The sequence below is a fragment of the Bubalus bubalis genome, chromosome 4 (genome assembly GCF_019923935.1).
Source record: "Bubalus bubalis isolate 160015118507 breed Murrah chromosome 4, NDDB_SH_1, whole genome shotgun sequence".
Taxonomy (NCBI): domain Eukaryota; kingdom Metazoa; phylum Chordata; class Mammalia; order Artiodactyla; family Bovidae; genus Bubalus; species Bubalus bubalis.
Window position 1 is genome coordinate 9,050,491 of NC_059160.1, and position 51,793 is coordinate 9,102,283.

The 51,793-nt window shown below is 56.5% G+C and overlaps 1 protein-coding gene and 1 non-coding gene across 5 annotated transcripts; one reads left to right on the forward strand and one right to left on the reverse strand.

The window, feature by feature from the left end:
* Positions 1-689: 689 nt before the first annotated feature.
* Positions 690-36,190, reverse strand: MGAT3 (beta-1,4-mannosyl-glycoprotein 4-beta-N-acetylglucosaminyltransferase). Of its 4 annotated transcripts, none has more exons than XM_006071293.3 (2): positions 35,914-36,190; positions 690-2,441 (listed from the first exon to the last, which is right to left on the reverse strand). In XM_006071293.3, exon 2 carries the CDS (start codon positions 2,438-2,440, stop codon positions 857-859), a length of 1,584 nt encoding a protein of 527 aa, XP_006071355.1. In that variant the 5' UTR covers position 2,441; positions 35,914-36,190; the 3' UTR covers positions 690-856. The 4 variants fall into 4 exon arrangements, with proteins under 4 accessions (XP_006071355.1, XP_044796779.1, XP_025138616.1 ...); XM_044940844.1 differs by lacking the exon at positions 35,914-36,190 and adding an exon at positions 29,025-29,186; XM_025282831.3 differs by lacking the exon at positions 35,914-36,190 and adding an exon at positions 27,765-28,502.
* Positions 13,149-13,221, forward strand: TRNAG-CCC. Its single transcript has one exon. It is a non-coding gene; the product is annotated as a tRNA-Gly (tRNA).
* Positions 36,191-51,793: the final 15,603 nt, after the last annotated feature.

Genomic DNA, 51,793 nt, shown 5'->3' on the forward strand with positions numbered 1-51,793 from the left:
GTGATGGGGGAGGAGGCTCCCCACCCCCCACCCCCACATCTCACCTACTAGGCTAGCTGACGGTCCCATCCCAGCCTGAGAACTGGACTCTTGGAACTTGCAAGGACTGGGTGGGCAGCCCACAAGACAGCGATATAAAAAGTAAGAAGAAATGTCAAGGCCAGCTTGGGAACCTAAAAGAAGACTTCCCGGGCCTCCCCACACCTGCGTCATCTCCAGAGGGGCTGAGGGGCACACGGCCACCTGTGCTGTATGTCCTGTAAGACGAGGGTGGAGGTCCCCACTCCCTCTGGCCCAGCACTCCTGAGGCCACTACAAAGCATCCATTGGAGCTTCTTCCCAGCTGCCGTTTTTCATTCCCTCCCACCTTGGTGTCCCTGCTTCGTCCAGGGCCCGAATGCAACTATTTACAGAGCCCTGGGAACTCCTGGCATCTCTCCCTTCCTACGGTGGGTCCAAAGCCCCAGGAGGCCAAATGGTGGGCTGCTTCTCCCTGGAGGGGACCGCGGCGCCCCTCTTGGCTGCCCTACGGCGTTCCTGCAGGCTCCCTCCCCCACCCACCCCTGCTCCCCAGTAACCCTCCTGCGCTGTCTGCGGGAACCTCCCAGGCGCAGCACCCCTAGGGGCGGTAGCACCTGCTCTCCTCCCCTGGTGACGAAGGGTATTTTCTGAGCTCACAGGCCTGACCCTGGATTCACAGGGGCTTGAGTAGAAAAGACTCCCCCACCTTCCACTCCTGGTCCTCTGATGAACCACCCAGAGGGTGGAAGGAGGCAGAAAGGTAACGACAGGAGGGGCAGTGCCAACACCCCACCCCACCCCCACCCTGCCACTGGCCCTGTAAGATCATGCAGCCTTAGCCTTCAACCACATCCAATTTGCCCCTGGCGGGTGGCCTTCCCTCCGAACCCTTGTTCCGCTGCCCACCGGCCGCTGTGCTCTTGGGCTCCTGGTAGGGATTGTCCAGCAGGTAGCGGAACTGGTCGTAGTTCTTCAGCAGGTACTTGGGGGCGTACATGTGCTCGCTGGGGTCGGCCGGCGGGTACTCCTGCTGCGTGCCGTCGAACCAGCCCCCCGTGCGGATCAGGCTCCGGATGTAGTTGAGGTCCCGCTTGTCTTCGTAGTCGCCCCAGCGGGGGAAGTCGCCGTTCTGGGCCGACACCAGCTTGAAGTAGATGCCCTCGGGCGTGAAGCACCAGGAGCAGTGCCAGCCGGCAAAGTGCAGGGGGCTCCCCAGCGACCACTGCACCAGGATGTGGCCCGTGCGGTTCTCATACTGGCGGAAGTTAGGCATGGTGTAGTACTGGCGGCGGCGCAGGCGGATGCCGTCCAGCCCGTACACCGTCTGCAGCATGTCCACCGTGCAGCCCGACACCACCTCCAGGGTGCCCGGCTGCTTCCAGAAGAAGCCGTACAGCGACTTGCGCATGTGGAAGGCGAAGGGCTCCGTCCAGCCGTCGTAGAGCTTGAGGAAGAGCACGCCGTCGCGCGCGGGGATCTCGTCGGCGTCGTCGATGATGAAGACATCGTCCGGCCGTAGGTTGCGCAGCCGCGACACGCCGTCCTGCGTCAGGAAGGTGCGCAGGTAGTCGTCTGCGATCCAGCCGTCCTGCCGCCCGCCCAGCGGGAAGTGGTCCAGGAAGACGTAGAGCACCTTGTGCCGGATGTACTCGAAGGTGCCGTTGGTCAGCATCTCGCGGAACTTGAGCGGCCGCGGCTCCCCGTACGCTGTAAAGTTGGACTCGCACACCACGAAGGCGTCCACCACGTCGCCCAGCTCGTGGAAGCGCACGTCCAGCAGGTCGAACTCATGGTTGATGTTGATGGCGTTGATGACCCGCCGTGGCACCTCCCGGGGCACCAGGCGCTCCTTGGTGGGCAGGTTGGAGTACTGCACCACGGTGGGCACGCCGCAGCTCGGCCCGTGCCAGCCCGGGAGGCACACGCACTCCACCCACTTGCGCCGCGTGCCGCCGCGGCTCCCCGCTCGCTCCCGGGTGCTCAGCAGCTGCCGGCCCGGGCCCGCCTCCACCTTCTCCTCTGGCCGCCCCGATGGGGGCTTCTCCAGCATCTTGGTACCTGGCTTGAAGCAGACGCCCCCGGCTTTGGTACGGACGAAGTACTCGGTGGTGTCCTCAGGCAGCACGAAGTCCATCCGGTGGAGCTCCTCCGTGGCCTTGCTCGGGGACAGCGGCTGGAGCAGGGGTGAGTGGGAATAGAGTGGGGTCCGCAGCAGGTCGGGGCTACCCGGCTCCGGGCTGGCCTGGGGCGTGACCGGGGCATTGTTCCAGAAGAAGCTGGACACCAGGTTAGGGCTGAGAGAGGCTAGTTCGCGGGGGAAGGTGACATAGGACAGGGTCTTAAAGAAGTGCAGGAAGGAGATGAGACACAGGCCGGCCATACAGAACATGAGAAACAGCTTGTAGCGTTTCATCTTCATCCTGCAGGAAACGGGAGAAAGCCCAGCGGTCAGGATCTGCAGACCTGGCAAGGGGAGCCTAAGGCTCTTCTCCTGAGGGAGGGAATGCAACTTTTAGGGAAACTAAAATAGAAAAAGTCGTGTTCAGGCTTCAGAAGCAGGAGAGCCGGCCTCTGACCTGTTTGCACACTGCCTGGATTCCAGGCCTGCCTGAAAGCACAGCAAGTCAGGCAGCACTTTAAATAAGAAAGGGAGTGGGTCTTGGGATTCTTGAGCCCCTGGAGATCTGGCCAACCCCCTGGGGTCTAATGAAATCCTGTGATTCACAAGGTGAAACAAACAGCATTGTAAAAGTTAAAAACAAGAACAAAAAAAGACAACCCAGAGCCACATTTTTGAACACAAACTGTTTATAGTATCAGGTTGTGGCCTGGGATTATAAGCAGGAGCCCCCAAAGCTGCAATTTGGATTAGCACCCATGGGGTGTATGCACCACCCAAAACCCTTCCCATGTGGGATTCCAGATTGCAGGGACCTCCCAGTGATGGTCAAGTCTGGATGTAGGTTGTTGGCCCAGTGTGGTGCTATGTATGTTTTTATATGTCTATTGTTTCTTTCTTCTTTTAATGACTGTATGTTGAAATTAAATTATCTTCTATAAAAAATTAAAATTGTTTACTTGTGTGCAAGAGTGGTTTCAAATGAATCCTTTGAAAAGGTTTACTAAAAGGAAAGTAAAACTTTTGGCAGAACAGCAGCCAGCTCCAGCACCTGGCCCACCCCACCATGACTGTACTGCGCTTTACTCCAGGAACAGAATGCATCCTGGGAGAAGCTCAACCTTGGACCATAAAGCAGGCTAAGCACACAATTTATGCTTTTGAATCATGGTGCTGGAGAAGACTCTTGAGAGTCCCATGGACAGCAAGGAGGTGAAACTAGTCAATCCTAAAGGAAATCAACCCTGAATATTCAATGGAAGAACAGATGCTGAAGCTGAAGCTCCAATCCTTTGGCCACCTGATGTGAAGAGTCGACTCATTGGAAAAGAACCTGATGCTGGGAAAGATTGCAGGCAGGAGGAGAAGGGGATGACAGAGGATAAGATGGTTGGATGGCATCACCAACTTAATGGACATGGGTTTGAGCAAACTCCAGGAAATAGTGAAGGACAAGGGAAGCCTGGGGTGCCCTAGTCCATGAGGTTGCAAAGAGTCAGACATGACTGAGTGACTGAATAACAACTCCTTCATTGCCCCATGCAAGGCATTTGACTGATATCCAGCCATAAATATTATCTGCTTGAGGTGCATCACTGGTTTTATATGCATTTTTTCTGTTCTCAGCTTAATATTTTTTATGATTATTATTCTATTGAACACTCATCCAATCAAGTGGTTTTCCTCAATCAACGATAGGTTAAAGAGATTTCACGTCAGTAGAAATAAATGTACCATTTCCTTTTAAATTTCACATATTCCATACTCATCTGGAATGAATCATTCTCTATGAGGGGTCATGATTATGACCATTCTCTACTTGTTTGCAGTTTATCAATTAGTTTATGGTTGTGCAATGGAGAGCCATATATATTGTTTTTCATAATTAAAAAAAGTTCTGTTTTAGAATATTTGTAGCTTATCAGAAAAGTTGCAAAGATAGTTCAGAGGGTTCCTTCACACCCGTCACCCCATCTCACCAAGTGTGGACACTGACATTGCCGCAGTGTGTGGTCACGACTAAGAAACTGAAAGGCTCACAATTCTCTACACTGGACTCCACGCTTCACTCAGCCACACTCTTCATCTCATGAGCAAGCCTGTGCGGCACCTTTGACTCTCACCACACAGCCCAGGACAGAGGGCACACCGGCCAGGAGGCTACACCCATCTGACCACCCAAGTCAGACCAGTGCCTTCCCGGGTAGCACTGAGTGGGAAAGAATGTGCTTGCCAGCACAGCAGACGTAAGAGACTCAGGTTCGATCCCTGGGTCAGGAAGATTGCCTGGAGAAGGGAATGGCACGCCACGCCAGTGTTCTTGCCTGGAAAATCCCATGGGCAGAGGAGCCTGGAGGGTTATAGTCTATGGGGCTGCAAAGAGCCAGGCATGACTGAGTTCATGACCAGTGCCTTGGCTGGAGTGACCTACGGAGTCAGAGGAGGGGCTCGGACAGAAACTGGTGTTTTCATTTCCCTTCCACAGATCTCCCTGTGTATGTGTGTGTGTTTGGTTGGGGCGGGGCGGGGGAGGGCGCGCACTGTCCTTTCCCTTAAAATGTTCCTTTCTGTGGCCTCTCCCTGCGTCTGGTTCTTCCTCTGGGTCATTTGAGCATCCCTGGTGGCTCAGAGGTTAAAGTGTCTGCCTACAATGTGGGAGACCTGGGTTCGATCACTGGGTTGGGAAGACCCCCTGGAAAAGGAAATGGCAACCCACTCCAGTATTCTTGCCTGGAGAATCCCATGGACAGAGGAGCCTGGTGGGCTGCAGTCCACACGGTCACGAAGAGTCGGACGCGACTGAGCGACTTCACTTCACTTGCTGTACTTTCCCCTTCCTTTCTTAACTTAAGCCAGGCTCCTCACCATTCTGAACCTTGGTTTCTACATCTGTGAAATGGGTACAGAGTTCCTAGTGTACAGCAGGAATTCAACAGCTTTCTACTTCTTTCAAAGCTCAAGGCTGAAAGACTCCAACATAAATGTTCTCTAAACTACATGATCATAAGGCGCACAATCATGAAATGTTTGATCTAGAACAAGCTTTAAGGACCATCTCCTCCCACCCTTTCATGTCGGGGAGGAGGGGCCTCACCTTGGAGCAGTTGAGTTTGCGGATCCTGCTGGCCAGGGCGGTACTTGTGCCCTCAGATGCCCCCCCTCCTCCGGTTTAAATGCAGACACCCTGGAGCCTGGCCTCAGGCGGGGGCTGGACAGCTGACTGCAGGAGGCAGGACAATCAGGGGTGAGGGCCTGACCTCTGCTAAATGTCAACTGCCCTGGGACAGAGGCAGGGGGACTGGTCTCCACTTGCTCTGGGGGAGGTGGAAGGGAGCTCCCGTCCCCACCACGGATTATAGCCCTGCTCTGGCAAAGGTAGACCAGGCCGGCGGGGTGAATGGAGTGGCCAAGGGCTGAGGCCCAGTAGAGGCAGGAGGATGGGAGCTCTTGCTGGGGCGGGACCAGGCACAAGGCGACTCTGCAGACAAGAGATCAGCATGGCAGAGGTCTCCAGAGTGACCCTCCCGAGGGCTTTTAGGACCTGGCAAGGCAGCCCCGATTCTTCTGGCGGATCATTTCTCCCCACTTGGAGCCTGTCTCTATGAGACACCCCAATCCCAGCCCTCCCTGGACTGAACTGGCCGTGAGTGGTGAAGGGCAAGGTTGGGGCCGCCACTCAGAAGAAATCTCCTGGCAGCCGTGAACACAGGCCCCAGGAAGGTAAGAGAAACTCCGGTAAGGGGCCCCCACAGCCCTGCTGAGGTCACACTGACCCAGCTGCCCCTCAGCTCCCTGGTCAGACAAGCTTTTAGGATCTAGTTACCCCTGGCCAGCTGCACCCTTTGGAAAACAGACTCGCCAGGGCCTGGAAGTCCCCGCTCTGAATTGCAGGGGCCTTCAGGGTGAGGCCATGTGATAAGGTCCCAGCCCGGCTTGCCACCAAGAATCACAGAATAGAGTGTGTCTCCCTCGTGGCTTGGGCCGCTGGGAGGCTAACAGACACAGAGGCTGGCCCAGAGCAAGGCAGTCCCTCCCAGGCCAAGTTTTCTGGGACACTGTTACACACAGCTGTCTGGGTTGTTTTTTTCTTTTTTCCTTGAACTTGTTCTTGGCCTGATCTTTTTTTATCTTATCTTCAAGTATTTTCAAATACATTTTATAGACTGAGTGGCCTATAAACAAGAAACCGAATAAATAAATAAGCATGGGCCCTGGGGTCTCATGTAAGTCTTGTCCACCCAGGGAGACTGAGGATTGTGATCACTTTCACAGATGGGGAAACTGAGTCAGAAAGATGGCAAGACTCTCCCCAAAGGATATTAGGAAGGCGACCAAATCAGGACCTCAAGGTAAGTTCGGTTTCCGAACCAGCCTCTGCCTCCTTACATCTGAGACCACAGCCCTCCTTGGTGCTGCTGGCCTGGCTGGGGGCTAAAGCCATGGAACCAAACTAGACCCCTGCTTCAGCATCTCTGCCTCCATTATAAAGCTTCATCTAGAACCACCAGATGTACCTACAAAGCTGATGGTCAAGTCCCGAGCACATGACATGCACGTCCTCACCGGATCCCCCACCATGTAGCAGGTACCACTGTCTTTCCCATTTTACAGATGAGGAGACCGAGGCCAGAGAGATGGTATAACTTAGTGACACACAATTAGTAAGGGTCGGACTCGATCCTGTGGGGTCAGTAGTGGGATTTCATCCAGTGGTAAAGCTGTCCTGGGTCCCTTCCACCTGCCAAGTTCAGCCCAAGTGGGGTGAAACCCAAGTTGGGTGATAAGGGTCCCATGGAGAGTCCACCAGTGACCAGTGAAGACAGTCCGTGGATGGAACAGCCACCACCGCATCTGACCCACGTGACCCCCTGCAGGGTGTCACCCAACCCGTCTCCTCCATTTACTCAGTAACTACTTATTAAGAGCCCACTGAGTGCCAGCCACTGCACTGGCCCTGGGGGCATAGCAGATGAGGACCACAAGAGCCCCCAGCTCATGAGCTGGTGCAGGGTGAGCGGGGCATGGGGCTGTGGCAACTAGAATGAGCCAAATCCTACGGTACGTTAGAAAGACGTGGTCTGGAGAAAAATAAAACGATAAAGACTAGGAGTGGGCAGGTTTGCAGGTAATCAGGTGGCCAAGGTGGGCCTTAAGAGTGAGTCCAAAAGACAAGGGAGGAGGGGCGGCGGAACGGAAGTGCTGGAGTGCGGCTTTCAGGGAGGATGCTAAGCGTTCAGGCTCAGCTGGGCTGCTCTGCTGAGAACAGACGGTCCCTGAAGAAAAGAGCAGGGAGAGTGGCAAGGAGGCCGCAGCACTGTCTGGGCAAGGGGCGGGGTGCAGGCAGCAGTCAGACCTGGCGTGAAGTGTGAGTGACGAGTCACACTCAGTGGCTCCAGGACCTGCAGAATGGACCAGCCTTTGACTGGGGCGGAAGTCATCCGTTAACCGCCTCCATGGAGATGGAAAATGGCAGAGCTGGGCTGGAGGCAGCTCTTGTCTCTGCAGGGTCCTCTCTAAGTGCCTTGCCCACTTCAGTCACCGAATCAGAGAGACCAATCTGCAGCCCCACCCCGTCCCTTCTTCCCAGGGCTGAGCCCATCTCCCCATCTGTCTGTCTCATCTCTGGGCACGAGCCCCTGGGGGCAGGGCGCCATCAGGGAGCGAGCTTCAACCAGAGCCGCCAACTGTGTGCACAGAGCCTAGAGCCAGACAGCCCAGCTCAACCCTCTGGCTCTGCCATTTCCTATCTGCGTGGCTTTGGCGGGTGAAAGTAACTTTCCTCCTTTGGCTCATCTAGAAAATGAGGGTTCAATAATAACCCATGTGAAGCTCCTAGCAGAGTAAGAACCCAATAAGCATTAGCTCTTCTTACCGCTACTGTTATTCCCCCACCTGGAAGCAGAGTAGGGAGAGCCTTCAGCTGGGGGGAGGGGGTAGCATGTGCACAGGCTCAACCAGAGCTGAGCCCCTGGCAGGGCCTGGGGCCTGGTGGGTGCTTTCTTATTTACCAGCAGCAAGGAGTCGAGTCAGGGGCTCAACTGGAGCCTGGTCAGAACCTGAGTCTGACGGGAGATGGGCTAAGAAACAGTGCCCTGCTTTCCTGGGCTCCACTGGGGCTCCCCAGAAAGGAGGGAAGAACTATGAGACTCTGGAAGCCTCCCTAAAAGACCCCCCGCCACACACACACACACAAACACACCTACTCACTCACTCTGTAGGCTGCACCAGCCTCAGAGCCCTGGGTCTCCTGCAGGAAGGTGATGCGAATGGACCGGGTGCTTCCTGACAGTCAGATAATCATGGCCACAGGAAGCTGACCCAGACCCAGGATGCTGGCAGTACCAGCCCACCCTGGGCCTCCTCTTTCTGTACTGACTCACAGCCATGGCCATGCTCGGAAGGTTCCAGCTGGGCAGACTGTCTTTGTACCCTGCCTCTTCCTGCTCCTCCCTCCGTCTTGTGATCTCTTCCCCAGGCCTCTGCTTGATAAGCTTATGAGGTGAGAGAAGGAAGGTGAGCCCAAAGCCCACGACCCAGTCACGGCCTTGGGGTCTGGGCTCAGGCTGCGTCCAGTGGGGGCTGCCGGCCAGAGAGAAGACAGGTGCTCCCTGAAGGCCACAGGCTGTGACTCGTGTGCCAGTCAGGCGGGCAGCAGCCTCCCGGGTGTGGATGCACCCTGACAGCTGTCACCTGGTGACCAGGCTCCTGTGGCGCTCTCCATGGTCCTGAGCTCACATGCGCTGACCAGGGTCCTAGCTCGGCCCTTAGCCGGCCTCACCCTGGGCCCTGCCAGCCTCTGCTGAGGTCTTGCAGCTTCTGTCCTAACGGCCATGTCCCCTGTTCACCACCCTCTGGCCCCCTTCTCCGTCTGCCTCGCGACACCTTGCTGACAGCGGTGATCCCTGGTGTCCTCAGCTCGGGAGCAGCCACAGGGCACCCAACTCCTCCGGCTGACAGAAGGGGCCACCAGTGAACAGGTCTGACACCTAGGAGGTGCTCAGGGCACTCTTAGAATATCCATGGGGGAAATCTCAGAGGTTGCAGAGCCCACCCTCTGTCTCCACTCCTAGCAGGAATCTACAGCCCCCAACCCAAGAGTACCTTCAGATGGACTCTCACCAGCTCCCATGAGCTTCAGCGGGCATCTTGACTGAGCCGAAGTCTGCCTTGCACCCCATCCCAGTTCCGCTCTACGGTACCCAAGAGCTCTGTCTAGCTCCGTGTGCCAGGCTTTGCTCCTGGCCAGCTTTGTTAAATGACTGGGCCGATTTGGGACGGGGGGGGGCTCCTTACTGACTGGCACCCATCACCCTGCAATGCACTCTCAGTGACTTATCTGGCTTTCCGAACCAAACCTCTTGCCCCAGGCCAGTGCCCCTCCCGAGTGTCCATATGGCCTCTGCTTGTCCAATTCTGAGTACCGCCCATTCCGGGCCATTTGGGCTGCTAGAAATTCTTCTATTGGCCTCAATCAGCTTCCCTGGAGCTTCTGCCCCCACTTCCGGGTTCTTCCTTGCGACTCAGCAGAGGAAACCAGTGTCTCAGGGACCAGAAGACAGCAACCACCTCCCACGGAGTCTGGAACTAAATAAGGGTCTTTCCGACGTGAGGTTCCCCAATCCCACATGCGGAAGAGACGGGGTGAGGAGGTGGCTACGGAACATGACGGATCCCATAGCTCTGGCAAGGTGGGAGAAACAGCTGATGCTGAGTCATCTCTCGTTTTATTCATTCCTTTGGTTCATATCCATCAGGCCAGCTCCACAAGAAACAAGCCTACACCTGGGGTCACTCGACAGCCAGCGCGTGACCCAGGCTGCTGGTGGACGTTTACCAAGAACCTGCTATGCGCCAGGCGCTGCCGATGCAAGGGCTGGAGAAAAAAAATCAGGGGCAGATGCCTGGGGCAGACCCTGAAGGAAGGTACGTGTGTCTCCATTTCGCAAATGAGGAAATATGGGGCTTCAAGAGGTTAAGCTACTCACTCCGCTACCCAGGGCTTGTGGGAATGAAGATGAGATGGAAAACTGAGGCTCCCTGAGCATCCTGCACCTGCCAACAGGTAGACCTGGAGTGGGGCTGCAGATTTGGGAGTCTGCCCGGGCTGGACAAGAATGGCTGAGGGTGGGTCGGGTGTACCATGACCCTCAGTCCCCAGGAATTCTGCTCCCCTGGCATCCCCTGGAGAGAGCGAATCGGCCCAAGGGAAGGACTCCATCTGCCCAGGTGACTGGAATGTCCTGGTAAAACCTGTTTAACCAGGGGGTGGGGTTGGGGCACAGCTACCACCCTCCCCATCCACAGATAAGGGACCCAAGCGGCCAGGCAGAGCCACACCGGGAGCCAGTTCTTGGACCAGCCAGATGGGGCACTGAGGCCACTTCCCTGGGCACTTCCGCTTTCTCTGCTGGCTCGGCTCCAGGGGGCCGGCCTGGATTAAGAACTATGGAATGACTGGTGGCTCAGATGGTGAAGAATCTGCCTGCAATGCGGGAGACCTGGGTTCCATCCCTGGGTCGAGAAGATCCCCTGGAGAAGGGAATGGCTACCAACTCCAGTATTCTTGCCTGGAGAATCCTATGGACAGAGGACTCCATGCGATTGCAAAGAGTCAAACACGTTAGTCTGAGCGACTAACACTAACTGCTAAATACTAGGTGACTGAGGGAGAGAGCGGAGGAGGCATGCTGCTCTGAGGGGAGCCCAGACATGCCAGGACCAAAAGGGGGCTGAAGGCAGGGCCTGGGGAAGGTCTGGGAAGGTGGAAGAGCGGGAGCGGAGCCGTGAGGGACCAGCCAGTGCCCGTGGTCTGTGCCAGGCGGGGACACAGACTGACCCAAGCCTGGCAGTGGGGGGGGGGGTGGGGAGTGGCCAGGCCTGGATCTGCACAGAGGCCTCCTGAGACAGCATCCAGACCCTGCAGCCAGATGGCAGGGCTTCGCCACTTCCCTGGGCCTCAGCTTCCTCACCAGTGAAATGGGGTGATGATGTGGCTGTCACGGGGCAGTGGTGAGGGGTCTGCATGTCTGAAGTGCCTGGACCAGGAGGTATGTGTGAGACAACAGCTGGTGAGGGGCACGTGGGGAACGTCTGTCACGGGAGGAGGGAGACCACTGAGGCCTCTGAGGTGGCAGTGGGGACTCTGGGGTGGCTCTGGGGATGAGGAGAGGGGCTGGACGCACAGACCTACAAACATGCCAAAGAAAGGGCTCTGTGGGCACTGAGAACAGGTGTTCCCAGAGCAAGGCGCCCCCAAGGTGCCCCAGCCCTGACCCTAGCTGCCCCTGGACATGACCAGGGGCCACTGAGCCAGGGCAGTCCAGTCTCCTCCAGCCCCTGCTTTGGGTCTGTCACCCTTGGCGGCAACAGGCGTTGTCCCCTGCCTCGCCCACCTCTGTCCCCACACTGTTCTCTAAGTCAGGTGGGCCTGCGTTCCCCACACCCAGCCCAGGACCCAGACAGACAGACATTCAGCGAGTGTTTGGGGCAAGCCAGAGGGAAAAGCTTTGGCCAGTACTTTGGCCACCTGATGCAAAGAGCCGACTCACTGGGAAAGACCCTGATGCTGGGAAACACAGAGGTGAGAGGTGGCAGAGGATGAGATGGTTTGATGGCATCACTGACTCCAGGGACATGAGTTTGAGCATGTTCTGGGAGACAGTGAAGGAAGGGAAGCCTGGCACGCTGCAGTCGGTGGGGTCACAAAGAGTCAGACAAGACTGAGCGACTGAATAACAACAACAACAGAGGGAGGCGCACTAGGGTGGAATTTCAGGCACAAGGATCTGGCTGCATCTGTTCCCTTCAGCAGAGGTGCAGGGGCAGGGTGGAGGGAAGGCACCCAGGGGCTGTGAAAGGGCCTTGGGAGATGTACGGACCACCATCAGGCCACTGGTGCTTCTGCCTGCCCTGAGGTGGGTGGAGAGAGCAGACTGGCTCCTGGCAATAGAGCTAGGGGTACAGTAGGCAGCCAGGTGTGGGGAGGAGGTCCTCATAGAGCTCAGTCCAGTGGAGGGACAGAGGACAAATGAGAAAACCGACCAACGGAGGGTGCCAGGTGTCAGGGAGGGCCTCCCAAGGAGAGGACCCTTCAGCAGAGACCCAAGGTTGAGAAGGAGCCACTGCACAGAGTGGGGACAGCGGCCCAGGCCCTGGGCCAAGGGCTCAGAAGCCAGTATGTCGGGAACCCCAGCGCAGGGGCAGCAAAGCAGGGGCCCCTAGCCTGGGGAGGGGTGTGGGGCCTTGAGGGCTGGCACGGACATGCCCCACACTCGGGGGTGGCTAGGGCAGAAGCCTGGGCACCGCATCTTGGTCAGCACCCTCTTGGATCAGCAGTCCCAAGGCAGCTGTGCAAAACTTTCAGCCTAAAATAGAACCAGAGGAGGGCTTCGCGGGCTTAAGTGGTTAAGACTCCGTGCTCCCAAGGCAGGAGTCATGGGTTTGATCCCTAGTCGGGGAACTAAGATCCCGCATGCCACGTGGCCAAGACTAAATAAATAAAATAGAACCAGAGGAGATACAAAGTGGAGTTTCTCACACATGTACCCTCAGGGAGACTAAACTTAAGGACTAGGAGACCTGAATTCCTATAAATGCTGGATTTATAGAAAACTGATAGTGTTGATCAGAGGTAGCCTCCCATCAACCTTGGAAAGTTCTGCCAGAAACCACCCAGCTGGGAGGAAGTGGAGCCCCATACACCACCTCTGCGACTCCTCACTCAGGATTTCCAGGACAAAGGCTAGGCTGCCGCATTGAGCCTGACCCTGGGAGGGGCCTCTGGCAGGAGCCTGTGGGCCTGAGTCTGTGGGTCACAGTCCTCCCTGGCTCTGGCATGTGCCCGGACCAGCCACCAGAGCCCCGTGCCCAGGACAGCTGCACCCTCCCAAACCCCCTTGGATGGCAGCTTCCCTCCCCTTCCCCCTGTAACGATGTGAGTCCTCCCACCCCAACCTGAGATGCTCTGCAAGGTTGGCCTGCATTGACTTCAAACTGCATTTCAGGGACTTCCCTGGTGGTCCAGTGGCTAAGACTCTGCACTCCCAATGCAGGGAGCCCGGGTTCGATCCCTGGTCAGGGAACTAGACCCCACATGTCGCAACTAAGAGTTTGCATGCCACAACTAAAGATCCCTCGTGCCGCAACTAAGACCCAGTACAGCCAAATAATAAATAAAAATAAAATTTAAAAAAAAAACACACATTTCACAAAACTCAGGGTTCCCTGAGAAAGGCTGAGGGAGCCCCAGGGCCCTTTCTCCAATGGGAACAGATCACCCTGAACAGGGTCTCATGTTGCAGTCTCCAGTAGCTTGAAGGGGGTCTGGTGCTCCAAAAAGTTGGGGAACCTCTGAGGCCAGGCCTGGACTTCAGGAGCTCTGGGGGCCTGAAACCTCTCAGAAGACCTGACTCTTGCTGCCCCCTGCCCACACCCTCTCTCTCATCAGTTTTTATCCCCACCTTCCCCATCATCTTCTCCCTGGTCCTACTGGCCCAGAGCTCAGACAGTGAGGGTACCACACAACTGCACCCCCACTGGGGGGTTTCCATTTGCTTGCTGTTTGCCAGCTGGGCCTGACCATATGGCCTGGGGACCCCCGGACTCCTGTGCCCAGAGCCATCGCCACCAGCCTGTTGCCAATATGGGCGGAAGCAGCGGGCCCACCTGAGGCCTATCCCAGAACCGCCCTCTGGCAGGGACACTAAGGACTTCTGCTCCAATGTGATCCTTTCATTAGCCGCCAGTGCCATCACAGGTGAGGAAAGAGGTTCAGGGTCAGGGTGCCCAGCCTGACCCACCCTCTAAGTGGCGGCAGAGTGTCCGACCTGGACCTGGGGCTTCCCACTCCCCGCCACCCTCCCCTGCCTTGCCCTCTGCCTGGCCCCTCCCTGGAGCCCCCAGGCCCACCCTCCCCTCACCTGACCCGGTACCTGCCTTGGACCCCAGGGTGGCAAGCCACAGGTGAGGCAGTGTCCCGTCCCAGTGGCTGCAAGGCGCTGCCCGACCCAGCGCCCAGCCCACATGGCGGGAAGGCAGCTGCTTCCTCCCTGAGGGTGGTTCCCTACCCCCAAGGCCAAGCACAGGCCGCAGGTAGGTGGCTACGTGATGAGCCTGCCTTGGCCTGGCCTGGCGCCAGCTCTGCCCTTCACAGGGCCTGGCTTCCCGGCTCCGCCTCCTCCCACTTGTCCGGGCCTCAGTCTCCTCATCTACTGAGGTGCAAACAGATAACCAGGTGGCGGGGCAGGGCAAGGCAGCCCCACCCTGCCGGAGCCGCTCCCCAGAGCCAGGAGCCGAGGAAGTGGAGGACCTGGGGTTTCCATCTCGCAGGTGAGGGGCCTGCTGGTACCCTGCACTCAGGAAACTGCAAGCCCAGCTCCTCTGGGGCCTCGCCCTGCTTCCTCTCTGAGTAGAAGCTCACTGTGAATCCTGCCCTGATTCCCAGGACTGACTCAATGGACATGAGTCTGAGTAAACTCCGGGAGTGGGTGATGGACAGGGAGGCCTGGCGTGCTGCAGTCTATGGGGTCGCAGAGAGTCGGACACGACTGAGCGACTGAACTGATACTGCCCTGACTCCCAGGAGCTGCTGGGCGTGTCCAGTGGGACGCGGATGGGACACGGAGGAGGTACATGCAGGAGAGCTAGGAAGCAGGCTTGCTCCACTGGAGGCAGCCGGTGTCCCAGACGAAGTGCGGACCAGGGTCTGGATCCGACTCTGCCCCTCAGAGGACCTGGGCCGTTCACCTGGACAGGGCCCAGAGCTCCGCCCTGGGGTAGGAGCAGGCAGGGGTGAGGGGCCTCGCTGCGGGTGGCCTCGGATCAGAAATCAGGGAGCTACTCTACTGCCTGGCTCCATGTCCAAGTCCACACTGGCCAGGGCCTTCGTTCTCTGTTAGGAACGGGCCTCTCCAGGGTCCTCCAGAGAGGCTCAAGACATGAAGCAGGCCCTGGCTCCGGAGAAGCGTGGCCGGCAGAGCTGCCAGGGTTGGTGCTGCTAGAGGTAGGATGCGTTAGAAGTCTTTCAACGCACCACCCCCCACCCCAGGACTCCCTTCTCCCCCTCCATACACCCCGAGCTTAGGCTTCATCTCTCAGCAGGGAGTCGGGGGGCCTCGACCCCCGCCTGCCCAGGAGCCCCATCTGCCTGAGGGAACCGCCCTGTCGCTCTGTCTGTCTGCCCCACAGAACCACTATGCCCCAGCGTCCCTCTCTGTCACGCAGGATTGGCCCCACCCGGTCGGGTGGCTGAAGGCCTGAGCCAGAGGACAGCCCCACGTGGGGGGCCGGCCAAGGGCTCCGGGGCCGGATTCTCTCTGCAGAGACAGACGGGCTGGGAGAGGCAGGTGCCATGTGGTGCTGGAAGGGGGAGGAAGGCGGGAGGAGGCCAGGGTCCAGCCAGCGTGGGGCCAAGGCAGAGGGGAGCGGAGCGCAGGCCTGCAATAATGACTCAGGCGGGCTATTAATCGTTAATAGAGCTTCTGATTGAAGGATGGAGAAGAACCAGCTCCTTCCAGTATAGGACAGGAACACGCCGCCCGGCCTTCACGCAGTGTGGCCAGAAGCCCACTTCATGCAGGCCTATTGCTCACATCTTTATCAGTTCAGTTCAGTCGCTCAGTCGTGTCCGACTCTTTGCGACCCCATGGACTGCAGCATGCCAAGCCTCCCTGTCCATCACCAACTCCCAGAGTCTACCCGTATCTTTATGGAGCCCACCAAGGCCAGTGGGGAGGAGACTACCCCAGAGACCCCTGCATCTCGGGCCTGCAGCTCTCGGCCCACCTCCCAGCCACTCGTCCTTCCAGACCCAAATGACCCACCCTGGTCCGTCTGGACAAGAGGGTGACCAGAGCAGATGGCCCTGCCCTGCCTCAGTGTCCATGTCTGCGAAACAGAGATTAGGCTCACAGCGAGGAGAAGCAAGGCCAGTCAGACCGGGGCTGAGCACCTTCTGCCTCTATGAGAGCGGGAACTCATTTCCAGGCCCAGCACAGTAGGAGATGCCCCTAGCCCCATCTCTCAGGAGCCCCATCTCTCAGGAGGAGGGCAGGGCACTGCGATTCAGGCAGCAGCTGCCGAGATCCAGAATCCAGAGGCACTGTTCTCAAATCCGGCCCCCGTGCCTTCGCACTCCTGTGCGATCCTGGGCAGGTCACTTAATATCCCTGAACCTCAGAGTCCCCCATCTGCGATGTGGGACCACCCCAGCCCCTTACCCCAGGAGGATTAAATAGGATGACACCCAGAGAGAGACCAGTCCGCCAAGCTTCCAGGCTGGGGTCAATGCCCGCTCTCCACATGCCCTCCGTGTGCCTGGATGGCCTGGCAGGGATGCTGGTAGGCCAGTTGGCACTTCCCTCCAAAAGGCCCCTCCTCCTCTTCCTCCTCACTGGTCTCCCTCTTGTCTATATCTTTTTCAGTCTTGAAATTTTTTTTTTTTTTTTTTTGCCACCTCTGGGCATGTGGGATCTTAGTTTCCCAGCCAGGGATTGAACCCATGCCCTCCTGCAGTGAAAACGCAGAGTCCTAACCACTGGACTGCCAGGGAAGTCCCCTCTCTTGAAATTCTCGATTTTTGAACAAAGGGCCCTACACTTTCCTTTGGCATTGAGCCCCACCAGTTCTGTCACTGCAAAGGCCCCATCGAGCCACATCTCCCTGCTCTGAACCCTCATCGCACTCAGAATAAAATCCCAACTCCTTTCTGTACCCACAGGCCCTGGCCATCTGGTCCCTGCATCTTTGCTGACCTCATGTCCCTCGTCCACGTGACTCCAGCCACAGTCACTGCCTCTCGTCCCTTCCACACCCCAGGTTCACCTGTCTCAGGGTCCTCACCCTGGCTGTTCCCTCTGCCTGGAATGCCCTTCCCTCGGATCTCCACATGCCGGCTGCCGCTTAGAGGGGCCTTCCTGACCAACCCGCTAAAGCCAGCTAAAGCAGTGGTCCCCTCCCCGGTCACGGGCTCCGCAACACTCCACTGCGGAAGCCGTCTGTCTCCTTGTTTGTGTGTTAGTGGTCTGTCTCTCCCACCCACACCCTGCTCCCTTGGAATGTCAACAACAGGAGAGCAGGGTCACCACGGGCCAGTCTCCGGTCCCTGCTGCTCCCCACTCCCTAAGGGAAAGCCCACCCCGGAGCAGGAGCTTCACAAACAGCTGCTGAGTGAGTACGGAACCCGGATGGGAAGTGGTGCTAGACTCCACGCCTAGCAGGATGCTCTGTGCTGCGCTGAGAAAGCCCCCTGCCCCCTCCCCGCTGAGATCAGCGCCATCCTTCCCAGGCAGGCAGCCCCGGCAGTGCCAGCCCCTCCCGCTCAGGCTCGCCCATCCTCCAGGGACAATGTACAAAGGGCCACTTCAGCTCCATCTCCAGCCCAGAAGGCCTGAGAGTGGGGGAAGGGAGGGGAGGAGAGCAGAGGGGAGGAGAGGGGAGGGAAGAGGAGGGGAGGGGAGGGTCCGCCCCACCCCTTCTCTGTCCTCACGGTGCTTTCTCTTGCTCAGGCTGGGTGGGCGATCAAGTCAAGCTGCAGCTGGAGGAACTTTGTCCCGGGCGTTGCACCCTGGGAGGTCGGGGTGGGAGCGTGCCTGTGCTGTGGGGGTGGTGGGGCGAGAGGGTGCCCATGCCCAGGGTGGTGGGGTGCCCAGGCACAGGACAGAGGCAGAGGTTGGTCCCCGTGTTCCTAGGCAGTGGGAGTGGAAGGTCTCCCACGGGCACCTCCCCATGTGTACGGGGGGTAGGGTGCACCCGTGTACGCGGGAGGCCTGAGCACCGGCTGGGCTGAGGGACACAGATGGGCAGACTCCACAGGATCCCTGACGGGCCACAGGGAGGGCAGGGTTTTACAGTCAGTTCCCATCATGCCTGCGTGCCACCCTCGGCCGCAAGAGAGGGCGCAAAGAACTCGCTCCAATGGTTGTTCTAACAACCTGAGCCGATGACCTGTGACCTGAGCCTGGCACCCAGGACAGGGGGACAACTGCGGCCATTACCAACTTGCCTCCTTCTGTGCCCCACCGGTGATGTGAGCTGCCACCCGGGAGCCCATGCCAGGACCCCAGGAGCCACCCTAAAGCCTCCCTCTCACTGACCCTACACACCTGTCACCAAGGCAGGTCTATTCCGTGTGCCCTGAAACCTCTCAAGCCCCACCCTTCACCCTGTGCCCTGTCCCCCGCTGGCTGTGTCACCGCCAGTGCTCACCTGGACAACAGCTGTGGCCTTCCTCGGGGGCTCCCAGCCAGGTGCCCTGGAGCCAGGCAGGAGCCACATCTGACGCTGCCCCTCCCAGCCTGGCCCTCAGGATAAAGTCCAGATCTCTCAGGAGGCTCCAAGTTTCTCTGTAATCTTACACTCCCCGGCCCCACGCCGGGCTCAGGAGGGTTCAGCAGAACTGGACTTGACTTCCTCCAGGCCTCTCTGACCCTGGCCTGGCCCCCCACCCCCCAATACCCCGGGGTCCCTAGCTCCAGCCCAGCACCTGCCACAGAGGCTTGGAGAATGAATGAAAGACACCCCCCCCCCAGTCTCCTCAAATCCACACACTACTTTTCAGTCAGTGCTGCTGGGCTCTCAGGCCTGGTCGGGGGCTTGGAAAGGTGGCTGCGAGTCCTAGCTCTGCCTGCCACGTGACCTCCGGCTCAGGACGCCCCAGTGAAGAGGCTCATCTGCGTGCATCCTAAGGGTCCCCTCCAATGGGCTGGTGGTAAAGGGGGACACAGGGCACGACTCCATCCTCAGGGCGCTCTGGGCAACGTGCCGCCTGATGGCCGCGAGGAGGGGCGGGAAGGTGGAAAGTGAAGCAGCCGCACGTTAGGATCCTCCCCACCAGGGCTCACCACGTAGGTGCTCAGTGCACAGATCCAGGTCTGGCACAGAGTAGGTGCTCAAGCAGCTGCTGCTGAGGGAGGAAATGGGCTTGAGCCTAGCTCTGCCAGCCCAAGCTCTGCGACCCCAAGCAAAACTCCCACTCTCTCCAGGCTTGTCGGCAGCCTGAAAGGGAGGCTGGTAACGCTGCCTGCAGGCTCCCAGGAGGGTTTGGGGGCTGCACCTGGCCAGCGGCGGGAACCTGAGCAGCATAATTAACCTCCTGCTGGGCGCAGTCCTGAGCAGGTACACAGCTGGTTGGCTCTGCAGCTCTGGGCACCTGGTGAGCCTCCTCGAGGCTGAACAATGAGCCTTTTCTCTTTTCCCTCCCTGATTCTTCTGTCTGACCCACATCCCTGGGTCAGGACCTGACTGTCCCCACCAGGCGCTCTCCATAATCCCTCACCACTGGAGAGGATATCACACAGGGCTGCTGGCACTGGGCCCCTGCTCCTTAATTTCATGGGTGCTACCAATCTGTTCCCGCCATTAATGACGTAGTCCTTCCTACCCGCTGGACCCACAGAGCATTCTGGAACACGCCGGCAGGTGCTCAGATTTCCCGCTGACCACAGGGCAGGAGACAGGGGATGAAACAGTAGCGACAGAAACATCAGCACAGGTGAGAAGGGGCCAGGTGGCTGGGGTCCAGGCCTCGGCAATCCACTAACCTCCCAGGAGACCCTGGGCACCAAGAGCAGCATCCCCTTCCCAGGCAGTGTGCTTCGTCCTAGCTCATCTTCACAAGCCCACTTCACAGACGGGGAAACCGAGGCTTAGAGAGGGGACGTGCTTCATCCAAGGAGGCCGTGGGAAGGGACTGGCTCAGCGGAGGCCACACGCATGCCCACTGCTGCTCCCCAAAGCAAGGGCTGCCCCATCCTCTCTGGACCTCAGTTTCCCACTGACGCCTGGGGGCGCAGACATGACCTTCCAGCTTGACCCATATCAGCATTCCACGTTCCAACAGGCCACGGTCTAGGTTTGCTGCGCCATGTTCCCTCTCCAAGTTCTATCTTCTGGTTTCCCTGGTCTGAATTTGGCGGGGGAGGTTTCTACTTTCTGGGTGCTGTGTTCTGGGTTCTAGTTCCAAGGCTCGCCTCTCAAAGAAAGTTTGTAGCTGGAGGGACTGCCCAGGTGGTACAGTGGATAAGAATCCACCTACCAATGCAGGGGACATGGGTTCAATCCCCGGTCCAGAAAGACTCCCCAGGCCGCGCAGCAACCAAGCCCGTGTGGTACAACTACTGGTCCGAGTGCTGCAACTGCTGAAGCCAGCGCGCCCAGAGGCCACGCTCCACAGCAAGACACGCCACCACGACGGGAAGCCCGCACATCCCAACTAGAGAAATCCCTGCAGCGATGAAGACCCGGTGCAGCCAAGAATAAATAAATAAACTAATTTTTTTAAAAAAGAGAGAAAGTTTTGCAGCCCAGGCTCTCCAGCCAACACACTCCCTCTTCAGGGCACTGTGCCCTCCTCCTAGCACCAGTGGCGGCGCTCACAGCCCAGGGCTCCGTGGTCCTAGAACAGCGAAAGCAGCAAGGAGGGCCCGCTCAGGCTCCCAGGGCCATGGTGGGATCGCAGAGCACACCCACAGACCCAACAGGAATGCCCTTCCCCAACCCTTTCCTTGTCACCCCAAGATGCCGTCTTGACCACCCCCCATGCCTGCTGGGCCCCCTTCCCCACCAGCCCGCTCTATAATGGCCCCACGAGACAGGCACTGCACAAGGGCAGAGACCTTGGGGCACTCGGCTCCTCGGTCATGGCCTGGCACCTCCTTGTGGGCATTGAATAAACGCTTGCTGAATGAATTAGCTAGGCATGCTCGGGACTGGCAGGATTACACACGGGCACAGCCTAAGGGACACGCATTCATACGATGGAGGTGCTCCTGCTGTGTGTGTGTGTAGGTAACTCACACACACAAAAAAAGCACAAACACAGACATGATCACACCCTGCCCTGGCACGCAGCCCAGCCCCCGGCACAGACAAGACACCCCATGATCAAGTACTAAATGGATGAACGAGTGCCCTATACCAAGGACAGAGTCAAGGGGCCATGGCGGAGACAGAGATCGAGTCCCCACTCGGAATTGGGGCTCAGGTGTCATTAGGAAGCCCGTGACCACAGGTGAGAACTTGACTATGGCTCAGAAGGACTGCCGGGAATGTACTTAGGCACAGGGTCAGTCAGGAAGACGCTCAGTCCACTGGGCACAGGGGCTGGGGGGCAGTAATGTCTACAGCCCTAGGGGCGCCTCTGGTTGGAAGGGGCAGAGGTGGCTTCCTAGGTGAATGGCAACACCTGGGTGGAGCTGGCTGGCTTTCCAGATGAAGAGTCCAGCACAGTAATGGCCCCAAGGCAAGAATGTGGGGTGCGCAGGGGAAGAGGTGCAGAGGCTGGACTGGGGCCATAGGAAGGAGGTCGGAGGTGTGGACAGAATTCTCGAGGCGCAGCATCCCAGTACCCCCTGGCCTGGACTCTCACAGACCCAGTCTCCAGGGATGAGAGAGAAGGAAGCTGTGTGCCGCAGTGCAGCTATGCTGGGGGATGTCCCTGGGGCCGGGCAACTCCTACCCTGAGACCCCACAGCCAGCCTCCCTGGAGGCTACTCACGAGCAGGGACCCCAGAACCCAACAAATGGGGAGCTGGCTGTTCTCACAGCCCCTTTTCTTCTCTCTCTTAGAACCTAACTTCATCTTCCTAGTTCTAAAGATTTCTCATACATTCTGGGGAATCGAGACATCACAGCGAAAGAGACAGGATGATACCACTCATCAACCTGCCACCCCTGGGCTAACACTGTAGCCTAAGTTCTTGTAAACTTTTTTTCCTGAGCACCTTTTTGCTGGAATGAACTATTGGCATGGATTTCCTGCCAGTTTTGGGGCAACACGCATTTTTCCTAAGGAGCGTTGTCTCCAAGCCAGAGGACCAGAGGGCAGGCCAGGGGACTCTGCTCTCCTGGCCTCCTTTTCATCCACCCCCTGATCAGGACCCCACTGAGAAACACTCCAGTGTGGGAAAGGAATGGGGGCGGGGTGCAAACCCACAGTCCTGGGCGCTCCTCCTACAGACCACAAAGCTCTGGGTCAGTGCCAAGCGCCCCGGGACTCAACGTCCCCTCTGTGAAATGGGCGGCCTCAGTCTGGCCCCCTCTCTAGGCTGAGGTGACTGTCACCTGGCTGGACTGCGCTTCACAGCTGCTTCCAGGAGCCGTGCCAGGAGGCCCCTTGACCTTTCCTGTAACCCCCTCCCTTTGCCACTTGGACACATGAACAGCAGAGCAAGCCCCTCGGCTGCCCCTGGTGACCTCCACCCCAGTCCCCCGACCAGTTCTCTCTGTTCCACTCCACTGGCATCCTCCCCTCCAACCAGGCCCTCAAAAGACCTCCCGGCACAAGGGTCTCCTCCCAGTCAGACAGAAGGAATCTGGGGTAGTGTGAGCACCGCATGGCTTCCTGGAGGAGTCTTATAGGATGGATGAGTCAGGAGAGGAGAGGAAGGGCACTTGCAGACAGAGGGACAGCAGGAGGACTGGCCGGAGCGGGAGCCGGCCCTGGCGCTGCTCGTCTGGGTCGGGGCGAGAGCTGGCGCAGCGCCCGAGATGCTGAAGCGAAATCACGCCAGAAAGCGCCAGCGTCTCCTCCCACTCGTGCCATACACATGAGTTGTGACACACGCACGGCCCCAGGTGATGGTCGGGAAGGCACCTTCTCCACCATTCACCTAAACCGGCTAATCTGCCTTGTTTCCGGAAGTGGCCCTCACCCTCCGTTCTCAAAATCACCATTCAGCAAACACTTAAATACTTCTTAAGTGCCTCCGCATGTGAGGCACGGTGCCAGCCCCCCAGAGAATGCCCGTGTGCTCAGCTCAGGAACCAGTGCCCCCCATTTAATGGGCAGCACCCCCCCAGTCCTTCTTCTCCAGTCACCTCGATTCACCCAGACCAAGTGCCAGACCCCCAGAAGAAGAGGAGGGTGGCCACGAGGGGCTTGTGCAAAGTGCTAAGCAAGCTCTGGGGGTTCCACAGTCAGCCTGGGACCTATTCCCTGGAGGAGGTGGCAGCAGCAGGTGCTGAGATAAAAGCAATGGGCTTGGGAAGGGAGGGATGGGAAGGGTGGGAGCAGAGAGAACACAGGAAGCAGCTGAGTCACAGAGGCTAAAGGGGTCTCCTAAGGCAGCATGGAATTCGTGGGGCCAAGCAGTGGTTCCTGGAGTCCACAGGCCTCAGAATCTCCAGGGGATTCAAAACTATAGATTTCCAACCCTTCCTCCCAGGGTGGGATTCTGACTCGGTGGGGTGGGGAGGGGAATCCGGAAAATCCATACTCTCCCCCTGGTGCCCAGGCAAGGCTGAGCGGGCCTTCCTGAGGCAGGGTCCCAGGCCTATGAGAAGGAAGCAGGCAGCCCCAGGGCCCCCATGGAGGGTGGGGTCAGGGGAGGCGGCAGTCCAAGGCGTCCGAGCCACACACAGCAGTCATCTCTGGGTGATGGAAGGGCCTGGACAAGCAGCCCCATCCTACAGGCTGGGGACCTACAGGCTGGATATGATGGATCCCAGCCCTGCCACTTCCCGGCCCTGGGTCCCCAGCCCCTTCGCATTGCCAAATGGGATAATAATAGTACCTACCTCGTGGGAAGTTAGGAGGTGTCTCTGAGATAATGCAGACAAAGTGCTCTGGCCCAACGCCCAGCACATAGTAAGTGCTCGATAAATAGCTGCAAATTATTATGACTGCAAAGTCCTCCATCGCGGGTCTCTGGCGTCCAGACTCTCAGAGACGGCCTCTGGCCACCCTCCCTCGGTCAGACCTCAGACTGCCTGGCCTGCTCCTTCTGGGAAATTCCTGGCCTGCCTAGGGGGGTAGCCAGAGGCCGGGCCCTCAGGAGACCCCAGCATCAGCACAGACTCCTACCTTCTGTCCTGGCCTTCACCCCGCACCCCACCCCACCCCACCCCTGGGATTCCCACTTCGGTGGGAACCAAAGTCTTAGCCAAATAAGCTCTAAACTCATAAGACAACAGAGTAATTAGGTGTGTGAATGATTCCTATTGTTCTGATTTTATTTTTATAGAAAAGATGAAAAGAAGTGAGCCAACAGGAGAATTTCAGCAATGCAAGGAAAAGTATTCCGTTAACTTTCTGGATTATGAGCAAGGTCTTGGGCCCCTGGTCAGCCTATTCTAGACCATGCGAGGGTGGCCCACTACCCTTCCACCCCCCCAGGCCTGCTTCCAGCCCTTGGGAAGTTCTCGCCCCTTCCTGAAGCCTCTTTCCCCTTCTGGGAAATGGGGACAAGCAAGGTCCCTGTGACCATTCTGCTGCAAGTGAGGCTGCCCACTGGAGCTTCAGTGTTCTTGATCAGGGATGGAGGAGGAGGAGGAATAGGTGGAAGGAAGAGCAGGGATGTTCCCCTGGCTGAGAATCACGCATTCATTCATTCATTCATTCATTCGTGCTCCTGTAGGTCCACGGGGCTAAACACACAATAACAAACACGCTGGCATCACGCGGAGGCCTCTGGTGAGTGACAGAGTGCCAGGGGACAGAAGGCGGAACAGACATTCAGGCGGTGAGAACAGCATAAGCCAAGGAATAGAATCTGAGGTTTGGGGCCTGTGTGGACCACATCTCAGAGCTCTGTTAGGCTAAAGCATGGGCTCCAGCCGGGCCACTCTATGCTAAGGCCCAGGCCAAGGTCAAGGGGAGCCCCTGGGAGGAGAAGGGGTTGGAGAGGAGAGAGGCAGGCTCAGAGGTGTGGAGGGAAGGAGACACCCGCCATTCCCCCTCCCCTCCTCCCTGTGGCTGCTTACTCAGGGTAGTCTCTCGCCCACCCTCAGCCTATCCAGCGCCCTCCAACAAGCCCTCCGCAGCTCCAGAATCAGGTGGCCGCTCCCCAAGTCTATCTGACCAACAGCTCCTGGGGACTTTCCTCCTTGTTCTATTGTTATTTATTAAGCACCTACTGAATGCCTGGGTGCTGTACCGGCTCCCATGGTGAGACTGTTAAACTGATGGCAGCTTGAAATCAGTCCCGCTGGGAAGATTTACACCATGGAAACTGGCCACCACTGCTCATTGGCGAGCCTGCAGACCACTGCCCCCCCTGCCCAAGAAATGGGTACAGAAAGGCAGGACCCAGCCCATGGGGACTCAAGACAGAGGAGAAGACAACAAGAAAGTGGACCACACATCGACTGTGGCAGGCCAGGCGAATAGGGAGACTCATTCTAGAAGAGGGGCAGCACACGCCCACTGGAAACTGAACGGAGCTCTTCAAAGAGCAATAGTGTGCATCTCCCCCACTTTAGAGACGAGGAAACTGAGGCACAGGGAGACAGAGTCACTAGCCTACTGTCAGGCGTAAGAAGTGACGGGATCGGAGTCCGAACCTGGGCCACTGGATCTGAAATTCTTGCTCCTTCTGCACTTGACTGCCTCATGGCACAATTATCGAGACTGCTCCCTACCTGCCAGCAGCCAGCACAGAGCTAGGCAGACCATGGGTATCTGTGCCCATGTGCCCAGGGGTATCTGCTGCCCAACTCAATTTGAATCTCTGGCGGGCAAGGCCTGTGTCCTCTCCACCAGGCTGCCTGGGCAAAGCACCCCTCGCAGGACATCATGCTGTTGGCCAGAACATCTGAAGAAACTTCTGGAAGGGAGCCCTGGTCCCATGTGGTAGACTAGAGAGCTGGGAAGGGGTGTACCGTGTGGCGGCATGGGGAACAAAAATTGGCCTTGGGGAGCAGAGCAGAGTCCCCTGCTCGACATGGCCGGGGGCCAGAAGGGTGTCTACACAGGCAAAAGGAGGCTGTCCATGCAGACCACCCTGCCTGGGTCACTCTTCACTGCTACTTTTGTCTCCTCCGAGGAGGACAGGGACACTCAGCTCCCCCAAGCCTCAGCTTCCTCCTGGTCACAACCAGCCGTCACAGGATCCTCACCATGAAGTGGACATGAACTGCCAGCTGGTATCAGTGTCCCTGTTACACAGGTGAAAATACCCATGGAGCTGCCAGCTGTTTCCTAGGTGCTTCTCAGGTGCTGGGCATACCTGTACATGTAGACACAGCATCTCATGCAGTCCTTGTCACAACTCAGTGAAGGAATCTCCCCATTTGTCAGACATGGAAACTGAGGTTCAGTAGGCTGTCCGGCCGAGGTGGTCCGGCTATCTCAGTGAAAGTGATCAGCAATGTGGGTCAAGCAGCCCTGACCACATCAAGGGCGCTAGGCAGACCTGCAGCAGGGGGTCAGCTGGGCCAGGCGGTGCCATCCCAGCCAGTCTCCTTGCTGTCCTCATGCCAGCTCCCTGGGGTGGCCCACCACCTCGCCTCCACCTGGCCTTCCTTTTCCTCCAGCCTCGCCTCCCCTCTCTTCAGTGGCTTCTCATGTCAGCCCCCAGCAGGGCTTTGGCTGTCCCCCACCTCCAGCTCTCGCATACACTAAGCACATCTTGGAGCCTTGCCTTATCCATCCCTCCGCCCAGAATACCCTTCCCACTTTCTCTCCCAAGCAAACCCTTCTAGCTTCCTTTTATGTCTTTCAGCAAGTTCCCTCTCCCCCGGGGGTGGGGTGGGGGGCGGTGCTGGGGGCCCCTTTTTCAAACTTTCCCAGGACCCTGTGTCTATCTCTTCAGCTGGCAGAAACATTGATAACCCTGCAGAATGGTCAGCTCCGCCCGGTGAGGCACTGGGGGGAGTGGGGTGGGGTGGGGGGAGGAACTTGTCTTGCTCTTCCTTCCATCCCCAGGCTTGGCCCATTGCCTGGATTTTTAGTAACTGCCCAGGAGGTGACACAAGTCTTCCCCATCGAGGCAGATCTGGGCTGGTGGCCCAGGAGTGGAGTGCTATGTGGAACCAGAGAGAGCCGGGCTGGGGGACCAGAGAGAGACCTCACTGGGGCAGTGGTCCTGCCCACCTCTAGGAAGTCTCCTGGAGCCTAGAGTCACCCGACCTCAGGTCACTAGGGCTGGCTGAGACCCATCTCTGCCTCTCTGGCACTCCAGCTCAGGCACAGACCCCCCTCCCCAATACAACCCAGGTGCAGTCCCCTCCCCACCCCCGGTTCCAGAACCCACTATTTGCAGATATTTATAGCACCCTCCCCCAGCCAGGTTCCCTCCCCCGCCCTGGGCAGTGCGGTGGAAAGAGCGGGAGCCCCCCCACCAGAAAGGGTTGGGGTTCTTTCTCCACCTCCCTCGGTCTGATCCCGGCCTCCGCATCCGCCCAGCACCCCGACAGCGACAGGGCCTCGGCCGCGGCAGCGCCGCAGCCCGGGGTCGGGGGGTAGGGGAAGGCGGGAGCCGAGGCCTCCCACCCCCAGCCTCGCGGCGCGCGGGAGGTTTGTTGGGGGCGCGGTGCACAAAGCCTAGCTCAAACCCCGCGCCTCGGGGACGCCCCCTGCCCAGGCCGGGGGTCAGGGGAGTAGGGGGGGTCGAGGGAATGAGGCTTTGCCCTCCCGGGCCACAGAAAGCTCAGCTGAGCAGCCAGGTTGGGGGAGGGGGTGCCAGAGCTGAGTAGCCGCCCCAGCATCCGCCCCCCATCTCGGCCCCCACCCAGACCCCCCAGCCTGGTTCCCGCCCCCGCCCCCAAAGGTCACGCTCCGGGAGGGGGGCTGTGGGAGCTGTGACTGGGGCGGGGGGCGCAGCGAGCGCGGAGGAGGAGGCGCAGGGCCGGGACTGCCGGGATGCGGGGGGCTGCGACGCGGGCCCCCAGGACGCCAGGGTCAACTCACCCATCGCCCGCCGGGTCTCAGCAGCGGCGGCAGCAGCAGCGGCGGCGGCGGCTCCGCGGCCCCCGGGGCCCCCGGCGGGGAGATGCTGGCGTTCGCCGCAACCTCTCGCCCCATCCCGGGCTCCGGCGGCGGCGGCTGCGGCGGGCGCCCGGCATCGCAGGCAGCGCGGCCCCGGCCCGGCCCTGATCCCCGCCCCGCCGCCCCCGCCCCCACCTCCAACCCGTCCCACGGGCCCGGCGCGGCCGCCTGTCTGCACCCGGGGGCCGCGGCGGGGACCCGGCGAGCAGACCCCGGCGGGGGAGGGCCCCACGGGAGGCAGGCGGGGGGTGCGGAGGCGAGGCCCGAGCGCGCAGCTCCCGCCGGGCTCGGGCGGCTCCGGCCCCCGCCCCGCCCCCACCGGCGCCCCCTTCCCTCCGCCGCCAGCCGGGCTCCGCTCGCCGCGCGGGGCCGGGGACGCCTAGGACCGCAGTCTCAGGCCGCCGCTGCTCTGCGCCTCCCGCGTGTGCGATCAAATGTGTGTGTGTGTGTGTGTGCGCGCGTGTGTGTGTGTGCGCGCGCGCGCCCAGGCGCGCACGATCCTGCCTGTGACCGTGCGTGCGCCGACCCACGGCCCGGTGCGTCCTGTGCGGTTGTGTGTGTGTGTGTGTGTGTGTGTGTGTGTTTGTAGGAGATGAGAGGCGGAGCGGGTCAGAGTGTATGCGTGTCTGGCATGTGCATGCGTCTGCGTGTCCAATTCTGTTCTGCGTGGATGCATGTGTCTGTTTTGCCGTATGTATGGGTCTGGGTGACCTGAGGCGTGTACCCGAGTCTGTTCCTGTGTGTACATGGGCGTGGATCCCAGCCGCTGTGCCTGCGTGTACCTGGATAGTGTTTGTGTGCACACATCTGTGACCATGCAGAGAGCCCTCTGGGTCTTGTGTTGTCTGCGTGCCTGGTCCTGGGCGGCTGTGATGATGTGTATACGCTGCTGTGACCGTGTGCAAAGGGCCTGGTATTGTGGTGTGTGTATCGCTGCGGGCCTGTGACCACTTCTACACATGTCTGTGTGTTTGTAAAGATCGCCGATGTACACTGGCCTGTGGGCCTTGGGCCTTGGCCCGCCTGTATCCTTCTGACACCCTCCATCCAGGCATATGACCAATGCAATTCTGTGCTCCCTCTATTCCAGGCCTGGCCCACTGACTCCCGGTGGAGACCTTTGCTCCCCACCCCCACCCCGTCCCCCTCGGCGGGCACTCAAAGCCCAACGGTCCTGCCCACCTCCTGCGTCTCCTCTTCTGGTGCACAACCAGCAGCGGTTCTCCGAGCGCCCACCATTTCACACCTTGTCTCCTCATGCTTTTGCACGGGGCTCGAGGCGGCCTCCGCGTCCTTCCCGCCATTCCAGGGCCGTGGGCTTCCGCTTCCGCTCATGTGAGCCCCGCTAGCAATCACTTCCGCCTATGTGTGTAAGCGGGTGCAGGTATGCAGCATCCTCGCTGTGGACCAGCGGCGACGGCACCAGGAGGGCAGTGAGCTGCCTGCAGGCTAGGCACCCACAGGGTTCTCAAGAGCAGCCCCAAGGGCCTTTGGAGCCCTCTCCTGCTGTTCTTCCTGGTTCAGGTGCTCCTCGCCCACCTTTGCCGATTCTTGCTAAGCAGCTAGTCAATCTTCTCCAACATTTACTTGAGCAGGACACTCTCCTCCCTGAACACCTGATGGCTCCCACTTGCTTTCAGCTTAAGCTCAGTTCTTGAGAAGAAAAGGAGGCCTTCGTGACATAGACCCTCTGCCATTTACCTCTGCCGGTTAGTTCCCTCTAAGCCCAAAATGAGCAAACTATTGTCTGCAAGGGCGATATAGTAAATATTTTAGGCTTTGTTGCTCATAGGATCTCTGTCTCAACTACTCTACTCTGCCATTGTGGCATAAAATCAACCATAGATATTGTGTACAGGAATGAGTATGACTGTGTTCTAAGAAAACTTTATTTAGGGACACTCAAGGTAAACCATTATTCTTTTGATTTTTTACTCCAACCACTTGGAAATGTAAAAACCATTCCTAGCTGGCACTACTCTTAAAAAAAAAAAGAAACTTTAGTCAATCAATCTTGTCCAACTCTTTATGACCCCTGGACTGTAACCAGGCTACTCTGTCCTTCGGATTTCTGAGGCCAGAATAGTGGAGTGGGTCACCATGCCCTCCTCCAGGGGATTTTCTTGACCCAGAGATCAAACGCGAGTCTCCTGCACTGCAGGCAGATTCTTTACCCTCTGAGCCATCAGGGAAGCCATACTATGCCTTATGTATTATCTCCATGACTCACCTGCTTCAGTTACTCTGTCACTAGCTCCCCCACCCAGATCCCAACTATTCTACCCTGAAAATATGTCTTGAGACTTCTGTTGGTTCATTGGCTAAGACTCTGTGTTCCGAATGCAGGGGCCCGAGGTTCGATTCCAGGTCAGGGAACTAGATTCCACATTTCACAAATGAGTTCTCATGCTGCAACTAAAGATCCCACATGCTGCAACTAAGACCAGGGAAAGTCAAATAGATAAAGTGCATTGCAACAAGTGACAACTAAGTAATGTTAAAAAAAAAAAAAAAATGTCAGCTTCCGCTTCTCCCCAACTTGCCTTGCTAGCAGACTCTCTGCCCTTGTCGCTCAACACCTACAGAATCCTCACTACTGTTCACACACACTCACCTCCACCTTGCCGTGGCCATCACTCCACCTCTGCCTGGGGATTCCTGCCATCTGGAAAGGACCCTCTTAGAGACACTTTTCCTTGCCCAGCCATGTTCCGCAGGAGAATCTTCCACGGCCTCCTGCAGCACTGTGGACATCCCTCGGCCCAAAAGAGAAGCCCTGTTGCAGGTCTGGCTCCCCCAGCGAACTTCTCCAGAAACCTGGATGCTGGCCCAGCACCAAGCTGGGCACAAAATATCACATCCCTCACTTTTCACAGCTCCCAGCAAAGGGGAGGAGGTGAAGTGACGTGCCCGGGCTCAAGTTCAGGTTTATGGGGCTTTCTCAGTCTTCACTCTCTTTGCCAGGATGCTCCTGGTAGGTGGTCCATAGCCTTCATCTGTCACCTAATGTGTGCTCTTTCTGCCCCTGACAAACGTTGGCACCCCACAAGACCACGAGCCCCACAATTCCAAATCAAGCCCTGAGCCACAAATATGCCTTTTGTCCTTTGAAATCATTTAATTGATTTGGGTGGGTAGAGAATAATTTCATACAGTACAAATCTGAAAATTATTGAAGGGTGGCCAGTGGAAAGGAAGCTTCCTAGCCCCAGCCCAGGCCTCCCAGATCCCCTCTATGTAAGGATTTTACCCTTGTGACACTTTTTTTTAATGCAGCTCATTTGATGTGACGCCATTTTGCTGTGACCTAAAAACTAATTCATCACTCTTGTAGCTTGACTCCTTTTTGTTTTGTTTTTTTTTAACGATTTGCAAAATAGATGTGGTCATCTGTCATTGAGCCCCCCAGGCCCTCCCTGTGGGGCCGAGTGAGAGATAAGGGTGTGGGCAGGTCACTGCGTGGTGGTAACTGGGTTCAGGAACCAGAGACATCTGGCTTCAGCCTGAGTTTTTGTGTCAATGACTTAAACCTCAGTTTCCTCATTTGTAAAATGGGAATAAGGAAGTTTCCTTCATAAGGCCACTCAGAGGGGCTTCCCTGATGTCTCAGTGGTAAAGAATCCTCCTGCCAATGCAGGAGACACAGGTTCAATCCCTGGTGCAGGAAGATTCCCACATGCTGTGGAGCAGCTAAGCCCATGCACCGCAACAATTGCACCTTTGGTCCAGAGCCTGGGAGCTACAACTACCAAAGCATGATCCAAAACAAGACATGCCACCACAGTGAGAAGCCCGCATAACCCAGAGTAGCCCCGGCTTGCCGCAATTAGAGAAAGCCTACGTGCAGCAACGAAGACCAAACACAACCAAAAATAATAAATAAAAACTAATTTTTAAAAAAGATCACGCATGCTGCAATGAATATCAAAGATCCCACACGTTGCAATTAAAACCTAGTGCAGCCAAATAAATAAATAAAAGAGACCTGGGCTCTAATCAGCTTCTCTACCTGTTATAATCATGTCACTGCACTAAGCCTCCATTTCCTCCTCCAGAAAATGGGAATGATTGCTGCCCAGTCATCACATTGATATCAGTGGAACCTGGACAGTTCCATCCTCTCCCTCCCACTTGCTCACTTCCTCTCCTTTCTCCACACCATCAAAGGGGGTGTCGGGGAGGCAGAGGCTTGGAAAGTGCTCATCCCTCCCCACCCTTCCCTTGGGGCCAGGCCACCTGACAAGGAGGCTGTGGGAACCTGGAGCTGAGAGAGGTCCGGGTACAAGATTATCTACCCCAAGACAGGTGTCACCTTACAGATCTGCTGTCCTCTTCCACCTGGGGCCTGTTTGGCTCTGGGAACAATTGCTAGGTCTGTTATCCCTTTTGGCAGATGCTGCCTGACCGGTGGGAGCTATGTTCCCCTTCTCCTTCACTTGGCCCTGGGTCTCCAGGTGAGAAGTCCCCTGAGCCGTGATGAGGCCCAAACACCTGCCCTGCCAAGGCTCCTCAGGGGCCAGGAGCCTGGTGATGCCATAGGCAGTATGAGCTGGCTCAAAGCTATGGCTTAGGGAATTCCCTGGCTGTCCGGTGGTTGGGACTGATCCTGCAAGCCTCACAGTGGTGCAGCCAAAGAAAAAAGAAGCTTCAGCTTATTCATCTGTGTAATGGGCATGAGGTGGCCGCCTGAGAGCATGTGGGTTAGCAGCAGGAGCAGGATATTAGTCCCCTTTCTTCCTCATCACCTGCCACATGAAGTCACCAGACTGGCTCTCCTACCCTCCCCTACATGCACTACATGCACTTCATTCATTCATTCATTCATTCATTACTGAGCCCATCTCCCAAGCACACAGCAAGCAGCTCTCTGAAATGCTTGCAGTTTCTCCAGCCTTCCTTGTCTCTGCGCCTTGACATATAATAGTCCTGCCCAGAGAGCCTCTCTGAAAAAACTCCTACTCATCCTTCAAGACCCAACCCACATAACCCCTAGCCCTGAAAACCACTCTGTTTTCCAGAGGCCTTGCTCATGCCTGATTTGTAGAGTTTCCACCTCAAGGCCTCTGGTGCTACAGACTCTGCCTGCAATGCCCTCCCCAGCCTCATCTCTAAGTATTTATTCCACCCATCCAGTCCTCCAGGGTGAGGTTACAAATGCCTCCTCTCCATGGAATTTTCTCTGACTTCCCCTTCCTGAAGTTCACCTTCATGGCCCACTAGAGGTGTCCAGGGCCCTCTTAGGCCCCTCAGCACTTCCTGTCTGATATTCTGACCTCCATGACTGGCCTCCTGGTGAGCTCTTAGGGCATAAAAATGAGATGGGTCACCCTGCTCAGTTCAGAGGGACAGAGAGCTCCACGGCAGGGAATCTAGTCTTGTCTGGGCCAAATGCTGCTGGTTAGACCCTCTCTGCCTGGATGACTTTGGATAAGTCCCCTTTCTCTCTGCAAACCTCAGTTTCCATACTTGTCAAGCGGAGGGGATAGATTAGACAGGAGTCCATTACCTGGGAGGTCAGGGGGTCCAGGAATCTCCTAAAATTTCCTGTGGCATGGTGTGTGTTTGTGAGTGTGTACATATGTGGGTAAACATGGGTATGGGTATACCCGCACGTGGATGTGATTTTGTGCTTGCGTGTGTGAATATGTATGAGCACATGTGGCTTGTGGACGTGTGCATGCACACCTGTGTGCTTTTGTGTGAGCGGGCCCATGGCTGTTATTGGGTCCTCAAAGGATTGGGGACCAGCTGAGGCCCTTCAGAGGCCCCTCCCCCAATTCTCCCATGCTCCTCCCACAGCAGAGGGTCCTGTGGGCTCCCCAGTTGCCTCTCACCCCTCCATGGCTCTCACCTGCATTCTTTCTTGTTTTAAATAGCCGTTGTTGCTTTATTTATTTATTTTTAGCTGCTCCTAGATCCCCGACCAGGGATCGACCCTGTGTACACCCGAAGTGAAAGCGCAGAGTCTAAACCACGAGACCACCAAGGAAGTCCTTCACCTGCATGCTTGCCATAGCTTTGCTCCTGGTGCTCCACCCTATACAGCAGTCAGTGCGTTTCTAGAAAGCAACAAGGCAGATCCAGCGCTCAAATCCTGCTATGGCTCCCATCTCACCCAGCATGAGGCCAGAGTCCTTCAGGAGCCGCAAGGGCCCACCTGGTCTGGCCTGCAGCCCACCTCCACCCCCTGCCCCATCCCCCTCCATGCTCCCTGAACTCATCTACCTCCTTGGGGCGGGCTGTTCTCTCCTCCGGAGTTCTCTCCTCCAGATGCTCTTCCCCAGATACCACATGGCTCCTCCTCCTCCCAGTCTCGGTGCAAACTCAGGGCCTTCCCAAGCACCCTCTTTAGGTGCAGGCTTCCGGATCACTCTGCCTTCTCTTCTTTATTCTTAGAACTTTTCACCTTCAACATACTAGGTAATTTCCTGTGTCTTGTCCTTTTGCTTGTCTCCCCTACTAGACATAACCCTTAGCAGGGCAGTGATATTTGTCCTGACCCCACTGTCGGTTCTTCGGTACCCACAAGCCTGGCACATAACAGCGGCTGGGTAATCTCTGTTCATAGGAAGGAAGCCTCCCCCCTGCCCCCCACCGAATGTGTTGAGGGTCACCCCTGAAATTTCCCAGGTAGCGCCATTGGTAAATAACCTGCCTGCAAAGCAGGAGACACAAGAGACATGGGTTTGATCCCTGGGTGGGGAAGATCCCCTGAGGAGGAAATGACCATCCACTCCAGTATTCTTGCCTGGAAAATCCCATGGACAGAGGAGCCCGGAGGGCTACAGTCCATGGGGTCAGAAAAGAGTAGGACATGACTGAGCATGCATGCATGCGTCATCTGTAAGTGTCTTTTGTGTGGGCCTTGAAGACTGCTGGGAGCCTAGAGAGAGAAGTGCCACCCTTCTGGGTGAGGGAAGACCTTCGGACTGGAAGAATCCCCCCACTGGGGCCAAGGCTGCTGTGTGGTTGTAAACCGAGGTGATCCAGCAGCCCAGTCACGTCTTGTGCCATGAACCGCACACTTAGCTGGATCCTGGCAACCTCTCCTAGAAACTCGGGAGCCCGTTCCCTCTCCACCACGTTTGCCTTCCCTGGAGGCCCCCAAGCCTTGCACACTGGATCCCCCATCGAGGAAACTGATTGATAGAGCCCCCCCGACAGCTGAGAGCACAGCCAGGACACAAGCCCAGAGCCAGGGCTCCAGTGACCAGGGGCTAGGTCCCTCCCCGAGTCCTCTCCTCCTCACAGCTGACCCCATCCAGAGAGGAAGGCGAGCACGTGGGGCAGGGGGAGCGAAAGGTTACATCCGTTCACAGATTGAGCACCTACTGTACGTCAGGCCCTGGGCTAGAGCAGTCAGACTCATCCCTGACCCCAGGAGAAGCTGGGCCAGTGGGGTGCCGAGACAACCGCAGGCCCCCGGCGGCTGGGAAGGTAGAGGCAGCATCTCAGCCAGGCCTCGAAGGCTGGGGCAGATTTGGAGATGGGCGTCCAGTACAAGGCTGGGCAGGGAAGGGACTAGTTACAGCCAGAAAGTGTGCAGGGGACAGGCAGGGAGTGAGTCAGCCCGAGGGTCTCCACAAGCTCCAAAGACACCAGAGACGCTGAACACTGGGCTAAGTCACCAGCTGAGCTAGGGACACCCCCTATGGCAGATGGCATCCCAGGAGGGTGGCCTGCTGGAGGGAGGCCCTGGGGCTGGATCCCTGAGGGCACGGCTCTGGGTCACATCAGTGGTCCCTACCAGCAGAGAGAGGTTCACAACCACACCTGCGTGCTTATGCCTGGCACCTGCTTGGAGCAGGGCATGCCCACCAGGAGACTTCCCATTCTAGTGCCACTTACACATACACGCTCAGCCTTGGACACAGAGCCCCATGGACACACCCCTTGTACACTCACAGAGGACACACACCCTGCAACCCTCAAAACCCTACTGGGCGCTCCCCACAAACTCACATGACAACATTCCTTCCAGCCTCAGCCAGGAGGGCAGGACTGGGCTGGGCCCACCCGGAGCCCCCTCCGGCCTGTAGCTGCTGCTCCCATCCGCGCCCCCAGCACCTACCCTGGCAAAGGTGCCTCGAAACTCCAGAAACAGAGGTGGGGGCACCAGCCCACCTTGCTGACTCACGGCCTGTCCACCCGACGGCAGTTTCCGCTCCTGGGGCCCATCAACGAGGTTCCAGCCTCACAGCTGCTGGGCCACCACCTGGCCCACACCCCCTCGGTCACCTCTCCCCAGCCCGGAAGGCAACCTCTGGACGTCCAGACTGTTTTCCCTGTCTGAGCCTGTACGCCCTGAGCCCACAGGTGGTCCTTGAAGGGTCTCAGAGGTCCTTTGGGTCAGCAGGTTTTCTGGTCCTTTTGATGACCAAAAATGTAAATAATGTGGGTGCTGCGGGGAGCCCAGGCTGTCCAGCTGGAGCCGGGCTGCTGGGTGGGAGTGGAAGAAGAGAAAAATTCACCCAGAAATATGTCTGTGGGTTGGCCACAGAAAAGGCCCCGGGCGGGGCTGGCACTCCACCTGGGGACCTGAGCCAGCACCAAGGGTTCAGCTGCTAACCTTGAGCCCATGTGCACCATGAGGCTGCCAGGGCTGCCTAGACGTGGCTCGACTGAGCCTCACCCTCAAGATCATCTCCCCTGACCCCTAACCCACGTGGCTCTGCTTACACGCCTCCTGTGATGTGCCGCTTGCTGTCTCCCTTGACAGCTCTTTTCAGTGGGACAACTTCAGCTATAAAAAATCCTAGATCCCACTGCCTGGAGTTGGTCCAAGCAAGTCAGCTTCTTCACTGGCACCACTATCCTTCAGAAACTGGTTAGAGTCCCTGCACCACTTCTCCCAGAATCTTTAGCAGCTCCTCCGATGCAGGGTTGTCAGAACTTCCCATCCCGGCCTTTCTCCCACTTGCCCCTGCCTTTCCCCAGACACGACCTGACTAGTACAGCCCGAGGGCCTCTCCCTCCCCTGATAGGCCTCGGCTTCATATGGCCTGTTTTTGCGGTCAGGCTTCTGGCCTCTCTTACACACTTCCTGCTAGCTACTACTTGCAGTTCAGTTTCCTCTTTTGTAAAATAGGACTAAGACTCGTATCTTCTGCATAGGGTTGTTGTAAGGATGGAATGAGTTTATACATGTCAAAATGCTTAGAAAACGTAGCTAGTGCCATTATTACTGTTTGTAGATGGTTATTGTCCAGAAGGGCTTCCCTGGTGGCTCAGCAGTAAAGAATCCACCTGCAAAGCAGGAGCCGCAGGAGATGCGGTTTCAATCCCTGGGTGGGGAAGATCCCCTGGAGGAGAGCATGGCAACCCACTCCAGTATTCTTTCCTGGAGAATCCCATGGACAGAGGAGCCTGGTGGGCTACAGTCTATACAGTCTATAGCGTCTCAAAGAGTCGGACATGACTGAAGCGACTTAGCATGCATGTGGTCCAGAAACTGCAGCCCCGCTCCTCAGTGACTTCTCCTCCTCTTCTGAAAGTTTAGGGTCATGGAATCTTCTAGGTGGGAGGGCCTTTAAAGGCTACTGAGTCCCAGTCTAACCCCATTACACCAGTGAGGAGACAGGAAGAGGACCCGAAGAGGCTCTGTTTCTGACATCTTCTCTGGAGGGCAGAGCACCCACCCTCAGCCTGGGACCAGAGCCTTCAATGAGTCCAGACTTTCAAGGACCTGATGGCCTCACCCCTCTGGGAAGATTCTAGCAGCCTGGGCAGGGTGTGGAGAGGGGCAGGGTGTGGAGTGAGCCAGGGTGGGAGCCTGGAGCCAGGGTTCTAGAACACCCACCCCCCCTTGACTCACCTGTCCAGTGAGGGGCTTGGCCTTGGGAATTCCTAAAGGGAGCCTGGCATCTCCTGGGTCACAAAGTCAATTCTCAGGCTTGCCCCTACAAAGCAGTAGAGGTAACTGAGGCCAGGGAGAGGTGATGGCAGAGTGAGGGGTGTGGCAGGGCAGGGTGAGGGCCTGCTGAGCAGGGACCCTTCTGCCCCAGGGTCTGGCTATGCCATGGCTTTAAGCCTGCCAGGGTCCCCCACGCTGGCCCCTCTCATGCCCTTTGCCCTGGTCTAAGGTGGCCTGGCAGAACAGGGTCAGGAAAGGTCGGAGCCAGAGGACTGAACCCAGGGCTTGGCATCCATGGGTGAGGACGCTGGCAGGACATCCCCAGGTGCCTGCTCGAAGGGCTGGCATCGCTGCCCCACCCCACACACTCCTCACTTAGGAGCTGCTGGACAATCTCTGCCAGCATCTTACCCAGCCCTGCCTGGCACCCAGTGGGGCTGCCAGCATTCCCTGGGCTTGGATGATTGCAAGGAGGAATCAGAAATCCTTGTGCCTTGCTGGTGGGAATGTAAAATGGTGCAGCTGCTGCGGAAAACAGCACAACAGCTCCTCAAAAAATTACACAGAGAATTACCCTATGACCCAGCAATTTTTCCTCTGGGTATGTACCCCAAAGCGCAGAAAGCAGGGACTTGAACAGATCATTGAGCATCCGTGTTCGCAGACTCTTTAATCACAATAGCCAAATGTAGAAGCAATTCAGGTGTCCATTGAGGAATAAATGGATAAGCAAAAACATGGTGAAAGTATGCCATGGAATATTATTCAGCCTTGAAAAAGAAGGAAATTCTTAGAGAATTCCCTGGCGGTCCAGTGGTTAGGACTCCACTTTCACTGCTGAGGGCCCAAGTTGCATCTCTGGTTGGGGAACTAAGATTCCAAAGCCATGAAGTGTGGCCAAAAAATGAAAAGAAGCTCTGACAGATTCTACAACATGAGTGAAACTTGAAGGCATTTTAAGGAAATATTGTTGTTCAGTCACTCAGGCGTGTCCGACTCTTTGTGACCCCATGGACTGCAGCACGCCAGGCTTCCCTGTCCTTCACCATTTCCCGGAGTTTGCCCAAACTCATGTCCATTGAGTCATTTAAGTGCAATGAGCCAGTCCCAAAAGGACAAACAGCATAGGATTGCAGATCTACGAGGAGCCAAATTCATAGACACAGGATGGTAGTTGCCAGGAAATGGGCAGTTACTGTTTAATGGGTAGTTTCAGTTTGGGAAGAAGAGAAAAGTCCTGGAGATGGACGGTGGTGATGGTTGTACAACAATGCAAATGTACTTAATGCCACTGAATTTGCAATTTAAAGTAGTTAATATGGACTTCTCTGGTGAGCCAGTGGTTAAGAATCTGCCTGCCAATGAAGCAGACACCGGTTCTATTTCTGGTCCGGGAAGACTTCAGGTGCTGCAGGGCAACTAAGCCCGTGCACCTCAGCTACTGAGATCTAGAGCCCATGCGCAACCATGAGAAGCCGCGGCAACCACAAGCCAGAGCACAGCAACTAGAGAGCAGCCCCTCTGTGTAACTAGAGAAAGTCCACTCACAGCAACAAAGACCCAGCACAGCCAAAAATAAATAATTTTTAAAATGGTTAAAATGGGAAGTTTTGTTATGTATCAGTTCAGTTCACTCAGTCGTGTCCAACTCTTTGCTATGCCATGGACTGCAGCACGCCAGGCCTCCCTGTCCATCACCAACTCCTGGAATTTACCCAAACTCATGTCCATTGAGTCGGTGATGCCATCCAACCATCTCATCCTCTGTTGTCCCCTTCTCCTCCTGCCTTCAATCTTTCCCAGCATCAGGGTCTTTTCAAATGAGTCAGCTCTTCGCATCAGGTGGCCAAAGTATTGGAGTTTCAGCTTCAACATCAGTCCTTCCAATGAACACTCAGGACTGATCTCCTTTAGTATGGACTGGTTAGGTCTCCTTGCAGTCCAAGGGACTCTCAAGAGTCTTCTCCAACACCATAGTTCAAAAGCATCAATTCTTCAGGGCTCAGCTTTCTTTATAGTCCAACTCTCACATCCATACATGACTACTGGAAAAACCATAGCCTTGACTTGCTATGTATATTTTTCCATAATAAAAAAAGAGAAGGGATTAGGAGATGGGGAACAGACACTGCAGGAGTGATGAAGCGGAGACTCCAGAATGATGACTGTGTGACCCCAGGCTAGTTACTTGACCTCTCTGTGCTTTCATCTCCTTATGCATAAAGTGAGGCTAATAACACAGCGCCCTGCCCTCAGCCCACATAGGGTCATTGGGAGGGTTAAATGAGCTGCTTGATGTAAAGTCCTGGGAACAAGGCCTGGTTATGTTTTGTCCTCTCTTCTCCCCATTTTTCAGATAAGAAAACTGAGGTACAGAGAGGTAACTTTCCCAAGATCCTAGAGCTAGTGAGCATCAGAGCCGGGACTGAATCCACGGCCGCTGTGCACTTCCTGAGGTCCTTGGGGGGCTGGTGGTTGGGGAAGGGTTTGCACAGTCACTGTCTGGGGACAGCACTTCCTCAGAACCTGTGAGGCTCGGGTGGGGCTGAGGTGGAGCTCCTGGAAGAAAGTTTCTCAGAATCAGGGAGGCCCAGGGGCAGGGCAGGGTGGGTGGCAGGTGGCAGGTGGCAGGCAGGGCCACAGCATTGCTCCCTGCCAGCAAGGACACCCCCAGCAGGGCCGAGGCAGGGTGCAGAGTGTTGTCACCAACAGGACGAGCAGGCCTGGCTTCATTCCCCACTGGGGCTCATCCGCCTCACTCCTCAGGAGCAGAGCCACTGGGGCGTAGTGGGGGAAAGACCCAGAAGCCTGGAGAGAGAAGGCTCTGAGGTCTTTGGTCCCCTCGGACCTGGCCAAAGCCAGCCTGTCCTTCTTGTCTCCCTCTGCTGAGCCGCCCAGCTTCCTGGCTCTCCCCTGTTCGCATACTCATGGGTCACCATCCTGTCTTCCACCCTCTTCCACACAGGAAGCTGTCAGCTGGCAACAGTTGCTTTCAGGCCAAGTCCTTTGGATGGAAGTAAGTCTACCAAGATGGCTGCCAGCAATTGCTCCCAACCCTGTAACTCAGCTGTGAGACCCACCCTCTCCTCCTCCCTGGAATTTGGGTGGCCTGTGTACCATTTGCTGTGACTAATGGGATAAAATTCCATGCCTAGGCCTCAAGAGGCCCTGAAGCACCCATTTTCTCAGCTTGGGAGCTGGAAGCCATGTAAGGAAATTGGATTCCCTTCCTAGAGAAATGCCACTGTGCTCTGAGAAGCCCTAGAGTCAAGACAGAGGAGAGAGGCCCTGCCTCCCCTCTCCTGACCCTTCTCTGGCTGGAGCACCAGACACGTGAGGGAGGCCAGCCAGGCTGCCCCAGCTGCACCACACCCAGCAGAGCCAAGCAGTCCCTACCTGGACCTGCCAAACTGCAGAGTTGTGAGCAGATCCATGCTGGTGGTTGCTTCGAGACACTTAGGTTTGGGGCATGTTTGTTATGCAGCAGTAGACAGCTGATATACTTCTAGTCATCAATCTTAAGGCCCCAAAATCTCAAGATCTCAGCAACATGTCAATCCCACTGGGTTCAAGTCCTGCTTCCTCTAGTGGCCTGAGCCAGTTAACAACACCTCTCTGGGACTTGGTTCCTCCCCGGCAAGGATAACAATAGCACCGTGTGGCCTAGCATGAGGAGGCAGAGCGAGGCTGGCCCAGAGATTGCGTTGGAGAAACATGAGCTGTGGAGTCTTGTCTACTCCTGCTTCCCAGGGTGGGGGTGGGGGTCCCTGGGCTAACAGCCCTGCCACGCAGGACGATGGTCCCTGCCCATCTCTTTCTGGCAGCAGTGTGGTGGGCACTGCTGCTTCCACCCAACCTGCTGAGCCGTCTGGAGCAGAGGGTATAGAGGGTCATTTTCCTCCTCCATCTTGGGAAGTCACCAGACTTCTGGAGTTTGGGTCTTTTTTTAATATGTATTTGTATTTATTTGGCTGCACCAGGTCTTAACTATACCAGGTAGGATCTTTGATCTTCCTTGCGACACACAGCATCTTTACCTGGGGCATGTGGGGTCTAGTTCCCCAACCAGGAATTGAACCCTGGGCCCCCTGCATTGGGAACACGGAGTCCTAGCCACTGGACCACCAGGGAAGTCCCCAGGGTCTTTTGAATTAAAAAGGTCTCCAGGACTGAATCAGGCAGACTCTCTCAAGCTGGCCAAAGTCTCTAGGGACCTGGAGACACCAGGGCGCTCTCCAAGGCTACGGCTTGGGGGACCAACTAGGCACCACGTCTGCATAGGAACACCATTGCTTGGGAGCATCCAACCATCCTGTGCGGCGTACGATGGAACCCCAGGTGAGAGGAGAGGGTGAAGCCGAAAGGCAAGGTGACTCCCTGACTCCACCCAGACCTGTGGCTCCCCACCTGTCCTCCGTCCCCACCCCCATGTCCTTTCCTGTCTGGGAGAAATGGAGATGAGCCACTGGTCCCTGCCCAGGCTCCTCGGGGTCAGCAGAAGGCCGTCCGCCGCCACCCCTCTGCCCGTCCCACCAGACCCCTGCAGCCCAGGGTCCCTCGGGTGAGGCCAGGTGTGGAGGGCTGAGCGGGAAGGGCCCTGGGTGGGGGACTTTGAGTCCACAGGACACACAGCAAGGGGCCAGTGCCCAGCCCACGTACTCCCCTAGTGCCAGGCATTCCTCCCCTCGCCCACCAGCTCTTTCCAGGCTTTCCTGTCTGAGAAACTGCCAGAAACAGGGCGCTCAGCCCGCCCCGGTGGGACTGTCGGACCACATTTCTGCACAGGAGGGCTTTGTGTAGGGGGAATCTTGAGAAAGAGATGCATCTTTGTCTACTTGGGGCTGAGGGTGCCAAGACCACCATGGGACCATCTGTCTGTATGTTCCCGTCCCCCATGTGGGGGGGCCACACCGACCCTCATGCCCAGCTTTGCCCTCCCCATCCCCCACCGCTCCTTCCTGTGGGCCTGGACAGGTGCACGGCTTACCCTCCGCAGTCTCGCCATGCCCCCACACTCCTGCCATTTTATTTGTGGGTCATCCCTGTGCAGGAAGGAGCCTGGGCGGGTGCCAGGAGTGCCTAAGCAGACCTCGTTATTCGCCCTGGGCAGGGGTGTGGAGGGTGTGCAAAGCAGCCAGGTTCTGGGGCCGGTGCTTAGAGGGCCGCCCCGTGCTACCTTCAAGACCAGCCCCCAGAGAGAAAGCAGAGGCCCAGAGACGGGGGAGTGACCTGCCCACATCACACAGCGGGAAAGAGACAGAGCCAGGCCTGGAATTGCACCCGGCCCTCAGCTTCCGGTCAAACTCTCGGCAGCTCAGGGGAAATGGTTCCTCTGAGGCCGAAAGGAGGACTGGAGTGGCCTCATGGACTGGGATTCCCCCCACACTCCATTTCTGGAGACCACCACTCCACCTCCCCCCCCCCCAAGACGATGGCAGAGGATGGCTTACTTATCATGATCTGTTCCTCCTGTCACCTGGGGAGGGACCAGCTTCACTTTACAGACGTGGAAACTGAGGCTGGGAGAGGCTTGGAAGGCCCAGGGCCAGCAATGCCGAGCCAGCCTCCAGCTTTCCCGGCTGTTTACCTCCATCTCCCAGGCCTCCCAGTATCTGGGGGCAAGAGGAGGTGCTGATGGTCACATGGCAGACCCTGAGGCTGCAGGCGGGGACATCCGTTACCTGGACTCCTCCCACAGCGAGATCTGAGGGGAGTAGGGACCAGGACAGACCTCCTATATTTGTGTTTGCAAACAACCATGAGACTTCAACATCTCCAGCTCCGGAGCCGGGAGAGGAGCTGCTTCTAAATTGGGCTGGGATGGCAGTCATTCGTCCCTCCCTGGGCTGCGCCCCTCCAGCCTCCCTGGAGGATTCAGACCTTGCTGGTCCCTGCAGTGATCCCGCCTACTAACCCCGTGCCCATCCTACAGCTGGGGAATCTCAGGCTCAGAACCTGGACCTTGACTTGCCTAAGGTCAGGCAGCCACACCAGGTCATACGATGGCCAAGAGGGGTCCGGCCTGGGCCCAGTCGCAAGAGCACACCCTCTAAGCATGTGGCCTTGCTTGTGTCGCTTTCCTGAGACCCCCTTGTCCTTGAAAGTGAAAGTGTTAGCCGCTCAGTTGTGTCTGATTCTTTGGGACCCCCTGGACTATAGCCCTCCAGGCCCCTCTGTGCCTGGGATTCTCCAGGCAAGAATACTGGAGTGGGTTGCCATTCCCTTCTCCAAGGTATCTTCCTGACCCAGGAATCAAACCCAGGTCTCCTGCATTGCAGGCAGATTCTTTAGCCACCCCAGAAGCCCCCTGTCCTGAAGCCACACCACGTTGGCTTTCTTACCACTGCGGCAGGAGCCTTCAGTGGGGCTGCCAGCCTCGGTGATCAGATCCCTCCAGGAGCCAGTGGGTGGGGGGTGGGGGTGGGCTGCTGCCTCATGGCCGGCCTCCCCGATGGGCCTGGAGCCACCGACCCACCTGAGGACCTAGGGAAGTTTTCCTGTGAGCCCTCCCCTCATTCCTTTTGTTTTTCTCCCAACTCCGTCATATGATACACTTACATTTCCTCGTTTGTCCTCCGTCCCCTACTGGGCAGGGCCTCTGCCTGGTACCCAATCAGCGCTACGCTAATCAGTGCATGTTTACCAAGTGAATGACTGAACACCTGCTGGACCTAGTACATCCCTAACCGGCTGGGGAGGCCAAAGGTGTAGTGATGCAGGGAAGAGGTGATGGTGGCTGGGCCACGTGAGGTGGGGGCTGAGAGAGGAGTTGAGACCAACAGGACTAGGTAATGTCCGGGGTTGCGGGGAGCAGGGAGTCCTGGAGAGTCTGGTGGGGAAGGCTGACCCCTTGGACGCTCACCCCCGAGGGTCAGGCAAAGCAGGGGCTTTGTTCAGAAGCCCTGACACCCTCTGGGCTGGTGCCTCCCCCTGAGATGGGCCCCTCCCGCTCCCCATCTCCTACTCTTCAAACTCCCCTTTCAAGACTCAGGATGCACACACCACCCCCCCCCCCCCCCCCCCCCCCCGCAGAGCCAATCAAAATACAAACTGACAACAGAAAGGGACCTTGCAAGCTCACCACAGATGTCACAGTCCAGGGGACTCAAAGGGGAGCTGGTCCTCTGGGGCTGAGGGGCCTTGGTAACAGTGCGGGGGGACTTCCTGCCCCCTGCATCACCCCTCACCAGCCTAGAGAGACCTGGGGAGTCAGTGCCTGAATAGCACGTGGCCATCCTGGGCACCCAGTCCTCACCGGGCACGAAGTTTTCCCCATCTTTTCTCATTAACCACCAGTGACTGTAAATTCTCGACTGCCCTGGTCAACACAAACCAAAACACACTGAGTGGCAGGACATATATATATTGTTAATTGTGATAAAATATACATAACATAAAGGTTATCATTTTAACCATTTTAAAGTATATTATTCAATGGCATTAAGTACATTCACTCTGCTGTACAACTACCACCACCATCCACCGCCTGAACTTTTTCATCCTCCCAAACTGAACCTCTGTCCCTACTAAACACTAACTCCCCAGCTGCCCCTCCCCTACCCCCAGCTGCCCCTCCCCTAGCCCCCAGCTCCCCCTTCCCTAGCCCCCAGCTGCCCCTCCCCTACCCCCAGCTCCCCCTCGCCTAGCCCCAAGCACCCACCCTCCTACTTTCTGTCTCCATGAACTTGACTTCTCTAAGTGTGGTGTATGAGTGAGTCGCACAGTATTTGTTTTTGTGACTGACATTTCTCTTTAATATAATGTCCTTATGGTTCACATGTTGTAGCCTGTATCAGAATTTCTTTCCTTTTTACAATCGAATAATAGCCCATTGTGTGGATACAATACATTTTTGCTCATCCATTCATCCGTTGGTGGGAGTTTTATCCATCCATGGCTTGTTTTCACCTTTTCCCGATCGTAAATAATGCTGCTATGGGTGTCAGTGTATAAATATTTGTTTAAGTCTCTGCTTCCTCTTCTCTTGAGCGTTTACCCAGAAATGGAATTGCTGGATCATATGGTAATTCTATGTTTAATTTAGGACTTATCTTTAAGCGATTATTCAGATGATCCTAAATAGGATTATAGTCAATTTGTTTTTAATTCACAGACCCAAAACCCACTAAATTTTTAAACTCTCATACTCTGCAGGTTATGTCCCAAGACTCCAGTCTGAGACTCTCTAGAGCTACACAGTCCTATTGGGGTGACCATGAGACACAGTGACTGTGAAGTGCAGGAATGTGGACAGTCTGCGTCAAGATGCTCTGTGCAGATAAAGACACTCATGTTTCAAAGATTTAGTGTGAAAGAGCCCTCTCATTAGTAATTTTTATATTGATTACCTGTTGAAATGATAATATTTTGGCCATAATGGGTTAAAGGAAGTAGAGTATTAAACTTAATGCTGAAACCACAGAAACGCTGTTCTTTCTGTCTCGGCGCAGAAAGAATTCAGTGAGAGGCAAAGTGGTAGATAAGAAGCGATTTATTAGAATGGGATGCTTTTGAGGCTTACCAATGGGCGGCCAAGAGGGTGCTCTGCCCTGAGAACTTAATGGGCTACAGTTTTATAGTCAAAGGAAAAGTGGGGAGGAGGAGAGGACCACCTTCTTCCTCACCCTGGAGCAGATGTCCAGCTTCCATCATCAGCTCCTCCTGCACATCGGAAGGAGGAGTTTACTTGTCCCTGCATGGCCAAGTCAGGACTGTCACGGCGCAACAGAAATGAGCAGAAAGGTGGTAACATACACTAGACTACGGCAAGTCATCTCAGGCTTCAGTATAAAGTCACCCTCTCCTCATATTCTGGGTTTTCGTGTACACAGAGGAGGATATTCTGCGAATCATTAACTTACTGAGCTTGCCGGGCTGGATGTGGGGCTCACGCCACCCTTGTTTTATTGTCTGGGGGCATCGTGCTCCTGTTGCCAAAACTGCTTTCTCGCGTGACCATTAGCTTACAGAGGTCTCCCCTGGTGCGGTTAACTGTCTAATCACCTGCTCTGTCCCTTTGCTCTGTGCCTATCAGCTTGACTCGAGTCTTTCCACTTTTTGAGTATGACCATGAAGCAATCTAGCATGGCGTTTGTGATTCAGACTTCCTCTCTATTGGAAGCATAACCCTGGCAGGTTAATCCAGGTGACGGCTGAGTCTAGAGGAGGCGTGTGGAGCTTGGAAGCCTTGGCTGGCTCTCCTGTTTATTTTTAATTGAGAGAAAGTTCACATAACATACCCTCAACCACCACGTTAAACAGCACAATTCCATGTGGCACATAGTGTGTTCACAACCTTGGAAAACCACCACCTTCCCCTCGTTTCAGACTTTTTCATCACCCCAGAAAAACACCCCATATCCACTAAGGATACACTCTCATTTTCTCCTCCCCCCGGGCCATGGCAACCATTAATCTGCTTTATGTCTCTATGGATTTGCCTATTCCCAACACTTCATATAAATGGAATTATACAACACATGGCTTTATGTGTCTATCTTCTTTCACTGGGCATAATGTCATCAAGGCTCATCCATTTTACAGAATACATCAGTGCTTCATTGCTTTTTATGGCTGAATAATATTCCACTGTATGCACAGACCACCATGAGCTGATCCAGCCACCCACTGAGGATTGCTGGGGTTGTTTCCACCTTTTGGCTGTTAAGAGTTGTGCTGCTGTGAACGTTTGTGTATAAATTCTGTGTGGACATCTGTTTCCATTTCCCGGGATGGAATTCCTGGGTCACTTGGTAACGGCTGGCTCTGTTTGTCTTTTTTATCTTACTTATGTACCAAAGTCCTAGATACACATTTTCAAAGAGTCGACAGCTTCCTCGAGGTGTGTTAGGACATACCCTTAAACCTGCTGAAGTGGGGTTTGGGGGGTGCTCGCTGGGGATGCCCCCCCATGTCACTATTTTTAGGAATCTGTTCTTGGAGGATTCAAATCTCCAGAGGATCCTTCAATGTCCTGCCTGGAGGGTCAAGGCCTGGCTGCTGCTGGGAGGGCAGGAGATAAGGCAGGGGCTCTGGACTCAGAAGCCCCCACCTCCTGGCTCTGTTTTCAGTATGATGTCCCTATCCCCAGGGATGCCTGTCACCAGAGAATGACTCTTCCTGCTGGGCCTGAGGAGGGGTGACGACCTAGCAGTTCTGCCATAGGATTTGAGGGTCTGACTACTCTTTATTTCGCCCCCTTCCACTACCCTACTTGGGGCTGCCCCATCAGGCTAAACCCTTGGTGGTTCTGTGGGGTGAACCACACTGGGGCTTAGCTGCCACCCTGCTCGCTTGGCACATGGCTTTTCTGAGCTCCCGTAAGTCCACCGCCACTCTATGTTTACTTCCTAGCTTCAGAACGGCACTGACTTGTCTCCCGTCCTGCTTGCCCCATCCTCATGGTTTATACCCTTTTTTCTTTGGCCACGCCATCCAGCTTGCCACATCTTAGTTCCTAGACTAGGGGTTGAACCTGGATCCTCAGAAGGGAAAGTGTGGCACGCTAACAACTGGACCACCAGGAATTCCCAAAACATTATGGTCTTTTTTCTTTCTTATGCTTTTAATGTTTTTTGGCTGCACCATGCAACTTGTAGGTGCAGATCCCTAGTTCCCCCAACTAGGGATGGAACCTGGGCCCCCAGCTGTGGACGTGCAGAGTTCTAACCATTGGACAGTCAGGGAATTCTATACTTAAAAAAAAAATTTCTATAGTGTTCACAGGGTTTCAGAGGGGAAGAAAGTTAGTGCCTGTTTAGTTTGCCATCTTTAGCAAAGCTGTTGGGATGTGACTAGACTGGAAGCCCATACATATCCTCCCCAGCCCTGGATCTGGGGAGTTTCCGAACCCGTCAGCAAGAAGGGGGCCTCCCACTCAGCTTGGGTCTCAGGGCCTATTCCAGCTGGAGCTCCAGGTGCTGGGTTATCTTCCCTCCAGGGCAGGAATCTCACTGGACTCCCCACTTCTCTCCACCCTCCCACCCACAGCCCCTGACCCAGGGCTGCACACGGCTAGCGCTCAGCGTGCTTTGCCACTAGACAGAGAAAGAAAGTGAAGGGCACATGGGAAGAAGCGACTGTTGGGCGAAGGCTTGGAGCTGACGAAAGCGGAGTGTGAGGGGACCTTCCTCTGCTTTCATCTCAGGATCACCTCCTACCTGTCCTTGAACTCTCCTCGGGTCTTCTTCCTGGGCCTGAGACCCCAGGAGTGCTCAGTTCAGGAAGGCTGGGACCAGGCCCTCAACTGCAGGCCACCCCACTAAAGGGAACCGAGGCCCTGCTGGTCACTGAGAGGCAGGGCCGACCTCATTAGGTGCTACAGACAGCCCCAGGGTTGAGACCTTCAGGGAAGGGCTGAGCCAGCACCCCCACCCGCCCCCACCAGGCCTGACCCTCTGCCCGGCCCCCTGCCGCCTGCACCATCAGCCCAGCCCCACTCCCTCCCCACATCCTCCGGAGAGGATGGCCTGACGCCACAGCCTCCTCAGGCCACAGCCTCCTCAGGCCCGCTGCAGCCAGCCCTACAGGCCCTCCACACCCCAGGCCTGTGCTCCTGCCGTTCGGGCCACCTGGAGCTGCCTTCCTCTCCTCCTCTACACAGCTGAATGCTACTTCTGTCAAGATGCCACCCCACTCCCTCCAGACAATCTTCCAGGAGCCCTCAAAACTTGGTCAGGTGTAACCCCAGACTGCGAGCCAGGACAGGGCCATAGCCGATTCCTGCCTGGTCTGAAGTTGAGGGCCACGTCCCAGTGTTGGGGAAGGCCTGGAACCTCCCCTGTCCCCAAATCCCAGAGGACAAGTCAGACCCGGCGAAAAAATTCCAGTGTGACCTGTGATCTCAGAGGGTCCTTGTGAAAGTTCCCCTCCTGCACCCAGAGGGTCAGGATATGTTACACCCGCGCTGAGGGACTGCTGTCAAATCCCACCTCTCAGGCCTAGAAGGTCCTTTGAAAATCATGAGGAAACCTCCTGGGGCGTAGAGAAAAGCCTCAGGTTCAAACTCCTGCTCCCGCGTGATCCTGGGCGCCAGCTTATCCTCTCCGAGTCTTGGTTTCCTTTTCTCTACGGGGAGGTCACTGACATCTGCTGCTTGCCAGGTTGTTAACTATTACACGAGACCTCATGCCAGGTACCTGCCTGGTACACGATTACAATTCATTAAATGATAGTTGCAGGCTTTGTTTTCACAAAAAGCTGAGCTATAAACCCTCATTTGGAGCTGAGACAGGGATCAGAGAGCTTTGGGGCCTCATCCAAGGCCACCCAGGGGCACAGAGACGTACCACTCACAGAAGCACCAACTCATGGAAGGCCACCCGGAGGGGGCAAGTAGGCAGAGGCCATGCAGCTCAGCCAGTCAAGAACTCCAGGGGTACCTGGTCCTGTGGGATTCCAGACCCAGGGGTCTCCCTCTGGAGGTGGTGATCTGTGAGTCCAGGGTAGGGCCAAGGAATCTGTATTTTTAACAACTGCGCCCTCTTCGGTGTCTGTGACAGGCTGGGTCTAGAGCTCAACCCTTCCGCTCCATCAGATGCCACGGGTGCAGCTCGGCTCACACACAAGAAAGATGGACATCTCCATGTTTATGGTGCGTGCAGGTAGCCCCCTCTGACGTTCAACAGCTCACAGGCTTACTAGCAAGTCCTTATCCTGAGCAGAACTCTGTCTCCTGACCACTCTTCAAAGTCCCACCTGTGCTTTATTCTTCCTTTCTAAAGTGAGGACCACCAACAGGACCCAGTGAACCTTTGGGCACACATCTCTGCCTGGTAGCACTGGGAGGCATGTGGGGGGTGGCCACCCTGAGGGCCTCCCTAACAAGTTAATGCCTTGCAGGTTCCCACCTGGCTGCTGCTGCCGCCAAGTCGCTTCAGTTGTGTCCGACCCTGTGTGACCCCATAGATGGCAGCCCACCAGGCTCCCCCGTCCCTGGGATTCTCCAGGCAAGAACACTGGAGTGGGTTGCCATTTCCTTCTCCAATGCATGAAAGTGAAAGGTGAAAGTGAAGTCGCTCAGTCGTGTCCGACCCTCAGTGACCCCATGGACTGCAGCCTTCCAGGCGCCTCTGTCCATGAGATTTTCCAGGCAAGAGTACTGGAGTGGGGTGCCATTGCCTTCTCCTCCCACCTGGCACGGAGTAGTTAAGAGTTTTATAGGGTCACCTGGGTCCATCAACCTGGGAACTGCTGGACTCCCTGCAATGTGCCGAGGCCTCTGAATCTACAGGTCTGACATGAAGCGCTTCCTGAAGCATCGACTTACTTGGTGGTAAGTAATTAACTCACCTAGACATTCAAAATAAGTTACAAGACATCTAATTGCTTACACACTTCCAAACTCTGGGGAGGGGGGTACTGGTGGGAATAGTTTTCTATAGGGTAGAGATGTTTCCTGTAGGAAAGTTCTAGAAGCTCTTCCCCAGGCAGTTCACCCATTGCCTGTTCTTGCTCCTCTGATGTTTCTTCGACTTGCCCAGGGGCTGGCCTACTGAGACGACTGAGGAAGAGGGTTTAGGTTGGAGGGGGCCGAGGAGAGGAGTGAGCAAACCCAAAGGACTGCGACACAGCAGGTGTCGGGAGGTGGAGGCAGGAGGTAAGCAAGGTTCTCGAGCTCAGCGTCATCTGGACAACAGGAAGGCTTTGCTGAAGAGAAAACTGCAGGAAACAGGCAGGGGCTTTGGCCTCGAAGGAAAGGGTGGGGCTCTAAGGTCCACCCTGGCCCACTGAGTGACTTGGGAGAACAAGGCAAGCAGGGGCTGAATGAGGCAGCTGGTCCGATAGCCTGAAGGTGGAGGGTAGGGGGGTCACAGAGGCAGGAATGGAGACCATGAACTGGTGTCAGTACTCCTCAAAACTGGCCGCCTGACACTGTCTGTCCTCGAGGAGTCCACCCAGACTCATGGGAACGTCCAGCTTCGCTCTGAGCTGACATCACCTGCGTGTGGGAACAAAGTGCATGCTCATGCCAAGCCTGTCTGGGTTAGCAGTGATCTGCATCGTTGTTTGGTTTCAGAGGAGGTGGCCCAGAAAAAAGAATCATGGAAGATGCTCTTGTTGGAGGAAACGTTTGAGAGCCTGGCTGACAGCCTCCCTC

Excerpts from the sequence above, each read along its gene's own strand:
- MGAT3 (XM_044940844.1), bottom strand. The coding sequence starts at position 29,146 with ATGGCGGGAAGGACGCGGAGGCCGCCTCGAGCCCCGTGCAAAAGCATG. Across the intron at positions 2,442-29,024 it reads CAGAAGAGGAGACGCAGGAG|GATGAAGATGAAACGCTACA; the intron begins GTGGGCAGGACC and ends CGTTTCCTGCAG.